Source organism: Chanos chanos, chromosome 3 (genome assembly GCF_902362185.1).
Source record: "Chanos chanos chromosome 3, fChaCha1.1, whole genome shotgun sequence".
Taxonomy (NCBI): Eukaryota; Metazoa; Chordata; class Actinopteri; order Gonorynchiformes; family Chanidae; genus Chanos; species Chanos chanos.
Genome location: NC_044497.1, coordinates 56,950,826 through 57,008,325, shown reverse-complemented (window position 1 = coordinate 57,008,325; position 57,500 = coordinate 56,950,826). Strand labels below are relative to the sequence as shown.

Sequence of the window (57,500 nt, the reverse complement as noted above, 5' to 3'; positions counted from 1 at the left end):
AGGATATAGAATAGAGTAGAGCTGATGTGATAAACACCACAGTGGTTCAGAAGAATTTCACACACAGTATTTCACACACAGACTCAGTCTCTTTCATCTGTGTATCTGGCTTTTCCGTGGTCCATCCCTAACAGTAAAGCAGAGAATCCAGCTGACTCTCTTTGACTTTTCACCTTTTTATTCATCCATTGTCTTCTTCTCTCCTGATTCTGTCTACACGCCCATCATTCACGGCCAGACCCCTCATTAAAAACGTGTCATTTACACTGCCTCCTCATGGTTTCCATGGCTGCTCTGAATGACAGCCAGTCCTGGTGCTCATTTAAAGAGGACGGAGCGACTGGTCCATAGCTGTGTCAGTCTCCTGTCTCTGCGCTGGCCAGTGGGGCAGTGTGCTCCTCTCATTAAATGCACGGACACACTGCTTCTTCACCTCCTCCGCTAAAACCTCCCCCTTTCGCCCACACCTCCCTCGTTCTGGTGGAGGTGACCTGAGAGAAGAACACCTTCTAAACGTCACTGATCCGGCGCAGTATTCAGGTCACTTGATTCAACTCTTTTCAATAATAAATCGCAGGAACCATCAGGAAGAGTGTGTGGGTGTGTGTGTGTGTGTGTGTGTGTGTGTGTGTGTGTGTGTGAGTATGTGTGAGTGTGTGTGTGTGTGTGTGTGTGTGTGTGTGTGTGAGTATGTGTGTGTGAGTATGTGTGAGTGTAGTGATTTTTGAACCAAGCTGTCAACACAAATGAGTAGTGAAATAATTGTGTTGATACATAAACAGCGTGAACTAAAATCACAACACCATTGTTTCCATAGTGATGGAGAAAATTACAGTGTCACAAATGACCCGTGGTAACTGTTCTTTGTCCCACTCTGTGTGATCAAGGCCCTTTAAACTGTCCATGATTTTCATACACCTCTTTCAGTGTAAGATGCCGAATGACTTCAGCGTCATTCCGTGTCAAAATCAGACAATGTTGTTGCAGCACCATCTTGGGTCCTGAACTCTAACTAGGCCTCGCCGGCCTTGACATTCTTACGGCCGTATCCCAGGTGTGTCAGAACACAGACGGTGACAGGCAGGCTTGACACAGTAATTATGTGTGTGTGTGTGTGCCTCTGCTCATCACAGGGCTCACGACATGAGGAGATACAACTACAGACGCCCGTCTGAATCAGCGCCTGCCTCTGTCATAATCAGGCTGAGCTGGACAGATGACAGTTTGTTCTCCGTCTGTCATGCTGAGAGCGTACAGAGCCGGGAGAGAACCGCACAAACGGCGACCAATAATCTCCTGAACTGCCAAAAAACGGTCAAGATGGCGTGAGGAGGGACACGCGCCAATGACGTCAAGCGAAGCGAGGCCTCGTTACCTGCTATGTGTCCCTCCCTTTATAAGGTCTCCTCTAAAGAGTTGTCTTACCCGCGCCTCTGCTGGGGCAGAAAGGAAAAGGGAAAGGTGAAGGAGATTTGTGAAGTTGTTTGATCTGCCACACCAGGCCCTTATGTGTGTTCTGATTAATGAGTTCTCCTGCATGGAAGATTTCTCTCCAATCAAAAGGCCGCGCAGAGGAAAAAAAATCACAGCCTCCTTTAAAACACGTTCCAACACATTCGCAATAAAATTCGCTCCACCGCGACTCTCGAACGAAAGCACTATGCCATTCAAAATGTGTCCAAACGTTCTGGCAGATAACCGCACGCGTGGTTTTAAAGACATTCTCTTTGTCTCCTGTGAGTCAGAACGGAACGTGATTTAGCAGATGGTACGGTGGCTGGTCAAGTCCTCTCCACTCCGAGCTCAAAAGCAGAAGAAAGGCAGAGTGGATCTGAACCCAGAACCCTGTGGTTGTGAGTGAGCAGCTTTTCTCTGCAGTGACATCTGACTTAGCTGGGTGCCCAGACAGGCACAACTGACAGTGTTCATAGACACACTTCATGAGCCAGTAAGGGATCAAATCCCTATTGCTGCAACGCTGTCTCCCATGACAGGGTGGGGCACCAGATTATTGGTGTGTGGAACTGAAACTGGGGAGGGTAGCGTGAACCTCTGCATGTGTTACAGCTGAGAAGCCCTCTATGGTCAGTGACTCTGTGTCTATTGGAGGGGGCATGTGGTAGCCTGTGGACCTCCAGGGCTGATTTTGGGCTTATGCAAACAAACTGACAATGACTAAACTGGGTGAGAGAGAGAGAAAGTTAAAAAAAAACCCAGAGGGGAAAATGATTACAGGTACAACAGTTTTTGTATAATTAGGGACCTGAATCACAGTGCCTCAGTCTGACAGCTGGGCCTTCCTTCCTTCCTTCATTTAAAGGTTCAATGTTTATTCAGTCTTTATTTACTAGCCCAACACGACCAGAAAAAAAGCACCTTAAGAACTGAAAACCCAATTACTTCTCTTTTACCGCACTTTTTTGAATCACAAATGTGCCCCATTTATTCAACTTAAAAAAGAAAAAAAAAAAAGCCCCTCTTACCATCCTGCTGCACAGTTTAATTGCACAGCCTTGATGTACCTCAGGGGACACCTGCAGAACAGGCATCACTATCAGAAGTTAAATGAATTAACCTGCATTGTGGAGGGAACGCTCTGAGCCCCGGGACATGTGGAGAATGGACTAGACTTAAACTGGGCCGAGAGGAACCGTCTGCGGTGTGGCAGCGTTACTCACCTCGTAGTGGGCTACCCGCTGAGACTGGGAAATCAACTGGGCACTGCACACTCTGCAGTAACTGTCAGTGAACAGACCTTGATCCAGCTCTGTAGACCTCATCTTCAGAGAGAGAGAGAGAGAGAGAAAGGAGGATTCATATTTAATACTGATATTACTCTCCAACAAACATGTTTCACAAAAAGACAACTGAGCCAGTGTGAACTGGTTTACATGTACATTTCGTCATGTTGCAGATGTGTTTGGTCTAAGTGGCTTAGAGAACAGCACAGCAAACAGGCTTCACCTGCTAATGAGAGCAGCACTGACCTCTGCTTCAAAAGCAAAAAAACTTCAGACTGAAGATTTAAGTCTCCCATTTTGCGGTCAAACATTTTAAATCCGTAAACGGATATGCAATGCCTTATCAAGGCTGGGTTGGCCAGAAAACTATCCAATAGGAAAACAGTTCCGGAACATTCTCAGCAGCTGAATTTGGCTCAGTGGCGGACTCATTCTTTTGGTTAAAGTTGGCTTGTCAGCGAACTCTGAAACTCCCTCTTTGTGGAATCTAAGAACTCAACAGACCTTTTATCTCGCTCATTTACATGACAAAGAGATGATACGATTCTGTATTTAAGAAAAGAAGAGAATCTCTGATATGAATGGCTGATTTGTGTCCGTTAGTAAAGTCTTCACTGCGTCAGCGTGCTTTATCCTGTCATTTCGTGTGTAACAAAATGGCTGCCTGCATCGATCCCGTAACCCGGGTGATTTCATCTCTCTGACATTTGGAGATAATCTTAGGGTGACATGCTGTCAGCAGGCTGTTCAAATCCGTGACATTTGGATTTAGCACGAGAGGCAGAGAGGGGAAAAGTACTGATACTGACACAAAGACAGACAAATCTGTCAAGGCTCCGTGTCAGAGACAGACTGACTATCTGTCACTACGCCTGCAGGGAGAGCAGCACATGCAGAGAGACAGAGAGAGAGAGAGAGAGAGAGAGAGAGACCAAGAAAGAGAAAGACAGAGACAGAGACAGGGTCTCTCATCACAGGAACCAGGCCAAAAAGCACATCTCACCCCTGTGGGGCAACAATTCACGGTGAAAAACTACCACAGAAGCCTCACAACAACAAACATCTTACTATTACCGTCCTCAGAATCATGAGAGGACGGTCCTGTGACAGACACTGCTGGCCCAGACCTGGGAGCAGCTCGTTCCACGGGTTCAAATGAAGCTCTCGTATCCAGGGGTGACATCCTGACCATCCACAGTGCTCATAGTAAGTGTTAAAGGTAAAATGTTTGGTAACAACATGCAGGATCACACACACACACACACTCACACACACACATACACACACAATCTTGCTACTCAAATGAGCATCCAACATCTCAAAGAGCCTAAACTGTGTATTTCATTAACTTCAGACTCCTTACATTTACAGCCATCTGTGGAGGTATCCAGGGAAATCATCTCATTGCTCTAGATTTGACTCTCTCTCTGTGTGTGTGTGTGTGTGTGTGTGTGTGTGTGTGTGTGAGTGTGTGTGTGTGTGTGTGTGTGTGTGTGTGTGTGTGTGTGTGTGTGTGTGAGTGTGTGTGTGTGTGTGTGTGTGTGAGTGTGTGTGTGTGTGTGTGTGTGTGTGTGTGTGTGTGTGTGTGTGTGTGTGTGTGTGTGTGTGAGTGTGTGTGAGTGTGTGTGTGTGTGTGTGTGAGTGTGTGTGTGTGTGTGTGTGTGTGTGTGTGTGTGTGTGTGTGTGTGTGTGAGTGTGTGTGTGTGTGTGTGTGTGTGTGTGTGAGTGTGTGTGTGTGTGTGTGAGTGTGTGTGTGTGTGTGTGTGTGTGTGTGTGTGTGTGTGTGTGTGAGTGTGTGTGTGTGTGTGTGTGTGTGTGTGTGTGTGATGGGGGAGCAGATCTAAAGTAAAACCTCTCTGTGCTTGGGGCATATTTGTAATTCAAGGGCAAAGCAGTTTGAAACGTGAATCATAATAAAGGGGGTTTTGCATCTCATAAAGAATATACTCTTTCCCTCTTTTCCTCAGGCAGAGTAACTTCAAACAGGCCCCTGACTCAGAACACCCCCCCCCCACCCCCCCACCCCCACCTCCACGCCCCACCTCCAGTGTTTACAGTCAGAAGGAAAATTAACCACAACCAAAAATGGGAAAAGAGGGAGAGGAATCCTGCTACAACAATGACTGAACTATCTCACAGTCAGACTAAACCAATGACTGAACTATTTTGCATTCAGAATAAACACTCAATCATTTTTTTTCATCTGTAAAATTCATTACTTGTGGGAATTTCTATCTTTTCTTCATAACTTCCCTACAGTCCACAGAGTGGCAGATCACTTTAAACACCTGGAAACAGTTTTTTTTTTATACAATATGTCATCTGTACCTTTTTCCATCATAGTTAACGAGAACTAAGACTTTCCATCATAGTTAACGAGAGCTAAGACTAAAACTAAAACTGCCAGTGAAAAAATAATTTGGCTGACTGAAATAAAGATAAAAAGGACAGTTTTCAAAAAGACGAAAACTAAATAAAAACTAAAATGAACAATGCAACACAAACGAAAACGAAACAGAATTACAGGTAAAATCAGCTTCGCTTTCCTTCTCATCTCGTTTCATTCTCTTTATTATTTCTTTTTCTGCTTCTATAAATCATATATCTCTCCTCATTATACCTGAAAAACTAAAACTAACACTAAAACTAATTCAAAACTAAACTAAAACTAGTCAATTCCTCAAAATAAAAATAAAAACAAAACTACTTATGCACTCGTAAAACTAACTAAACACTAAACTGAAATCTAAAACCAGACTGAGAGACTAAATGAAAACAAAAACGAATGAAAATTTCAAAGCTATAATAACCCTGGCATCTGAACAACCGTTGTTTTGTATTTGTGGCTTGTGCATCACACAGACCACAATGTGACACAACAAAACAGGCCTGTTTGACCCTCTCTTGCTCACGAGACTGAGTGATTGTGTGATTCTACAACGTCTGCACCCTCATAACATATTCCTTTCGTAGCTTGTAGCGTGTCTGTCTCTAAACCACTGAGACAGGAGTCAGAAGAGTCAGGACAAATCTTCTGCTTTTTTTTTTTGTTTGTTTGTTTGGTTGGTTTTTCTAAGTGAAAGTTCAGGCATGTATTGGGTAGATACAGGACTCAAAGTAAAAAGATATCGAAAACTTAAAGCTCCTCATCATAAGTGAACATGTGATTGTCTGTTCTCACTGATATGATGTCCAGATGTTTGGCTGAAATTTACATGCCCCAATCAAATTGTTCTAAAACTGTAAATCAATAGCCGCTAAGCCGCTCTTTGCCGCGTCGCTACCTCGGAACATGGACAGGACACTTAGAGTTAAGATCTCAACAGTGCAACCAGTCAATAATGAGTAAGAGCAAACTGATCAGATAACGAATGCGCGACGCTTTATTTAACGATGCAATCTGATCAGTCTAAATGAATAAAGGGTGTGTTTGTCTTAGAGATAGCACATAGTGTCTGCCGTTGCCCATAAGATATATTTTGGTTGGAAGATTCATATGGTTGTGGTTCGTAACATGGTGCATACAGCGGCACAGTGTGCCAGCTTTTCCAATGAAAGCCCATCTCTGAACGATTACCATTCAGAATCCCACGAAATACAGCGAAAACGGGGTCACGCAGAGCGAATAAAGAAAAATGTGGGGGCTGCGACGAAAAAAAAGGCCTTTGAAATATGTTCTCCTCCGTAAAAATCATGGAGCTGGAAGGCAGAGATATTTGCTACATGGATCTTAGAGCAGCACATAGGTCCCGAGACTCGTTTGTCAAAGTTAATATCATCAATCAAAGCCCTGGCAAACACGCCACGGGGACTGACGCGCGACTGTGTTCCTCTGAGGAAAAGTGATTACTTCTCCCCTGCACAGCTAGTATCTTACTATTGATTTTTCTTGTGGTGAAGTCAAGTGGACTGCGATGTAATTTCCATTCTTTAACTCTAAAGAGGGTTTATAAGAAAAAAGCGAGCGAGAGAGAGAGAGAGAGAGCGAGAGAGAGAGAGAGCGGAGAGGAGCGAGACACACGAATGGGAAGATCTATGCATTGTATGAACAACACTTAATTGCGGTTATGAGACTGTTGAACTGCAATAAACTTTATATCACAGCACGTAGGAAGAGTGTTAAGGTTAAAATGATTACAAGCCTAGTGAGTTCGCCTCCGAATAACAACAGGAATGTGTCCTTGGTGGGATAACTCCTGATCCTAAATGGTCGTATGGCATTTTCCCGCTATTGCCAGTAATTTTATTACATATTAATTATCTCGTGCGTTACATCATAATGAAGAAAAATGTCATATTGAATATATTCAACATGATGTCATTTTACACAAAGAAACAGATTCTTGTTGTTATTGAATTTTACCGAATGATAGTTTTCAGTTCATTATAAACCTGGGGATAATTAATTGTAAACTGTCCCCAGACTGGGTATCTCGAGTCCCCACGGTGAAGACGTGAAATCAGGAAAATAATAATGACTTCTTACATACCAGCGTTATAAAACAGCAACCAAGGTTGTCGATACCTTTATGCCCACGTAAATACAATTTACTTATTGCGCAAGACACTGTAATTAAACTTTATGTCACGTGTCCGTCAGCCCCCCCCCCCCCTAAATTGCCAATTGAGCTCGTCTCCACTACAGTTAACGCGAATGTAAATACCATACCGGAGACATGGACAACATTTTAAACTCTACAATAAAGCGCAGCCTCTGAAAACTACGCTATCTGCTAGACATTATGACAGATTCATTGAATCCCCAATCATACACAGACGAAACAGATCTTGCACAATGAAATAGACAAATGTTCCACGCAACTTCGAAGATGGAACATAGAGAGATGTTAGAAGTGCGCATCTGGACTCCGGATTTTGTCCGATAAAACTGTTGCTTTAGCTGAATGAGACCCACTAGGTCGAATTCACTTTTCAGTGGAATCCAAGCGAAGCATAGCTTACCTGAGCATCCCAAATGTAGACCTCATTCAAACAGGAAACTGTCAGGTGCAGCCGAACCCGGACAGAGACGCAGCAGCTCACCTATCAGCGGTGCAATAGAGTAGCGGCGTGCTACTGCATCAGAGCAGCGCTCTCAATTGTAGTGGGTGAACGGGCTCCCCGCCCCTCCCTTCTCTCATTGGTTCAGTCATTTCACAACTGTCAACCATGTGTTACAGCCACAAAAGTGTACGTACACTTGGACGAGATACATATATGCGTTGACATAGCAGTGTGAACATTTTCCTACCGTTGTGGTTCTTTTTCACTAAGACTGCTGTGGCTACAGGTCATGGACAGACACAGCAGAGAATACTGATATGATGGCCTACGAATGTGATCTGGAGAATATTTCTGAGTGCTGCTTGAGAACTTTTTTCTGTTAGCACTGGCAGTACACGTAGAGAATACCACGAAAACATACAGCGGAAACTCAAGATTTTAAATGTCGCCTTGTTTTAAATGAATTGTTGTTTGTATAACTGTTATAATTTGCTGTGGTGTGCTCTAAATCTTCGCTTGTTTCATGGGCAGTGATACGCTCTCTCCTTTCTGAAATCTCGCTCTGAGGTCATACTATGCATATGTAAGGACACGTGCCTCCTTGTGCCATTAAAGAGCGCGGGGTCTCGGTGAGTCGCGCGGTCTTCACTTTGCCGCCTCACGCAGCGGCCTGAGGAATCTGCCCCTTTGACACGTATTTAACCGCCTGTCCTGTTCGTGACTCCCTACACCATCCTGATCAAGCGTGGAGAATGGCTCTGATTCCGTTATGCTTCAGTGACAAAAACACAGGAGTAAAATCAGATCCCTGCCCCTAGGGAGATATTACCATCTGCATACAGCGTCAGCGCTGAAACGGAACATGCAATGCGTAGAGTCAGAATGAGAGCAAGTCGAGACGATACGAGGAAACTGCGGTAGGTAGGCCCACGTCATACAGGTGTTGTGTTTCGCACGAGGAAATTTGCAGCGATGCATTTATTTGATCAGTGTACAGTGATAAGTATTTAACTCGTTTATAACTTGATACAAGTTCACTGAACTAATTGCTTACTTTATTTGTTATGTAGGCTATATCTACATTTGCAGATTTTCAAATTAGACTCTCAGTTTCGGATGAGATTCGTGCAGCGAGCGCGATACAATGTACAAGGTACAAGATCATAGTCAATTGTTAAGAAACTGTTGTTTTTTATTGAATCTCGTCTTGGAGAAAGATGCAGGCTAGAAATAAAATGTAGTTCCAAAGTAACAGAATACATCATTCTGTGTTTCATTACTTTGGAATTATATTTTATTTTCACCTAGATCCCCAGATGAAGTGACTGAAGTTATGGCAGCATTTTGAATTAATCCAGTGTGCTGTATAATGGCTATTCAGCAGCGCCGAACTCTTTGATGACTTTTCGTCAGATGGAGGAGGGCACGTTTTTGAGAAGAGCGTTTAATTTTGTTTGAGAAGGCTGTGGTTTGGCCTGTAAACTGTGCTACTCTGGATTTGTTTACAGTTAAACAGGAAAATAGAGTATCATTTCAGGACGTGTGCATTTGTAAGCACTTGGGTAACACCGTATTGACCCTTGTGAATTTTGAAATTGGCTCCCTCTGCTGGTTATTTGGTCTAAATGCAAAAACGATGCCCATCGATTTCATTTAACCTGGAACTTCGATCTCATTTTAGGAATAATAACTGAACATCGATGTACTAACACCAACATTAACTTTTTCTTCAACAAGAAAAGTTATGATAGTACTAGAAAGAATAAAGGAGCCTTTTTGAAAAGGTTACCTTACTGCTGCACGGTTTGTTACAGATGCGAGTTAATTTCGTGTCTGTGCAGTGTGATGATACAGTTCCATAACATAAATTTAAAAAAAAAATGACGAAAGTGGCTATTCACAAGTGACCAATAATCACTGACAAAAAGACCCCTCACATCCAACCAAAATTCAGTTTCAGACACTGCCAAAAGCGCTCCAAAATAAATTTTGTGAAGTGATGACAAAAGCGTTCATTAACTTTCCTAAGACTGCGGTATTTAACGGCTCCCCGCAGGTCTCTCCCGCCATGAGGGACAGGTCAGCGCCAAACGCAGAGCTGGGACTGAAACGGGGGGTGACGGGGGGTGACGGGGGGGGGGGGGGGGGGGGTCTTTGGAGAGACATGTCTGAACATAAAATACTGTCTCCTCTCTGACAGAATTAATAATTAATTCATGCTAAAATAGAACAACGTGCTTTAACAGATGATAGAAAACATAGTGTAATACTGTATTTTACAGCTTGATTGTTTGGTTTTGGTCAGCGAAGGATTTTAAAAGGTTTTTTTTTTTATGTTTTGACCACTTTGTGCACATGCAGCTGTGGTCTGAATAAAGGGGTTACCTAAATATCACATGTCTCCAGAAATATGAGCCCAGTGCCAGGCAAGGACTCTCCATTTTGTCAGTACAACGAAGAGAAGAATGAAGAAGTAAAACAAACAAACAAGCAAACACACATATATATACATACATACACACACACACACTGTAGATATGCATACATACATACATACATGCATATATATATATATATATATATATATACACACACACACACACACACACACACACACACACACACACACACACACACACACACACTCACACATATATATATACATACATACCTACATGCATATATATATATATATACACACACACACACACTGTATATATGTATGTATTTATATGCTTTTTGGACTTCACATAGAGAACAATCTCTGTAATGTTTACAACTTTCTCATTCAAGTAAATAAGTTTCACATCGTGATGCAACTTCAGCTCTGGAAAAGATTTGCCACAATCTAAACACAATCATCTGTTGCGTTTTTGCAGCCAAAAAATAGAATAGTTAAAATCCACCGTGGGCTCATACGAGACTGTCGAATGATGAATGAAAACTCCTGGCTTTGCCAGATTTGCTGAAGGCACACAGCAGGGGTCAGTCAAACATCTCATGACAAAGAGGAACAAATCAAGCCAGAGCAGCGGGTGTCTGTCACTTGCATGCCGGCCAAACATGATCTAATGACACCTCAGGCCTCGTCTCAGCCCACTTCATTCAGCTCATTTGTGCTCAGAGGCCAGTTTATTAGGAACACCAGTCTTGTCCTGTGTACGTACACCTCCTTTGCCTCCAGAGGAGCCTCAGAGTCTTCAGAGTATGGATCCTATGAGGTGTTGGACAATATCGCGCTCCAGGACCAATGAAACCGTGTGTTCAAAATATGTCCCTCCTGCCTCGTCCAATAGCGAAACACGTATCCTGCCCTTCTCCTTCAAACTCTCTCAGCAGTCAGTTGTTTTCACCCACACCTGGGACACCTGAGACAATGGTGGGTGTGAAACAGCCAGGTGGATGGTACTATCTGAGATACTAGGACCACAGCTTGGATTTTCGTTTGGTGTTTGTTTGGCTTTTGTTCGGTTTCGCCTGTTCTAACATTCAGTAAAACAGAAGCTGTGCCCTCCAGTGCCTCCCTGCTTACTTTACATAGCAGACCAGGTCACATGACTCTCTGTCTGTAACAATGATCCCTTTTAGCAAACAGGTGGCAACTCTTACAAGAGCCAGTTTGAAAAACTGATTGTAAATACTTTACTAATAGTATTGAAGGCTGTTTAGGTTAAATGTGATCCAGCTGCCTCGGGCTTCATCTTCTGGTGAAGTGTGAAATGGAAACACTGGAGACCACAGGAATCACGACAATATGGCGGATCGTTTAGTTAACGCCTTGGATTGAGCGAGCACATGGTATCGAAAGCTGAACCATTTTTTTCAACAGTCTCCTTTAGTTTATTTAATTTAATTTGTTTTTTCTTTGGCAGTCATCTCAACACATACCTCCATAAGTATAAACCAGTATTGACCTCTGTATAGTGTATTGGTTTATTGGCATTGCTAATTCTGTAGGCCCAGCTGTCCCAAACTTCATCCAATGTTCATTCATCCATCTCTCCTCTTTCACCCATCCATTCATACCATCCTTTCATCCACCTACGTGAAGACTTCAAAAAGTAAATGACAAGCTGAAACCATCCTGTCCTTTGCCTTCACAGGATATGGTTTCTGAGTTTGAAATGTGCACAGAAAGCTATTGCACACCCAGTGAACAGGCCATTGAATGTGTGTCTGTGGAAAGCTGCATGTAGGGAGGCCTGAGTAATTTTGCCTGTGACTGCGTTTGTCTGTGCTTTGGTTGTATGACTGTATAAAGGCTGGGATTACCTGGTGATGATCTGAACATTGTGTACCGAGGCAGGAGAAGAGACTGAATGAGGTGCTTACATGCACACAGACTGTCCCACTCTTTGGCTCTAAAATGCCACCTTGCTTACACATCATCATTCTAAAGCATCACTTTGACCGCATAGCATGTTCACACTCATCACGGGCGCGTGGCATTGCTTAATGACACAAAAGCTCTCACCTGGAGGTTTCTCCATGGAGGTCAGCTCATCCAAGGAAAACACTTGAGGTATTAGTCACCCACAGGAACTGCAGAGGAGTTTGTGTGTGTGTGTGTGTGTGTGTGTGTGCGTGCGTGCATGCGTGCATGTGTGTGTGAATATTTAGGACATACTTAGTTCAGTTAGATGGAGTGAGAGAACTGGACCACATCTAAAAAAAAAAAAAAACCCAGCAGAAGACCAGTGGAGGGCCAGCCAGCTTTATCTAGATGTAATGGAATGTTTGAGGAGACTGTCTTCTTCTCACTGGTGTGCAGTGCAATCAGGAATACACACAAACAAAACAAGCAGCCATGGCAACAGAATTTGATGAAGAACCAACTGCGGACAGGGCTACATGAAACTGGTCTGAGAGCTGAGAGCTGGGGAGACTGGACAGGCTCAGAGTATCAACAGCTGTTTGTTCATCAGCCCTGTCTCCCACCTGGAGCTGGTAATGCACAGCTGCCCTTTAGAGGTGCACGTTTGGCAGTGCTGGTCTTAACGAAGAACCCCCTTGTGTTATTCATGGTCCCTGAAGTTCTCTCCCAACGCTTTGGACACTAAGTCCCAGCGCAGACAGAAAATATGCATAGACAAGGCCAACAGCTGGAAGTAATGAACATCACACACCGTCTGGCACTTGGTGTCATCCCTGAGGGGGACAAGCACTGCAGACCGTACGCTCGACCTGGAGAAGCCATCAGGCTAAACAGCCATGCACTGCACTTATCGCTGCGTCGCTACCTTTGCTTACTTATGTTTATTTCGGTTTAAATGCTGGTGTGGGGTTTCCTTCTCTGAGACGCAGGGACACGTGTGTGTAACGGAAGCTGTGCCGTCAGTAGCTCTTATTTCTTCTTTTTGCCTATATCACTGAAACTTCTCAGCGTGACCACACCACTCACTGTTTCACAAAATATATATATATATATTTTTTTTTCTAAATGAACGACGCACTGACAGCTGCTAGCCAGTTCTCCCAGTTAAATGATGGAACTGGTGGAGAAAGAGATGTGGCTGGACTACCCTTGCTTAGCTGCACCCTCAGCCCAGCTGCTGCTGTTGGACTGAGGATGTCCGGTGAAGTTCTGTGCTGAATGACAGGGGTCCAAAGGTGAACGGGAGCTTTGCCAAAAGATAGAAAAGAAACGGTCAGCACAGCAGTTATCTCTGCCCAGTCATTCTGCCCTGTAGAGCTTTAACATTGTCCTGTCCAGCCACACTGCCCTGTAGACCTTTAACATTGTCCTGTCCAGCCACACTGCCCAGTAGACCTTTAACATTGTCCTGTCCAGCCATTCTGCCCTGTAGACCTTTAACATTGTCCTGTCCAGTCATTCTGCCCAGTAGACCTTTAACATTGTCCTGTCCAGTCATTCTGCCCTGTAGACCTTTAACATTGTCCTGTCCAGCCATTCTGCCCTGTAGACCTTTAACATTGTCCTGTTCAGTCATTCTGCCCTGTAGACCTTTAACATTGTCCTGTCCAGCCATTCTGCCCTGTAGACCTTTAACATTGTCCTGTCCAGCCATTCTGCCCTGTAGAACTTTAACATTGTCCTGTCCAGTCATTCTGCCCTGTAGAGCTTTAACATTGTCCTGTCCAGTCATTCTGCCCAGTAGACCTTTAACATTGTCCTGTCCAGCCATTCTGCCCTATAGACCTTTAACATTGTCCTGTCCAGCCATTCTGCCCTATAGACCTTTAACATTGTCCTGTCCAGTCATTCTGCCCAGTAGAGCTTTAACATTGTCCTGTCCAGTCATTCTGCCCTGTAGACCACGTTGGACTGCAGATACAGTACAGTTACATGTTTAATGAATAGGGGATGAAAAGGAATGTTACTGTACTATTCTGAAGTCTAATACACCAGGTCAAAAAGTCCACATTGAAGACAGAGGCTGCATTTGTCAAACACTCCCTTACGCCTTAATCTGCTTCCTTTAGCATATATAACCAGGCTCAGCAGTAAAACAGTCCTTTCTTCACTGACCTGACTCTGAATATTTAAGCTTTTAGGCTTCCCTCAGCAGTTTTCTTTTTTCTTTTTTTTTTTTGCATCAAGTTACTCTTGTCAGTATCGTTTTTGTGAGTCTCAGCTCTGAAACAGAGGCGTAAGAATATGAAACATGTCTTGGCATAGCTTTAGTCTGTGACACATCAACCAGCCCACACAGGTTACAGCTCAGCGAAAACCCCTGATACGGGCAGAGCTGCCTTATCACTGTAATTACGCTCTGATTGGCATGCACGCTGAACTGAGCCTCAGATAGCGGCTATAAAAACATACTCGATGGAAATCTCAAACCTGAGACGCCTGCTTTAAAAAAAAGAAAGAAAGTAAGAAAGAAAGAAAGAAAGGAAATTTCATTTTGCCTCTTTCCAAGTGCCATTTGAGGGAAATGTCTATTTCCAGTTAAACAGAACACATTTAAAATTAAGTCTTTATCTGAACTTATTAATGATTTAATTATTAAATCTTTTTTTTAACGGGGGTCACTGCTCTATTACTTTGTCCTTTAATTTACACCTTGAAAAACAGTGTATGAATTTGAGTTTTCCTTCATTAGAGGTTCCTAAACACATGAAGGGATGGAACTCCTGGAGGGTGGGGGCACCTCAGCAGAGGGCCTGGCTTTGAGAAGGTGAGGAGAGAGAGGGAAAATTCCATCTTCTCTCCCCATCCAAGACAAACAGATACTGTGTCTGTCTACACACAGCAGAGGTACTGTCCCTACTTGAATTTCAAAGTTCTGAGAGCAATTTGTGCAACAGCGTAAAAAGTGACCGAAAAATGGCAACCCCCCCCCCCCCCCCCCCCCCCCCCCCCCCCGAAAAAAACATGACTCCTGAATTCTAAATAAATGCCCTGGAGCATTTTTGAGAAAATCGTTTAATCTTCACGTTTCATGTCTTAATTAAAATGTTGGATATGGTAATTGAGCTATGTATACATTTCTCTAGTGTTTGTGTTTCAGCTAATCTTTTGTTTATCATTCGCTTTCAGCAGAATCACATTCTAAACGCTGCACTCGCTTAATAAGTTACACACAATAACCCACTAAATACAACACGGCTTTCCTTAGCTGACATTCATGCAAATATATACACAACAGAACGAACTATTAGCAGTCACAGAGATGACTGACTGCCATCCACGCCGTATATCTGTGAAGAAAACCCTGTGAAGTCGTTTTCTTCAGGCGGATGAGAAACGGCACGGTGTGCACTGAGGAATTAACTGTGCTTTTCCGTCTCGGTCAGACCATGTTTTATTGAGTCTCATTCAATGTTCAGCACTTAGCTTCTGGACCAAGAATCGTCGCCTGGCAGAAAAGACGGCGCTCAGAGAACGACGGTATTTCTCACTGAAAGGCTCTTAAAAGCTGACACCTCAGTCTCACTCGTTCTGATGGTTCTGTCTCACCTATAACATAATCATGAAACATATACGAACGGACAAATGAACGAATAAATGAATGAATGGATAAAAGGGGAAAATGGAAAGTGCTTTACTCAGTTGTCCAGGATTTGACAAGCAGTCTGACGGCATTTTTAAATGCAAATAAATCACAAAAGATAATGACGTGGCAAATATTGACTATTGACCAGATATATATATTTATATATCGACTATTATCGCTATTAGAATGTTTCGGTACATGGAACAGAAAAATGAAATGAGAAACAGAAAGTAACTGTCTTGAAATGAAACAGGGAGTAACTGTTAACTACCACATAAAAGTCTTTGTCTGAAATGTCATCAACTTTGATTTTTTTTTCTTTTTTTCTTTCCTTTTTTTTTTTTGCTCTGGTAATAAACAAACTGCCCACATAGTTCATCAGATTTTTCGAAGCTTGGGTGTAACCAGCAGGGTCCATGGTTGAACAAATTTTCAGTGATGACTTGGAAGCATTTAAAATTTTTATACCAGGGCTGCAGAAACACAGAGCCTAATCATTCATGAAGAGAGGAGTTAAAATGTGCTCTTGAACATTGAAGTACTGTATTCTACTCTATGCATCAACAATAATGACAATTACTTGAAAACGGTTTCAAAAGAAGGACACTTATGGTTTTTCATTTTCTTCAGAGCCTTATTGAACGCTTTGCTTGATTTGTCCCACTTATGGATCCCTGTCAGGAGGTACTGCTTCCCGACCCTGCGGCCCATGACCAGGTAGTTCTGACCCAGGTTCTGCAGCTGTTGACAGGGGCAGTCGGCGCCATTCTTAAGAACCAGTTCCAGTTTCTTCAGATCCTTCTTCTTCAGGTTTCCCAGTCGCACTGGCTTTCTCCTCCTGTGCAGGATCACCCTCCGATCCAGATTCTCCCTTTTCACCTCCTTTATCTTTGTCTTAATGGCTAAAATATGAAAAACACATTTTTACCTTCTGATCAAAAACATATTTCCCTTCCAACAGAACATAGCCAGGGCAAGATAAACAGTCACAGAGACATATAAAGCTATAACCAACATTTTCAATGATAAAAGTTAGTAAATGAATAAATGGCATTGTATTAGTTTCAGGTCTAAACACTAAAGGACAAAGAATCATTTAACATGGCGAAATACAAAATACCACTGACACAAAATGACACGAAGACCTGTCGTGAAAAGTGTGACAAAAAGTGTGAAAGGTCCTAAAGAGGGCTGAGGAAGAGCGTTTTCACTGTCCCTGACGTCGCTGTGTAAAAATGGGCGTGAGACTGCAGTAAACCCAGCTGCTTTTGATAGATCCTTTATGTGCTCACCCCAAGAGCTCAATGTCTAGTTTTATGTCTTTCAGATGGCGTTGCCTGTTAATTGTGCAGAGGACTGGGAGAAATTCCGCTTTGCTGTCTTTGAGGGTTTGTGAGGATAAATTTCTTGAGCTTGTACCAAGTTCTAAATAATGCTACAAATTATGCTGTTAAAGCGCTACGCCAAACAATCTCTCTTTCTTTCTGTCTTTTTCTCCCGTTACGTATGAGCGTAATGAATAGTGAAACCTCCATGAAATTTACAGTAAAATCTTCGGCCGCGCTATCTCCAAAACAAAGGGTTTGTTTACGGAGCAGAGACAGATTAGCAGGTCTCTTGGACTCTGTCAATCTGTTGCTGCCCAGGCATGGCCAAACACACACACGGGAGCCAGCAGACGGGAGCCTGGTCTGCCGGCCTGCGCCTGAATATCAAGATACTGTAGAGAGTTGGAACAAGACGGAGCACGGGAGGTATGCAGGCAAAGGCCAGAGCCTCCTGTGAGAACACAGGAACCGCTGGGAAGGCCCTGCTTCTCCAAACGCTTTAACATGAATTCCAGAGGAGTGACCTGCACTTTCCCAGAGTTCTTCTCCCCCCTGAGTCGCACTAATGGCTGTCATCTGTCCTCCTGCCGTTAGACTTGAGATATGTTATGATGGGAAAATCATACGCTGGCGTGAGGGGGCGAGACACTTTTAATGGTTTGTTCAGTTAACTCCTCGTCACCCTGTCAGGGACTGCATCACACACGACGACACCCCACGAAACAAACGGTTTCACCTGGGATCAGGTACGCAACCCTAACAGCATTCCAACATTCCAGTTCAGGACTGCTTGAGAGGGAAAGAGTGGCATTGTAGGAACATTAAATGCTGCGCCTTGGGTTTGATAGTCACCCAGCCTCAAGGCCTGAGTCAACACTGTGTGGTGGCTTTAGTCATGAAACTGAGACATAACATCGGTATCTTGTTTGAATTACTCACAAAGTCACAGAGACCATGCTATTCTGTGAAAGGAAAAAAGACAATAGTAATGAACTCAGCTAATCAGCTGAGAAAAGAAACATCCTCACTGGGGTTTGACCACAACGACATTTAGAGAAAAGCCACTGCCCAAGAGATGACAACAACGGCAAGTCAAAAGTAAACAGTGCTGCACTTATGTTCTCTTTGCAGAAACACACACACACGCACACACACACACACACGCACGCACACACTCACACCTACACATGCCACACATGCAAAACACACACAACACACAGAACACAACCCCCCTACACCACACACACACACACAATCATACACACATACACAATGCACACATACACATGTAATAAACACCATACACACACACACACAAATCACATATGAACAGGTAAAAATATACTTACTCTTAAACATCAGTATTGCGTCTTACACTGCCAATGCACTGCCCTTACACTGCCCATAAACTTGTGTCTTACACTGCCAATACACTGCCCTTACACTGCCCATAAACGTGTGTCTTACACTGTCCATACACTGCCCATAAACTTGTGTCTTACACTGCCCTTACACTGCCCATAAACGTGTGTCTTACAGTGCCCATACACTGCCCATAAACGTGTGTCTTACACTGCCCTTACACTGCCCATACACTGCCCTTACACTGTCCATAAACTTGTGTCTTACACTGCCCTTACACTGCCCATACACTGTCCATAGACTTGTGTCTTACACTGCCCTTACACTGCCCATACACTGTCCATACACTGCCCATAAACTTGTGTCTTACACTGCCCTTACACTGCCCATACACTGTCCATACACTGCCCTTACACTGTCCATAAACGTGTGTCTTACACTGCCCATACACTGCCCATAAACGTGTGTCTTACACTGCCCTTACACTGCCCTTACACTGCCCATACACTGCCCTTACACTGTCCATAAACTTGTGTCTTACACTGCCCTTACACTGCCCATACACTGTTTATAGACTTGTGTCTTACACTGCCCTTACACTGCCCTTACACTGTCCATACACTGCCCTTACACTGTCCATAAACTTGTGTCTTACACTGCCCTTACACTGCCCATAAACTTGTGTCTTACACTGCCCTTACACTGCCCATACACTGCCCTTACACTGCCCATAAACTTGTGTCTTACACTGCCCTTACACTGCCCATACACTGCCCTTACACTGTCCATAAACTTGTGTCTTACACTGCCCATACACTGCCCTTACACTGTCCATACACTGCCCTTACACTGTCCATAAACTTGTGTCTTACACTGCCCTTACACTGCCCATACACTGTCCATACACTGCCCTTACACTGCCCATAAACTTGTGTCTTACACTGCCCTTACACTGCCAATACACTGCCCTTACACTGCCCATAAACTTGTGTTTTACACTGCCCTTACACTGCCCATAAACTTGTGTCTTACACTGCCTTTACACTGACCTTACACTGCCCATAAACTTGTGTCTTACACTGCCCTTACACTGCCCATAAACTTGTGTCTTACACTGTCCATACACTGTCCTTACACTGCCCATACACTGTCCATACACTGTCCATAAACTTGTGTCTTACACTGCCCATAAACTTGTGTCTTACACTGCCCTTACACTGCCCATACACTGCCAATACACTGCCCTTACACTGCTTATAAACTTGTGTCTTACACTGCCCTTACACTGCCCATAAACTTGTATCTTACAGTGCTCATTTTTTACTCTTTCAGGACATGGAGTCACAAGAGTGCTCCAGGATACAGTCTAAACATTATGAATATGAAATAGAGCAGAATTATTATTGAAAACACATGCATAGCACTGAGACTTGGCAACTGTAAACCCACAATTATGTGAGGCTGCCTGAAGATAAGATGCTGATAAGTTTCAGCACAGTTCAGCCCCGGTCTGCGTCTGTGGCCTCTGACGAAAGTTACGCTCGCTGAACGTTCTCGAAGACCGGGACAGACACCATCCTCACCAGCGGCTCTGTGCACTGCTTTCTTATCAGGTATTTTATCAGTACTGGTTCAGACACCGAATAGCACCAGTTACAGTACAATCCGTTATATGTAAATTATATGAGGAAAAAAAATAGCATTTTGTTTTTCTTCTTTCCCCATCGCACCATGGTGTTTTTTTCCCCCTTCAACATACAATGATTGTCATTAAAAGTTTTCTTTTGGGTGGCTTACATCCATTGCTTTTTCAATACAGGGATCATATGAAATTCATATTGTAAAGCAGCACAGTCACTGGACAGACAAACACATTTTCTACAGTTCCACAAGCATGCAGACCTACATGGTGGAAAGAGGCAAGATAAAACATTTCATCCTGGGCAGCTCCATACATTCTCTCCTAATCAGAAACAGCCTTCAGCATTTCCTGTCTCGCAATAGCTTTTTACTTCAGCTGGTTATTTGACCGTAAAATTGTTTTGTGCCTGTCTTTACACATGATATATGGTTCCCAAGTCTTTGGGCTTTGATTAAGAAAAGACAGTTGACAAAGACATCTCAGTTAGTGTAAAAGAGCCCTCCCTAACTCTGAGATCACACTTTGAGTTCAAACACCTCCCTGAATTTCTTTCTTTCTTTCTTTCTTTCTTTCTTTTTTTTTTAGAGCTTGGTTCAGTAAACGGCACGGTTTTCTGAAGCATGATTGGCTGAGGAAATGCAAAATTCCCTTACCAAATTCACTGGCACACATGTGCTCAAGGATGGCATCTGAGTTCAGCTCGTTGTCGCATGGTGGACACACAGCAGACGAGTCTGTGGGCGAGAGGACAAGAATGCTCAACAGGAAATATCCTGTACTAACATGAACCGCAACTGAACATCAAACACCTTTAAAAAATTCTCTAGAATTATAGATTTTTCCATGGGAGGCTGAGGATCACTTTGGGGCTCTTTGAAAAGATAGAGGCACAGAGTAATTTAAAGGCGCTCTGAGAACAGCGGCATCGGAGACACGCGGCAGTCATGTTATTGCCTGCTTCATACGCAGCGCACCGTGGCAACCGGAGAGAAACTTCTGGCTTTAGAAACGAAGACACTGCTGCACATACAACATTTACATTTACATTCATTTAGCACATGCTGTTATCCAAAGCGACCTCCAAAACAGGCAGAGTACAAAACCAAGCAAGATAGCCACTGATGAGCTGATTGTTGCATAAGTGAGTGAGTTAAAGACAAAAAACAGAGTGAGCCACAAGTGGGTCAGACAGATTTTGACTGGTATCACGATCGCAGCAGATTATAGAAGACAGCATGTATGCACGCACGCATACACACACACACACACACACATACTCACACACACACACACACACACACACACACATCTGTCCAGTCTATATCCTCATATACAAATACAAAATGAATTTCCTACAAGATATGCTTCCCACTTCTTGGGTTGATTGACATGTTTATTAGACCAGATGTGGGATGTCTCCTTACAGTTCTGTTTAAATACTATTCACCACATTGACAAGGCACATGTCGTTTATTTTTAAGAATACAATTTAGGTAATTTCCCACATGTTGCCACTCATTCACAGTTTAATCTGATTATCGTGACAGCTTACTGAATTTACGGAAATATGTCACATGAAATTCTTTATTTCTCATTTTGCTTTTCATCTGGATTTTTTAAAAAAAGAAAAGGAATATGTATACATTACACTGCAACGAACTGCGCCTGTGTCAAGTGGAATTATTCTGATAGATTGTGTAATATGTCAATGTAGCTTTGCGGACTATCATAATAAAATTCGATAAGTTTTAGTACTTTTTGGGGGGGGGGGGGGGGGGTGTTTCCTTTGTGAGAGAGAATATGAAGTTCAGCGAGCATTTACGCATGTATGCGGTCTGTAAACTTGCCTGAGGTTTTCGGTGTGTCCGTGGCGCTGGTCTCATTCATAGCAATGCACACATCATCTTGCGGGAACTTGTCGCACGTGAGCATCTCGGGCCAAGGGAAACCAAACGCCTCCATAATGGGGGTGCAGCTGTCGCGAACGGCCTCGCAGAGCCAGCGGCATGGATATATGGGTCTGTCCAGACACACAGGGGCGAACAGAGAGCAAAGGAACACCTGCGTGCCCGTGTGGCACGCCTTGTGAACGAGCGGAACCCAACTGCCCGCTTGCTGCTTGACCTCCGCGATAGTCTCGTGCTCCAGTAAATTGGGTAGCAGCATCTGGTGGTAGCCCACGTTGTAACACAACCTTAAGTCCTCTGGTATGTCAATGCACTGTGGTGTCTTACCGTAAATGTGACTACCACTGTCGGGTTTCCAGCTGATGTACTCATACTCTGATGCCCTGCACACTGCGAGGGTCAAAAGCACAACGGTAATTCTTTCTGTCTGGGTAAAGAGTGTCTTCATTGCACGCGAGATACCAGTCACCTTATGTGGCGAATTATTTTCACCCTCCGAAACCGTAGCTGACTCACGACAGATGCCCTGAAACCACGGAAATAACTGACATAAATTTTCGTTATCGATAAGAAAATGTCTTTGTTCCCTTGGATCCTGATTCCTGATACCGCTGTAGAGCGAGCTGCCTGCAGTGGAGTTGCGCCGTTCGCGAGCAAATGAACTCAACGTGAACAGCCTGTGTCTCAAGTTTAGCGACTGTGCGTCTTGGCAGAAAAAGGGAGCATTGCTCAATCGCCGAGAAAATCGCCTTGTCACTTTTATTTACCCGTCACCTCTTCGCACCAACAGGAAGAGAAGCAAGTTTTATAGTTTACACTTCGCAGGAAAATAAATTTCAGCACATTCCTTAAACAAATGTTTTGGCTTGCGGAGCCCAGAGACCGAATGCGACACAGTCTGGTGTAAACAGTAAACAGTTCTACACAAACACGAATTCTGCGTCAGATGTTTTTAACAGTTCTGAAATTATAAACTTTTGGGGAAAAAAAATCTTGAATGTAATGTAATTGATACTGAGAGGGCACATTTTAAAACTGAAACTTACATACTTGAGGTGTTCTGCAAATTCATGGATAGCAGATTGAAAATCTATAAAAGAAGGCCTACTGTGCCTCTATTTGTGGTAAAACACTGTTTAGACATTTCCCTTCTATTTCTCTGCGCCATATTAAAAGAAGCCTGTTGATTCAACACTTCTGACGGGAATGGAGGATTCGTGTCTGAGACGCGAGTATGGACTTGAGAATTGTAGATTGAGTTCGTAATCAGTACTCACTTAATGACGGTAATTTTGGACCATTATTTTTCATTTTCATCGTTTCATGCTGTGCGCGCCAACATGTCGGACAAAAAAAACAAAAAACATATACAGTAACTCAAAGAAAAGCATTCTCAAGTTCTTGGTTTCTCTGACTTTTTCAATTTATTATGACTGTTTTTACAGAGCTGGTCTCAGAGTTCCAAAGCTCTGATTTATAATACGTTTTGGCAGAGGTCTTGTGCTTTTGCTGTAGAAAAGACACAGCAGATGGGTCAAAAACATAACCCAGCAGGAACCCTAGAGTTTGCCAAACCAAAGCTAAGCTCCCAGTGCTCTCTTGTGACTGGTGTCTCCCTTGTGTCTGTCCAAAGTGCTGTCTATAGACAGATGGAGGTGTCAGTGTAAATTACAATACCAGGTCACTCAACAGCAAAACAAACATGCCTTTCTGTGCCAGAGGACAGGCCCTTAACACCCCCAACATTAAACATGCTGTGTCTGACACTCTACAGAACTATAGAAAACAAAATAACACTAATTACAAAATTCTTCTCATGTTCTCACAGAGAATGTTCACAGCACTGGAGATTCAGCACTGGAGTGAGAGAGAGAGAGAGAGAGTGAGAGATTGGTGGTTGTGTTCCTGTGTTAGGGAGCTGACCTGTAAACCTACCTCTAAAGCATGTTTTCTCAAGTGAACCAAGAGAGTAGTGCATGCAATGTGCATCATTTTTTCTACATTAACTGGATCGTTCCAGTGACCTGACAACAATGAATGATAATAATTAAGATTTTACAGTAACTCTGTTGTTGTTGAGAAGGGACATTAGCCAGCAGTCTTACTGGGCACATCTGTATGGTTCTGGCTGGGTGGAAATGAAAGTAGTATCTTGATGGGAAAATGGTACGTACTGTTGGTCAGTGTCTGAAATAAACATTTCAGCAGCTTTAGATAAATGTCCTCATCTGTAACTACTGACACTGTTATTAGAAATGTGTGAAAATTTGGCCTACATTTTGATTTGTATAGATAGATAGATAGATAGATAGATAGATAGATAGTTAGATAGATAACTAATATGCGATAAAAATAACCAAAAGGCAACCATAAGAAATGAGCTTGTATAACTGTGCCACTGTGAACTGTATTCCCCGTGGCATGGAGTTTCGTCTGTATGAATGGTTTGTGGCACTGAAATGATTGGAAACCTATGGGAGTTTAAATGACCGGCATTCGGCGTTGCGGATGAAGAGAACACTGTATTTCTCCACCGAGCTGAGCTGCTTGACATCTCCAGAGACATTTGACGATGAGCAGTCGCTGCATGAGGTGAAGAATTGTCTTCGCCTCAGCTGAGCAACAGCGACGCCAGAGAATCGAATTTTTATGCTTCTTTGGAACGACCTTTTAAAATAGACGAATACGAATGCGAAACTCAAATATATCACATCAGATGTAATACACACTTAAGACTCCTCACCAGCTTCACGGAAAAACCACACACGTATTATTTTCAGCTTGATGAATAGTTACCCATAACCCTCCTTGTGTTCGGTTACTTCGCTATCGGTCTAAATGTGAAAATAAATTGCGCGTCTCATCTCCGACTTGTCAGTGCATACCAACAGAATCTAAAAATACAAAATTTGGGTCAGCTCAATGAGATACAGCCCTTTACGAAAGTTATGAAATACAGCCACGGTGCCTCCCAAAGGAAACATCCCCATCATGTAATAATTCAGCACATGAAATTCCTAACTTGGCAGAGAAGCCTCTTTCCTTCTAGAGATGCATTAATCATTGAGAAAGTTGAGACTTTTATGTAAAAATCCCAGAGTGGTTGCCATGCCCGAGGAATTTTTATTTCCTATTGCAATCAGAAAAAATGGGAAAATACGTGAATATGAAAATGCAGGTTTACACACACACACACACACACACACACACACACACACACACATAAATTAGGGGGAAATATTGCAGATATTTCACAAAAAAGAAGAAGTGAGAGAATTAGAAAGGTAAATCTGGGTTAATTCAATGTTGCTCCACAAACCGCAGAGTCACTAACTGCTTCCGAAACAATTAGGCTAAAATGCGACGTAAACAATACACGGAACATGCATCTCTTCCGAGATATTTACTTGAAAAGGATCATGTGGGAATGTAACGTTTCTTTAAACTGAAAAAAAAGACACTTCTTCAGATTTATGTCTAGCCAGGTAAACACAGTTATGTGACACTCGGTTTCTAAGGGTCAGTGCCCAAAATGACGTCCCAGCATAAGAAATTCTAGTATAGCAGCGGAACCAAAGTTTTAGGTCAGGTTTCTACCCGACTCACTACAGGTAGTGATTGGAGAGGAAGAGGAGAGCGGTCCACCATGGCAGAGGTAAGGGGATAAAAATTGTTAGTTTTGGTCTTTATGGAAATAGATCGAAGCTTTGGGAGTAGTCCAACACATCATAAGAGACAATAAAGCCATATTTATAATTTCATTTTGTGATGTTTAGTGTGTACCGTGTGCGATGAGTTTCATCATTGTGGCTAACGTTTGCTATCTTGTATCTTGGGCGTCAGCTACCGATAGTTTTTACCTGTTGTATTATGTTTGGAGTTTGGACTTTTGGGCAGCAGAGGTGGCGTATCATCTTTCGGCTAAAAACTCGTATCATTGTACTTTGTATTTTTTTTTTTTTTTTACTGATGAATGTGTGTGTCTGTTTGTCTGTCCGTCGGATAACTTGGGTGTCAACAAAATAGCTAGGCTAGGATAGCAAACATTAGCCAGTTAGCATTAGTGAGTCTAACGTACCCTTTTGTTAGTAATGTTTAATTTTCTTGGAGAACATCGGCTATGTACCTTCGCATTGTTCGGCTTGGTCAAGATAGGCAAGGTAGACTGGCGATATTATTGATCTGCATTCTAAGCATCTGCAATAGATTATCTGAGCGTAAACTAATGTTTACGTGAAATATGTATCGCTTTATAGATTCATTATTTTCAGTAACCTACCAATAACGTTCTAATCTCGGTCGATTTTAAAGATTGGTAGACTGATATCAGCATACGCCAAACGTTAAGCAGCCATATCCGATTGTAAAGAATATGTATATATATATATATGTGTGTGTGTGCGTGTATGTGTAATATTTTTGTATGTGAATGGGAGAAATACAACTCTCTGCACGCTTCCCCAGTTTGATAGTACCGTATGTATATAAATTCAAAGAAACATCAACACGTATGTGTATATTTCCAGACGCACAGCTTGCAGGACCTGCGGCAGCAAGCGACCATCGCGTCCAAAGTGTTCATTCAGCGGGATTACTCCTCAGGCACCATATGCAAGTTCCAGACCAAGTTTCCCGCTGAGCTTGAGACCAGGGTACGATAAACCGTGTTTTTTTTTTTCAGTATTTCACACAACGAATGTTGGGGATAACTGGAATACCATGATGTTTAGAGCAGGGTTAATTTGATAAAGCAACAAAGATATCCATAGCCCTCATTCTGTCGTAGGGGTGTGTGTGTGTGTGTTTGTGGGCACAGATAATGTGGCATGTGAGAGTGACAGTGCTGTCAGATCTGTGGGTTATTTTTGTTTTGGGACTGTCGTTGCAGATTGACAAGCAGCAGTTTGAGGAGACGATACAGACCCTCAATAACCTGTATGCTGAGGCAGAGAAACTGGGGGGCAAGTCTTACCTGGAAGGCTGCCTGGCCTGCCTCACAGCCTACACAATCTTCCTGTGCATGGAGACGCACTATGAGAAAGTAGGCTCGCTCTCGTTCTTTCATCATCCTATTGCTTAGAAGACGTGCTGATCACAGAATGTAACTTTGTTGTGACAACTTTATTTGGCTATTTTTTGTTAGGGGATTGTGGTGAATTCACAAGTAAATTCACCAGATCCTGTTCACATGAAGATATTGAATTGGTAAACAAATGAGGCATTGGAAGGTGGGATTTGCTTTGAATTGCAGGGATTTGGATTGAATTGCTGTGTGATTGATTGAAATTCTCATTACATGGGAAAGAACACAAATCCTGCTGTTCTCACAGCTCTCCCTGTTGCAGAATTCCAGTTGAATTTAACCCTCTCTCTTGTAATTCCAGTTTGACTCAGAATCCGCATCCCAAAGAATGCTCTTAGTTCTGACTTAAACTCAGTTCCCAAGAATTTGATTTCAAATTAACGGTCAATTCTCAATTCAGCTCTGAACCGATCCCCAACCCTGATTTGTAGACATTCTGAGATATTTTTTCCGGTGTGTTTATGATGCTCTATTGTCTTTGTGTTTTCACTCAGTAAATCTTATACCAGTGACAATACTACCACTTATCAATCGTGCAGTTCTCTGTGTGTACAGAACTCATAATAGAGGTGAATATTAAGACACGTTTGTAAGTACGAACCATTAAAACCTGTGCTCTCCTCTGCTTTGTTTGAAGGTCCTGAAAAAGATCGCCAAGTACATTCAGGAGCAGAATGAAAAGGTCTATGCCCCTCTGGGTCTTCTCCTCACCGACCCCATTGAGAGAGGCCTGAGAGTCGTATCCTTCTTATTTACATCCTTTATTTTCTTCTGTTTTTGCAGTCAGGCAGACCATCCCGCACAGTCAGGCAGACCATCCCGTACAGTCAGGCAGACCATCCCGCACAGTCAGGCAGACCATCCCGCACAGTCAGGCAGACCATCCCGCACAGTCAGGCAGACCATCCTGCACAGTCAGGCAGACCATCCTGCACAGTCAGGCAGACCAGCCCGCGCAGTCAGGCAGACCAGCCCGCGCAGTCATGGGGACCATCCCGAACGGTCAGGGAGACCAGCCCGCACGGTCAGGCAGACCATCCCGCACAGTCAGACAGACCATCCCGTACAGTCAGGCAGACCATCCCGTACAGTCAGGCAGACCATCCCGTACAGTCATGGGGACCATCCCGAACAGTCTGGCAGACCATCCCGCACAGTCAGGCAGACCATCCCGCACAGTCAGGCAGACCAGCCCGCACAGTCAGGCAGACCATCCCGTACAGTCAGGCAGACCATCCCGTACAGTCAGGCAGACCAGCCCGTACAGTCAGGCAGACCAGCCCGTACAGTCATGGGGACCATCCCGAACAGTCTGGCAGACCAGCCCGTACAGTCAGGCAGACCAGCCCGTACAGTCAGGCAGACCATCCCCAACAGTCAGGCAGACCAGCCCGCACAGTCAGGCAGACCAGCCCGCACAGTCAGGCAGACCAGCCCGTACAGTCAGGCAGACCAGCCCGCACAGTCAGGCAGACCAGCCCGTTCAGTCAGATAGACAGTGGTCAGGGTACTCAGAGCAAGCAGGGCCAGTTCCTGATGTGTACCCTGCACCATAGCATGCCTCATACAGGACACATCTGTGTCTGTTAATACTGGCCTTTAAATACAGCCTCATACAGGACACTTCTGTGTCTGTTAATACTGGCCTTAAAATACAGCCTCATACAGGACACATCTGTGTCTGTTAATACTGGCCTTTAAATACAGCCTCATACAGGACATATCTCTGGTTCTTAATACTGGCCTTTAAATACAGCCTCATACAGGACACATTTGTGTCTGTTAATACTGGCCTTAAAATACAGCCTCATACAGGACACATCTGTATCTGTTAATACTGGCCTTAAAATACAGCCTCATACAGGACACTTCTGTGTCTGTTAATACTGGCCTTTAAATACAGCCTCATACAGGACACATCTGTGTCTGTTAATACTGGCCTTTAAATACAGCCTCATACAGGACATATCTCTGGTTCTTAATACTGGCCTTTAAATACAGCCTCATACAGGACACATCTGTGTCTGTTAATACTGGCCTTTAAATACAGCCTCATACAGGACACATCTGTGTCTGTTAATACTGGCCTTAAAATACAGCCTCATACAGGACACATCTGTGTCTGTTAATACTGGCCTTTAAATACAGCCTCATACAGGACATATCTGTGTCTGTTAAAATACAGTCTGTTAAAAACAGTAAAGGCACAGAGAAACCCCCCTGCATTATCTTTCATTCTGAGCCTGAAAACAGCACCGAGACCCAGTGGGCCCAGCTCTCTCAGGCCATGGCACAGCAGTAGAAATAAAACATCGGAACCAAGGTCCAGAGCTTATTTTGAACAGGGTGAAGATAGCTCAAGACCTTAGGAGGTCAGAATCCATCCCTGACCTTCAGAACTTGACATTTTCAATAGACACTTAATGAGATCAGTTTGTCGTATAGAATCGCTCTACTGACAGTTATGACATTTAAATACATACATACAAAAAGAAGTCAAGATCAACCTTTCTCTTTAAACACATACTTGGTTTAGGCAGAGACGTGACAGCATTGAAATAACATGGACAGTTTTACTATTACTGTCACAATATTGAAATAACATGGACAGTTTTACTATTACTGTCACAATATTGAAATAACATGGACAGTTTTACTATTACTGTCACAATATTTGTCGCCAGTTTTATGTTGCCTGATATTTTTTGGTGATACATAATGCTGAAAAAAAAGAAATTGCAGTTAATTGCTGACTATGTGACGTTTTATGATAAGGACCCCGTGAGATGCAGAGCACATAGTGACAATTAAAATATAGGAAAACAACCACTAGATGGCAGTATTTATCATATTTTGATCTAAAGGCTTTTCAGTGTTGTGTTTCTTTTTTCTTAACTGGATCTTCTTAAGGTGGAAATCACCATCTTTGAGGACAGGAGCCTTGGCTCGAGATAAAACACACCAAAGGTAAGCGGCGTCTTGCCGTGATGCGAGACCGGTTTCGGTGCCCTGGCACCGCTGAGTCGTGTGCACGTGTTCTGTCTGCGGCGTTAACGGCGTTTCATTAATATTTGACTTTCTTCCAGGAATTCTCTGGAGGTTACAGTGTTGGATTGCCTGCTGAAAATTTGGCTTCTGGACTCTGCTCGCCCTGAAGATATCTGGTCTCTTTTATGATCCTCTAGATGTAGATAGAGTCTGTGTCACTCTGAATTATTTTCATTCGATTCTGCTCTTGGCATCTGTTTTTTTGTTTGTTTGTTTGTCTCTTGGTTTGTTTGTTTCTTTGTTGGTTTGATCTTCCCCACATTATGATACACTGCGTGTTCTGCCAAAACTGGCAAAAGTATCTTGTCATCTAAAAGCTGTTCAAATTTTGTTTTTATGTACAATGTATTACTCTTAACTTAATCAAAGAATATTTTCAGTCTATATTGTGCCATGTTATTTTATATACTGTTCCTATTGAATTCTCTCTCTTTATTTTTGGTGTATATACATACATACATACATATATATATATCTCTCTCTATACTTTGTCTTGAGTGAACAGTACCGATAAATGCACAGTCTTTTTGGCTCTCTGTCACGGGCGTCTGTCCGGTGTAAGTCTGAGTCTTTGTCATGCTTTGTTGTTCATGAGGAAAATTACGTCAGTGCCCTGCTGGGATCCTCCCCTCACTCATCTTAAATCAGACTGTCAGACTCTGACTGGTGTCCTGAACCCGCACGGCTCCGCGGCAGTGCACTGTCATGGTGGGAGAGGTTTGGTTCTGACTGGTGTCCTGACCCCTCACGGTTCTGCGGCAGTGCACTGTCATGGTGGGAGAGGTTTGGTTCTGACGCTGCTCAGATGTTTCATTCCATGGTGTCCCTCCTCACTTTTTAAAACAAGATTGTCCACAATGTGAAGGCACTGTTTCAAACCTGTACACTACATTTGAGTGCATTAGAAGCGGTTTGGGGTCAGAATGATGGGTAACTGATCTAAATCTGAAAACGTACAGCCCTCTCAATGTCTTGCTACTTTTGTAAGTTTTAAGAGCTGCTTCACTGCATTCGATACGTCATGTTGTAACTGCTGTTTTTTTTTTTTTTAATTTGTTTTCTCAACTTTTTTTGTGTTGTTATATATAATAAACAGTCTAATAATGGCTTTTCTCGAAAATCTTTGGACAGTTATTTAAACTGTGTTGTAATAAAATGTCTTTTCTTTGAATGGTTCCTTCAACTTTTTTTTACCCCTGAGTTTTGAAAGAACGAATGTATACGTTTTCAGTTTCTTCCCTCTTTGTATCAAAACTTTGTGCTTTAATAGTATTGCTCAATGATCAACGTTTTTCTAACACAACCTATTAAAATGAATGTAGTCTGAATCTGGACTGATCCTTTCATTTCACAGGCGTCATCAAGCCAACGGGCGTTCTCCCTCCGTACGTCTAGGTGGCGGTAGAACCCTCAGAACATTCGCGCGGAGAGGAGTAGCTTTCGTCGTCATGGTCGTAGCAGTTGATTTGTTGTTTTCCTGATGTGGATGCTGAACGTTTCGTTCATGTCATGACATTAAGTTTGTCAACCATTTTAGCGTTCGCTCATAATTTCAGTGAGACACTGTTGTGCATTTTAGTCATGAGTATGAGGTAAAGCGGAATTTATTACCGTAGCGATTAAATTAGAATCCTAACATACAAGGACCTCACTGAGGCTCAAAACTGTCGGACACGCTCTGTGGTGTGCCCCGCTCAGATTTGACCAGCTAGCCAGGCTGGATAAGTTTACATCGTCAGCTACGGTGAGTGCGAAAGTGTAATTCTGAAGCATAATAAGAGTTTCAGATCGCCTCTTATATTTGTATCAGAGTATAGTTTTTCAAGGATTTGGTACCTGTTCGGTTGTAGCCTATTCTGCTGCAATGAAATGAGTGAAATACCCAAATGTGTTGATAAAGTCACCGTCGTCCACTAATAGTTGAATGAGATACGCATGTTGCTTAAACCTCTCCAAATACTCCTCTCTACTGCGTAATAACTACGTCGTTTACCACTGACCCATGCTGACACTGTACTTCGGTCTTTCCGTCGCAGTTTTCCCCGCTGGCACCCTGGCTGCTCCGTGTTTTAATGGCCGTTACCTTCCCAAGCAAGAAAGTGAATTTGTTGATGCAGTCCTTGAGGAGCTGGATGGCTATTTACAGAGAGATGATCCGAAAAGGTGACAGGTCTCTTAGTGCTGTCTCAGGATGGGATAGCCGCCACTGCACACATGCTGCCGAGGGGCGTGCTTTCCATGCGTTTTACTCTCCGTTCACAACACTACCTATTATTTACATTTTGGCTCTAATAACTGCTGTCTGTAGCACTGGTCATTCTATGCTTTTGTACCTACGGTCAACTGCCTATTGCCCTGTCGTTTTCTTTCCTTTGTTCACACTTGTGTACCTACTGCCAACTGCAGTTCTGTGTTCCTGGAGAACTCGGTCGTTATTGAACATGTAGTTGTGATGAGAAGAATAAGTAAAGCTGATTTTACGTGAATAAGTTGTATAAAGTTGATCTGACAAGTCTGGAGTTCCAGTGAAATACAGAATTGGATGATTTCTCTAGCTTAGCTTACTCTGTGGGATTCCCTGCAACATTTACAAACCTAAACTCATTTTCCATATGTTAGTATTGTTTGAACGCGCAGAAACAAGAAGATGACTTGTGATTGGTGCATTACAAAAATCCAAGCAAGCACTCATGACGATAGTATGTCAGCAAAAGATGTGATGTGCACATGTTACAGGCCACAGTTATTCAGGCCCAGAGTGTATCAACTCAATAATATGTGTATTCCATTATGTGTATGTATGTGTATAATATATATGTGTTTGTGTGTGTGTTCAACAGCTAACTTTGAACATGAAAACGAACAGGTTTCATACTGCCTTTAGACGTCTTCTGTTCCAGTCTTTTAAGATTTCTTGTGTCTCAATTTCAGCGTCCTATTGTTCCCACCTTTCCCGAGCCAGCTTCGCTTCCTGATCCATAAGACGACAGAGAACCATCCGGGCCTCTGCTCCTTCTCCGTCGGAGAGAGCTGGAGTCGCCGAGTGGTTGTCTGCCGCTCTCTCCTCAGGCAAGGGACAGCAACACCACACGCGCACGAAGACTCTGTCTGTAGACCAGATGTGACCTGTGTTTATTTTTCTGCTGTCTTCTAGACAAAAATCAGTCATTGTATGTCTAAGCTCCTGTTACAACACAGTTGTTTATTGGGATCAGTAAATGACTCATCGTCCTCATCATCATCATCATGTATTGTCTGAAAGTCTATGCACCTGAAACTGAACAGTCATAGCTGAGATCTACCATCCGTCTATGTCAAACCCTAAATGTCTTTTAATGATTATTATTTTTGTTTTCGCTGGCACAGGTCAGTGTCAGAGGAAGAGGGCAGTGACGGGGGGGGCAGTTTCTATGAGCAGCCCAAAGCTCAGGACAGACCGGAGGACAACAGGAGGCAGACGGAGAGGGCGGGGCCTAGGGTCGCCCGCGGCAGAGGGAGCCGACGCCCAGACAAGGCCATTTACGTACCCCGGGCCATGCGACAGAAAGCCGCGGAGGAGCGCTCGGTACCGGAACAGACCGCGCACCCGTCCTCCGCATGCAGCGTGAACTCTAGTGCCTTGGAGGAGTCCCTCTCCGACGTCATGGAAACGTCTGTGGCGGCCGAGTGTGGGACGGGCACGGACAGCGCCGATACGTCGTTGGCCGAGCAGGACGGGTCAGCGCTGTTCTCTGGGCCGGACTCCGGCTCGTGCTTGCCTGCCTTGGATCAGACCATGTCATACTTTGTGGCAATGTCTCTGGAGGACCAGCAGAAGGAGGACCAGCAGAAGGAGGAGCAGGTGCAGGAGAAGGAAGAGGAGCAGGAGGAAGCTCTCAACAGTAACGTGGTCCCAGTGGAACCTCCCACACACCAGCAGAGCGTGGATGCCATGCAGGATTTTACTCAGGAGGTACAGCTAACAGCAGCGCTGGGGAAGACAGATGGCTGAGAGAACTAGTCTCCCTTTCCTTGTGTTCACGCTGCCCTTGCCTTTAATTCTGTGTCTCTGTAAGGAGAGTAATGATGGTTTCTGGAAGACGTTCACATGGTGTTTGTATGGTATTTGCTTCAGCACTGTTAAAAAACGTAATAACTGAAGCAGAAAAAGACTCGTGGTGATGGAGCCATGATAAGAATATTGGAACAGGGCCCAGTCACTGCACCCTTTCTCACCGGGCGTTGTCCCCCAGATCAGGCTGCACTCACAGCCAGGACACATGCAGTGACATCCATCACGACTGAATGATTTGACTGTAAATTAAAAGACTTCTCTTCTCTTCTCTTCTCTTCTCTTCTCTTCTCTTCTCTTCTCTTCTCTCCTCTCCTCTCCTCTCCTCTCCTCTCCTCTCCTCTCCTCTCCTCTCCTCTCTCCTCTCCTCTCCTCTCCTCTCCTCTCCTCTCCTCTCTTCTTCTCTTCTCTCCTTTTTTACGCTTCCAGATCATCTCAAACCTGAAAGAAAGAGATATAGTCATAGAGAACACTAGAAACGATTACTCCGCGTTTGAGAACGCCTGGTTCAACCAAGACGATTTTTCCCACGTCATTGAGATCTACAACTTCCCCGCCACCTTTAAAACTGACGACTTATTGGACGCCTTCTCTGACTACAGGTAAAAACCACTCCTCTCTGTGAGTCTGTGTGTCCCTCCAGCCCTGGTATACAGTAATGAATACCACTCTTATGGCAGTCAGGGTCGGCACTTTCTCACAGGAAGATTCTGTCCTGTGAGGGGAGTGTATTGCTCTTCTCCTGCACAAAGTCAGTGAACGTCTCATAAGTCTCTGGACAGGAACGTCTGACAAAATGAATAAAACTGTAATTGTTTTATTTATGTGAAGTACACTGACGTACACTATGTGTGTCTGTTCCTCTCTTTCAGTGACGGAGGGTTAAAAATCAAATGGGTGGACGACACGCATGCCCTGGGCGTGTTTTCCAGTCCGTCGGCAGGTACCAGTAACCTGAGTGTCCTGTGTTCCAGTCTCACGCAGAAACAGTGATTAGGCTGCTATGGAGGCTATAGACAGTCATGATTGTACATCACTCTGTATAGGAACAACAGCGAAATGCAGAAATGGAAAAAAAAAGGGATGTATGAATGAGGGCCTTTTGTTTCATTCATCATTTTTACCATTCACAGTTCTGCTCTTCTTTGATTGGCTCCCTTTATCATTCACAGTCCTGCTCTTTCCTGATTGGCTCTTTTTACCATTCACAGTCTTGCTCTTCTCTGACTGATTGGCTTCTCTGATTGATTGGCTCTATTCACAGTCCTGCTCCTCTCTCAGTGGTTGTTTTAATCATTCAGAACCATGCCCTTCTCTGATTGGTTGTTTTAATGTGTTCACAGCCCTGCAGGCCCTGTCCATCCAGCATCCTCTGCTGAAGACGCGTGCTCTGTCTGACGCCAGTAAGAAGGCCAAAGGAAAAGCCCTGAGACGAGCAGGTACACGGTGTCACATCTCCATGGCAACAGCTCGTATAGACCGTGATGAAAAGAGTTGCTCAGCAGTGTTTTGTGTGGTGGTAGTGTGAAGTGGAGTGAAGTGGAGTGAGTGAGTGAGTGAGTGAGTGAGTGAGTGAAGTGAAGTGGAGTGGAGTGGAGTGGGGTGAGGTGAGGTGAGGTGAGGTGAAGTGAGGTGAAGTGAAGTGAGGAGTGCTGACCATGTTTCTCTCCGTGCACAGAGTTCATTCAGCCTGTGAAGGAGCGGCCGCGCACGGACACGGCAGTGGCCCGTCGCATGGTGACCCGGGCCCTGGGCCTGAGAGGAGGCCCACGCAGAAAGCACTGCTGACGGCCTGTGAGTGCAGCAGCCCAGCAAAACACGCAGCGCTCTGGACTCAGCGGACGGCCATCCTGGCCTGGACTCCTGGGAAGAGAACTCCGCCCGTGCATCCGCACACGGGCATTTCCGGAGAGCAGCTCCGGCGATTGGGATTACGGGCATACATCGCAAAGGAACGATGCCGGCCTCTCGGGTTCCTGTTTTCTGGTTAACTCGGTTCTCCGTCTGTGGCACTGTTAAAGCAGTCCTGTGTTTCAGAGAGCGCCTCATCATCTCAGTGTCTGTGATTAGAGAGAGCTGTCAGTCTGTGATTTTCAGCCCTGGGTTAGTCCAGATTAGACTGCCTCGGGACTGTTTTTGTAATCTGCTGAAGTTCCAAATAAATCTGCAGTTCTAGGCCTGTATTCTCTGCACTTTTTTAAAAGGGGGCTTTTCACAGTCAGTTCTATCTTTTAAAAGTTATTTAAACATTTGTTTTCCACCAATATCTCAAAACACTCTGTTACCAAAAGCTGTGGTGAGTAGTTGGTATTGTCAGCTCAGTCTGTGACCAGATCAAACACCTGTAATTCTGCTTCACTTTGACTTTTGTTGGTTGGTTTGTTTGTTTGTTTGTTTGCTTTCTCTCTAAGTCAAAAACAGTCCAGTTGTTTACAGTTGAAAGGCTGATTTGATTTGGTCACAGTATCTGTGACAGAGAGATGCAGTCAGATCTTTCACTGCCCCACAACACTGAACTGAAGGGTAAATAAAGGGAAGCATCATGTTTGACTGACTGGTTTATTACAGTCTCATCACCACATGGTCTCATTAAATACACTGTCTCATGGCTGATTTGTATTTAAAAAACATGGTGGTTCAGGCCAACCCCATACATTACATATCTGTCTGTACTGACCCATAAACTATTTTAGTTCCACAAAAGTCATTTCACAACAACTAATGAACTGAATCAACTGAACTGTGTGTGTTCTTGGCTGTAGTTCTTTGTGTTGAGGTTCTGGAGCAGGAATTCAATCTGTTTCATGTTCTTTTATTACAGAACGTAGCATCTATGGTACAGCAGGTTTCACCGCGTTCAGCTGTTTCAATTCGTTAACCATTCAACTTGTTAAAACAACTCTCGTAAAACAGAGTGCTCTAGACTGGGACACATCTCACAAATACCTAAAAAAAAATGTCAAGTTTCACATCACACAAATTCAAAAACAATGATGTCAAGACATGATCAAATAAAGCCCTGAATGATACTAATGAGATATACTTCATACTTGATGGAAAAATAAAGCAGGAAATCAGTTGTTGGCAGATCCGAGATTGGCACTGAAAACTACCCATTCAGATCAGACTGGCGTTATGTGTTTTTAAGAGGAAAGAAACAACAGATTTACATATTGTTAAGCTGTTAGTCGCGATGATGAAAAAAATTGTGATGCTGTATGAAATGACAGACAGATGCCACATCATTAGTTGTAACATTTAAAGTGAGGACTCAGTGCAGTGCAGTGACTGCTGTCTAATCAGGAGGGACACGTGTGGGGAGTTTAAAGACTTTTAAAATTTCATTTTAACTGGATGTTCTGCATGTTTGAAACACACAGAAAAGAACGGCTGTGGAAAAACTGAATGAAGTCATGTGACTCCAGCCACCACCAGGACATAACAGTGAGAACGTTACCAGACAGAACTGCCTATGGCAGGAACACTCTGGCTCCCTCTAGTGACTGATGAAAGATGTGTTCTTTGGCTCATCAGGTAAAGTGAACACTTAAAAACTAAAACCAAACAAAAACACAGTTTTCCTGAGGGACTGGAACATGATCTATTTTTAATCTGAACAGTCTCTAACAGTATCAGAAACACAGCACTGTCTTTTCTCTGTTTGTTAAGGGACATCACCTCCCTACATGTTACAGTGAAAATAATATATTCCATTATCATATTAAGGCAAAACAGTATTTACAACCAAAATGTGTTTTCTTATTAATTACACTGAGTAATCTGAGTATTACTGTTTTATTGTTCTGACAATATTAAATTATGAGAGAACTAACATGAAAGTAAAAAAAAGAAAAAAGTTTATTCATGGTAAATTACAAACACAGAATCAGACTCTCTCTGTCTCTCTCTCTCTCTCTGACTCTCTCTCTCTCTCTCACTCTCTGTCTCTGTCTGTCTGTCTCTTTGTTGCACACGTACCCAAACAAACTCCACTGGAGCTAATGAAAGTGAAAGTTGTTTTTCTAACGGTCGCATATATTGTTTTTCGGAGGAGAAGAACAATGTCTTAAACAGGAAGAAGAAAACACGGTGAGTATATTAATCAATCATTTTAATGTGACTGACTTATATATTTATGTGAAAGAGACAGAGGAGGCATAAAAGTACACATTATTTCGGAGAAATTTTTTTTTTTTTTTTGTCAGACGATCTATGACCAGGAAGTGGCACTTACACAGAATGGTCAAAGTACAACTATACTCTCATTTACAAGGGGGAAAAAAAACATATTGTTGGAAATGATGAGAAGAAAAACTTGAGATGATGGATGAAATGATAGACAGATGACATAATTTGTTGTAGCACTTTAAGTGAGAACAGATTCAGTACTTGTAGGAGCCAGATTTGAGTTTAAATTTATTATAGCAGTTTTTTGTTTTTTGTTTTTTTTGCCGCTTACACTCTTACACTCTTTACTGCTCCTTCACTATTACACCATACACTTCTACAAACTCAGTTTAATACGCTATTTCCAAAGCTCTATACTGTTTGAAAACTTTAGAAAGCCCCTTTTTTGATTACTTTGGAATTTTGATTGAAACCACTGTGTATCGCCTGCCTGCTTGCCGGCCTGCTCACCTCGCTCCCACCATCACTGAACACAGGTATGACTCACAGCCGAATACAGTGCCTGTAAGAAAGTGTGTAACAACTAAAACAGAGTCTAAAACTGGATTTTGGTCATTACAGCACTGCCTAATCAGGAGGGACACATGTAGCGATTATACATGTGTAGTGTTTTCCTCTGTTATGTGAGACAATCTCTGACCAGGAAGAGGCACTTATACAGTAAGATCAGAGTACTAATGCTATATTATTATACTAATACTGTTAACACTATAACTAATAAAACTATAACAAATATTATAACACTAATACTATTATACTAATATGTGGGAGAGACTCCCAGGTCTGGGCCAGATAAGACCGAGTCCCTCTCCACACTGAATGCTGTACTTCTTATGCTGAGTTTAAAATAAATAAATAAATTCCAAGTTTTCAAAAAGCAGTCAAAGTCTTCAGGAGTCCGATGCAGTGTAAGTTTATTGCATTCAGCAGTGAACAAAATACAACAAACTGAGTCAGGTCCCAGGGAGTGACTGAATATAATACAGAAAATCATGCACTTATATCTAAAATTTTACCTGCATGCTAAACCTGTGTATCCAATAAGTGCATAACACGGTTGTATGGTAACACCCCTTACATCATCTGTGTTTTGCATGGCCCAACCCATTCGCTTCCAGAAATTTCCCCAAGTTTTCCCAGAATTCATGATTCCATACACCACTATTTCCGAAGTGTCCTTTTTTGCTTAAATAAAAATAATATTCAACCGTGTCCTCATCTTACCTCGGCTACTCAACCATGTCCTCAATCCCACCTCAGATACTTTACCCTTAATGCAGGTGTTAACTATCAAGCGTTGGGCTAGTCCATGCAAAGCGGATGCTGAAGCAACTACATCCCGACCATTACTTATGCTTCCTTGTCACTATGATCTAGGTTTTACCCTTTTTATGTTGCCTTTATGTTTTCCTGACCTTGCATTTTCCCTTTTTGGTATGCCGAGGCCTTCTTCCGTTGGTTTCAACTTACAGAGGGCTTCTTCCATTTTAGAGGCCTTCTTCCATTTCTCCAACAAATACTATAACACTAATATTCTCATAGAGTGAACTACAGAGCGTTCTAATACTCTCACAGACATGTCTCCACTCCTGTCCCTCTCAAACATGTGTGTTCATGTCTCATTCACAGGTTCACTGGTCTTGGATAATTGTTTATCATAATCATTAAACATGAAGAGGAAAGTTTCCACAGAGAGTGAGAGGGGAAGCAATATCCCTACAACTCAACAACCAGAGAGAAAGAGAACGAGAAAGAGTGAAGTTTCCACAGAGACTGAAGGGGGAGGCAATGTCTTCACAAGTAAACAGCCACAATCAAATACTCAGACAGCAGGTAAAAGGTGAGTGAGGAGGGGAAGAGAGAGAGAGATGGGGTGGGGGGGGGGGTGTAACATAACACTCAGAGAACAGCTAAGAGGTGAATGATTGTATGTACTTGCCTGTTTGTCTGTTTGTGTCTGTGTGTATTTTTTTTTTTTTGGAGAATTTATGTTTTCACCTCCCTATTTCCTTGTGTCCCCTTATATTTAGTCTTTCTGTGGGACTGTGTGTGTGTGTGTGTTTGTGCACCCACACACACAGACACCCACACACACATGCAAACATAGACACACACTTATGAAAAGACCAGAATGGTGAGGTGTGTGTTAACTACAGCCAGATGTGGGTGTGAGTCAGTCATGTCTGGATGTCTTTAACATCAGTAAAGATTCCTACTCTCATATTCCACCCCGAGGAAGATTTGACACATCAACACTAATGTGTTTATATTTTGATTTAAAAACCTGTGTATTTACAGCAAATATAGAAACATTATCAATCAAATTTACAAACAACATGTAAGGAAATCAGCTCAACAGTTTTCAAAGACACACATAGTTTCATTGTCTTGTGTTGTAGCTCAGTCTGGCAGAGATCAGACTCACCTGTACCCAGCTGTGTGTCCATGAAGAGTGACTGGTCTATGGGTCATCCATTAAACTTCAGTGAAGAAAACCCTGACATTGAACAAGGGTAGGACAGTCATTTATAGACTATTATAGTTCACATGTCTTTGTAAAATTAGACTGTTATGAGTAATTTGTCTTTGAACAAGTTCATCCTGAATTAAAACATTATTGTTGTTCCCACTGTTTTGTGTTTTAGGGATAAACAGATTCATCAGGATAACATAACCGTATCATCTGTGTTTGAGGTGAGATAATTCTCCTTCAACAGCCACAGGACTGTCAGTTTCAAAGCTCTCTCTCTCTCTGTCTCTCACACACACACACACACACACACTTTCCTTTCCTCTCTAGCCTATGAATACTGTATCAATATCTGAAACAGCATTATTATTATTGTTGTTGATTGTAAATTTTATTATCGTGAAGAAAATCAAACATCATAACGCTAAGAAAAAGCAAAAAGGTGCTGTACTAAAACAAAAGCAAACAAACAAAAAAATGCAAATCATTGTCGAGTCAAATGACTCAAGTCCCTCTTTTCCCATGGGTTACTTGTATTTAATTCAGTGTTTTCATGATTTTTTTAAAAAAAATAAGAATGAATCTTGTTTCGAATGAATTTTGACAGAAACTTTTTTTTTTCTTTTTAAATTGTTAAGTCTCTTGAGAGCAAAATCCTAACCTTTGTGAGGAAAGAACTGAAAAGACTGAGGAAGATTCTGACTGAGGAAATGTCAGAATGTTTTGGGCGTCTGAAGAAGGATGAGGTCAGTGCCAGAGAGGGAGTTCTGAAGATCACACTGCACTTCCTGAGAAACATGAACCACAATGGCCTTGCTGACACACTGGAGAAAAGTAAGACATCTGTCACAACAAACAATCTTTATCCAGTGATATACAACCACGCAAAATTAAATAGGAGATTGTTTTGGGACAAAATAAATAAATAATAAAAACATTATAATGTTGTAGTGTGCACAAAATATAAACAAAGTAAATGAACACAGCAGATGAGCACTGCCTTACAATTTATCCAATCACCCAGTTGACCTGTTCATAAAGTAATCATAAGAAGAGAAATTAATACCACCACCCCCTAGAACAATAGAACAATAATAATAAGAATGAACAGGGATGACAACAACAAATGTAATAATAATAATAATAATAATAATAATAATAATAATAATAATAATAATGATAGTTGTTGTCGTTGCAAGTAATGTCAAGGAATATATGTTATTTGCTGATTTTTATATTTACTGTTTTTCTTACACCAAACCATCAGCTTTATTGACTGTGATTAACAAAACTGAATGCTACATATTCATTATCTCTGACCCTGACATGCTGTCTCTCTGATTTTATCAATCTAATGTTTAGATGAACTGATGGTAACTTGTCACCATGAACTAAAGTCAAGTCTGAGGAAGAGGTGTCAGTGTGTATTTGAGGGAATAGCAAAACAAGGAAACCCCACACTCCTCAATAAGATCTACACAGAGCTCTACATCACAGAGGGTGGAAGTGGAGAGGTCAATAATGAACATGAGGTCAGACAGATTGAGACAGCATCCAGGAGGTCAGCAACACCAGAGACAACCATACAATGCAATGACATCTTTAAACCCTCACCTGGACAAGACAAACCCATCAGAACTGTGCTGACAAAGGGAGTTGCTGGCATTGGAAAAACCGTCTCTGTGCAGAAGTTCATTCTGGACTGGGCTGAAGGAAAAGCTAATCAAGATATCAAGTTCATTTTTCCACTTCCTTTCCGGGAGCTGAATTTGAAGGAGGGAGAACGCAGTTTGATGGAAATGCTCAACCACTTTCTCCCACAGACAAAGGGACTGACTTTTACCAACAACGACAAATACAAAATCATGTTCATCTTTGATGGTCTGGATGAATGTCGATTTCCTCTGGATTTCCAGAAAAATAGGATTTTGACCAGTATAACAGAACCAGGCCCAGTGAATGTTCTGCTGACAAACCTCATTAAGGGAAATCTACTTTCCTCTGCTCTCCTCTGGATAACCTCCCGACCAGCGGCAGCCAATCAAATCCCTCCTGACTGTGTTGACCAGGTGACAGAGGTACGAGGGTTTAATGACCCACAGAAGGAGGAGTACTTCAGGAAGAGAATCAGTGATCAGATCCTGGCCGACAGAATCATCTCACACATCAAGTCATCAAGGAGCCTCCACATCATGTGTCACATACCAGTCTTCTGTTGGATCTCAGCCACTGTTCTAGAGAGAATGTTGAGTGAAACAGAGAGTGGAGAGATCCCAAAGACTCTGACTCAAATGTACACACACTTCCTGATCTTTCAGACTAAACAGAGGAATCAGAAATATGATGAACATTATGAAATGGATCCACACTGGAAGAAAGAGAACATTCTGTCACTGGGAAAAGTGGCTTTTCAACAGCTGGAAAAAGGCAACCTGATCTTCTATGAGGAAGACCTGAGAGAGTGTGACATTGATGTCAGAGAGGCATCAGTGTACTCAGGAGTCTGCACCCAGATCTTTAGAGAGGAGTCTGGGCAGTTTTGTGGGACAGTGTACAGCTTTGTTCATCTGAGCATTCAGGAGTTTCTGGCAGCTTTATATGCATACATGTCTCTCACCGAGAGCAACACCAATGTTCTTCTACAACAGCAAACAACACTGGATGAATCAAATGAAACAGTGACTGGTTTGCTGAAATGTGCAGTGGACAAGGCCTTACAGAGTGAGAATGGACACCTGGATCTTTTCCTCCGCTTCCTTCTGGGTCTCTCACTGGAGTCCAATCACACTCTCTTACGGGGCCTACTCACACAGACAGGAAGCAGCTCCCAGAGCAAAGAGGAAACACTGAAGTATATTAAGAGCAAATTCAGAGAGAATCCCTCTCCAGAGAGATACATCAATCTGATCCACTGTCTGAATGAACTCAATGACCATTCTCTAGTGGAGGAGATCCAAAGCTACCTGAGTTCAGGAAATCTCTCCAGAGCTGAACTCTCTCCTGCTCAGTGGTCAGCTCTGGTCTTTGTGTTAGTGACATCAGAGGAGGAGCTGGATGTGTTTGACCTGAAGAAGTTCATCAGATCAGAGGAGTGTCTTCTGAGGCTGCTGCCAGTGATCAAAGCCTCCAGAACAGCTCTGTGAGTAAAGACTGTTTATCCACACATAGATCAGGAGGGTACTCTCTCAAGATGCTCTCTTAATTTTACACAGGTGTTGACATAGCTATAGACACCAAAATTGTTATACATATTTTTTACCTATTTGCTCTTATCTCAGCTTATACTGACTCTACATGGAACATCTAACCAGAATTTAATGTACATACGATAATTTTTTTCACCATTACGTTCAGCTGTTACACGTGGGAGTTTTATTCAGTGTGAGTTAGTCCAATGGCCCTGATATCTGCATTTAAATGTGTCCATATTATCAGGAAAAAACCCTCTAAAATCAAAAAACAAAACAGAAAAAAAATAGGATCAGCCACCAAAGCGAATGGAAGGCTATGGATTTAATATTGGTTTTATTCATAACTATACTTATTTTTGTTTTTATTTGACAGTGGACAATACTAATATACTGTTGTCAAATATTGTTATTATTTGAATTTCAGCCTCAATAACTGTAACCTAACAGAGAAAAGCTGTTCAGCTCTAGTCACAGTTCTCAGCTCAGACTCCTCCAGTCTGAGAGAGCTGGACCTGAGTAATAATGAACTACAAGAGTCAGGAGTGAAGGTGCTCTCTGCTGGACTGGAGAATCCTCACTGTAAACTGGAGACACTGAGGTGAGTTTATATCTGTTATTTGAAAACCAAATTTTCTGTTTATGATCACACCTCATATCTGCCAGACAGAACATTTCCCCCACATACTAGTTGGAGAATCATTTAAAGGAAAGTTTGTATGCTAGAGACAGTGGTTTGTGCCTTTTTGGTCTCTCTCCTCTTGTGTTCTGTCCTCTTTATGAGCACTGTCTGTGTCTTTTTACTCTCTTCCTGTCTGTCTTTTAATCCTCATTTGCTGATGTCAGTGTCATTTCTGTCTCTCTCCTCTATCTTGTTCTTGTTGTTTTTGTTGTGTTGTTACTATTTGTAGTTTGGTTGTTTGTCTCTCCTTCTCTCCTCACTTGTTGCTGTCTGTCTCAATGCTCTTTTCTTTCATTCTTAATTGTTTGTTGTCTTAGTTTCATTCATTTCTATGAGTAAAATAACTTCTACAGCAGACATGTCTCTATCTGTTTGGGGAAAGACAGTATCACAAAGCAGGTGAACGGTGTGTGTGAGTGTGTGTGTGTGTGTGTGTGTGTAAAATCCACCCTTACATTAAAATAGACTACAACAATTTGATCCAAATTTGTGATAAATAAAAAAACATTTTCTGGAGGATCCACAGTGTGAACTGGAGAAACTGGTGTAAGTAAACATATCCCAATATGATGCAGCAGAATGTACTGTACAAAGTTTAATAGTCACTACAAGAGAATAGGGTTTTTTTTGTTTTTTTTGTGAACTTGTTATTAGGAAACACAGCAAGTGACACTGGGAATAAAACCCAGTGGTCAAAGACAAAGATAATGTCAACGTATGGGTACAGGTTAGCACAAAATGTACAAAGAATATGCATTAATACATGTTACAAATATACATTTACATAATGCACAAACAAAATTTAGTCAGAATACGGAGTGGAGTGTCTTGATGCAATAATCCAGGTAAAGAAATCCCAGGAAGGTGAATCAGTTCCTCTGGGCGCAAAGATTTAGTGGGAGAAACGTTTCATCACTCATCCAAGTGACTTTGTCAGTCTCAGCAAACAGCACGTATCTTATAAACAGAACAGCTGCAATAACAATCGAAACCAGCACCAATGCAAAACAATGAAACCAACGATTGGTTTCATATGCAAACTGCTGGTAATAAATTGAAAATAAATGTAAAGCATAAGGGATTGAATGGGTTATATCAGAAAGAAAGAGGAGAATATCATCTGCAAATAGAGAAATACAGTGAGATGTCTCCTTTACAGTTATTGGCTTAATGGTCTGAGAATGACAGACAGCTTGAGCGAGCAGTTCTAAGGCCAAAACAAATAACACAGGGCTTAAAGTGCAGACTTGACCAGAGCCAGGCTGTAGCTGGAATGATGTTGATCTGTAAGCGCCTGTTTGCACCACTGCCATTGGGGCACTATAGAGAGTTTTAATGAATGAGGGGCCGAAACCAAAACTTCTCAATACCAGCCACATATAATCCCATTTTAAGAGATCAAAAGCCTTTTCTGCATCTAATGAGAGAATTGTGCCTGACTGAGACTCATTTGCTTCATTAATAATACGCGTAAGCCATCTAATATTATCAGCTGCAAATCTATGCCTCAAAAAGCCAGTCTGGTCATAATTTATAAGTGAGCCAATGTATGAATCTAACCGTAGTGCCAAAGCCTTTGCATACATTTTAAGTTCAGAATTAATAAGACTCGCAGGTCTATAGCTGGAGCATTGCAGTGGGTCCTTACCTTTCTTTAGAATAAGAGAGATTAACAAAGTTTTTGGATCACGGTGAGAAGAACCATATTGCACTGCATAATCAATAGAGCTCTTTATTAAAGGACCTACCAGATCCCAAAACTCTAATATTAACTTTGGTGGGATACCATCAAGATCTGGGGACTTTTGTTTACTCAACAACTTCACTGCATTATGAAATTATGTAAGAGTCAAGGGGGCTTCGAGCAACTCTTTTTGTTCATTCATAAGAGTAGATAGAGCTAGATGTTGTAAAAACAAAGAAGCCTCTTCATAAATGTCAGACATTTCTGATGTGTGTAGATTTGTGTAAAAATCAAGAAAAAGTTTGTTGATGGCTGAAGGTTCACACGTGATATTTCCATCTCTGTCAGATATAGCATTGATGGAAGACTGATTTTCGCCATTCTTTTTCTCACAGGAGGTGGTCTACTCAGGTGATCTGCATATTCGTAATATAAATTCTTGGTTTTGTGTAGTTGGAACTCAGCTCTTGATGAACAAAGTTCCTTGTAAGTGCTCCTCACAAAAGACAGCTCCTTAGCTACACTGTCGGAGAAACTGCATTTCTGAGCCCTCCCAACATTCAGGATAGTTTGTTCCAATTCAGTAAATTTATTATTACGAGATGAGTTAAGACGTGAAGCAAATGATGTGCAGTTAGCTCGTATGAAACATGTGGTGACCTCCCAGAGTGTTTGAGGGAATCAGTGGAATCAGAATTTAACTGTAAAACTTCCAGCAGTCCTTGTCGAAACTGGTGAATAAATTCTGTGTTCTGTAAGACAGGCATTAAATGTCCATCTCTTGGGTAGGGACTATCTAGGTTGAGTCATGAAAGAGTACACAACTTGCCCATGGTCAGAAATAATTATAGGACAGATATCAGCTTTACAGACTGAAGGAAACAGATAGGGGAGATTAAGTTGTAATCAGTACAGGAATATACCTTGTGCCTACCCGAAAAAAAGGAAAATCCTTTGTCTGAGGATTCAGTAAATGCCAGGCATCCCATGAGATAAACTGATTCAGGAGATGATGTATCTAAATCATTGTCAACAACAGCATTAAAGTCCCCACCCACTATAAAACAACAGTCTCTTAAATGTATAAGTGAGGAGGCAATCTCACTGAGAAATGTTGGTTCAAACAGAGTTGATGCCTGCTGCCATGGGAGAATGAGAACCACCGCACCAGATAAAGAATCCTTTAGCATCCATGTCCCTGATTATATCCTCCTGTATAAAATTGAGCTATGCCATAAACCACACAAATACAGGATTGTAACCTTATCTGATGAACCGTCTTAAAGATCTTACAACATATGGCCTTCAGTATGATAAACTAAGAAAAATAAGGTAGGTTAGGGCTTAAAGGTCTACTTAATATGCCTGTAGCCTGGTAACAAACATTCGGCCTAACTTTGTCCTACAGTATAGGACTTAATAGTCCCCCAAGTACTGAGCATCTTTTCAGCTGTAGCTGGGTGGGTTAGAACATGTAAACCGCTACTTCAGCCACTATGTGACACTGTCTCCACTGTCAGCAGGGCCGAGGAACTTTTCCTTTGCTCTCTCCGCATCCTCTGGAGTGTCGTTTTAAGACATAGGGATATAACGATACACTAAGTTCACGGTTTGATTCGATCCACAATACTATGTTTACGGTTCGATTCTTCCATGATATTTTTAAGAAAATGAATTGAACTGACACTGGAATGAAAACAATGGATTTATTTTAGATGCATTAATAATGCTGAACTATTCTTGTACCATTAAACCAAAAGCTTGACCCTAGGAGCAATTCCTTGAAAGCTAGACAAAAATAAATAGCTTTTTAGATATAGAATATTAAATTGACTGGGTCTGTCTGTATTACAATAATATGATATTATGAAAATTGCACCTCAACACACAACACTCAAATTTGGACACAAGTTAATGAGCTCACTCTCCGCACTTTTCAAAATTTCTGTCACTTTGGTTTTTGCTTCGTTGTACAAGGCTGGTATTACAGACTGACTGAAGTGCGGGCATGACAGAATGTTGTATTTGGGCTCTAGTGTCTGAAATACTAAAATCCTTTGTTGTCAACTACCAAGAACAGTCTCATGTCTTTAGCGATAAACACTCCTGTGGATTTGGTGATATCTTGTGCTTTTACAAAACGGATGCAAAGACTTTTTTCAAGAGAAGTGTGGCCTTTAAGCACTTTCTTTTTCTTACATTCTGACTGGAGTTTGTCGTTGTGGTGGCGTTGTAGATGCTGCATCATATTCGTGGTATTTGCAGTAGTGTAGCTGATTTTCTACAGTGAATACTGTCTTCGTTTTGTCAGTTAATTTGTCGCCATTGTCCTGTTGAATGATCGGAAAGCCAAAATGTTGCCACACTTCTGATTTAAAGGTGGATGGCGCATCCTCGACTTCAATCTCAGCTCCAGCCACACTCATTACGTTTCACGCTGATGCTGTTAGTCTGCTACTGAAACCTCCTCTGTCTGTCTATGACTGAAACATGTAAAATGTGAGGCCTCGACTGGAATGCCGGAATCATAACATATGACTATGCACTGGTGTTCCATTAGGAATGTTCCATCAGAAATGAACTCATCTCCACAGTCTGTTGTCCAGTTCTCTAGATAGTTATAAATAATATATTAGACAGGCCACCAAGAAGATCAGTATCTCACAGTTTAAAAGAGTTATGGATAAATTTGATGTGGGTGATATTGGGAGGGAAAATATATGTGGCGTAATGAGGATTGCTCTAGACAATCCAGGATCCACCACTGGTCACTGTTTAAATGTTAGATGATCCAGGATCAACCACTGGTCACTGTCTAAATGTGAGATGATCCAGGATCAACTACTGGTCATTGTGTAGATGATTGAAGAACAGCATCATTTCTGTTCACAGTAATAACACTGTATTGACTGATCATAAGGTGATGGCTGTGTCTTAATTCCTCTGTCCTCTAATGGCACTGCTGACCTGTTAAAAGCCACACTCTGGAGATTAAATAGCTCTCTCCTCAAACCTGAGCAGGTCAAACAACAAATTCACAAGTTATTTAAATCCTAATGGAACGATGCAAAACCACAAAAATACTTATGAGTGGAATCTGAAGCTCCTTAAAAATGAGTTGGTAAAATCTCTAAGTGATTTAGCTGAGGGGGAAAAAAGCAATGGTTGTTTGGAGGAAACAGAGGAAAGCACCTAACCAAGAAATTATTAAAAAAAAAAAAACTCCTCATAATCTTCACATACACTTAATAATGGCATTAACATTAACATAGCAAGTAAAGTAATACTCTTCCAATACAATTCTCCTAGATAACTAAGTACCTGGATCACTACATTTAGTGATATACTCTTTTTCTGTCTGATACTTTCTTGGAGCTAAAAACAAGACTGACTGCTAACAGCAGGTTACTGTAAAATGTGATGCTACGATGCAGTTTTTTTTTTTAACAGTAGTAGAGAAATGAACCACATGCAACAATCGACTTTCAATCATCATTCATCCTCCTTTCTACAAACCAACACAAAGATCCATAACATCATTCATCCTCCTTTCTACAAACCAACACAAAGATCCATAACATCATTCATCCTCCTTTCTACAAACCAACAAAAAGTTCCAGCACTGAGAAATTAAAATTACATTTGTGAATCAGGTTACCCAAATTGTGAAACAGGCCTATAATTTATGCTAACTAAAACAAGGCTTAACTTGGCGTCCAATTTGCAGCGTGAGCTTGCAGACATGTTCTGAGCAGAGTAGTGGTGTGCAGTTTGCAAACAAGTTGTTCTTTTTGAATGACTCTTTTAAGTGAGGCGTTCATACCGGTTCACCAGCACAACTGATTGTTTTTTGTTTTTTTTTAATGAATGTTATTTTATGAGTCTACATACTTGTGTGCAGTGGGGACAGGTGGATAGGCACACGAGCAAACATGCAGACAGACAGGTGACATGCTGTAGAATGACTGACAGACAGACAGGTGAACAGGTAGACAAGGAGACAGACAGAAGGGCAAAATCAATGAAAGGTAATAAGAGAGTGAGGGATAAAGAGGAAAAGTAAATAGATAACTATATACAGGACAAGACAAAGGACTGATGATATGGGGTAGGTAACAAAAACAATTGTAATATGGAAACACAGTAATAATAATAACAACATTTATGACAATAATAATGATGACAACAATATTGACAATAAAACCATCATAATACTACTATTACAGTTACTATTGCTACTTTTACTGCTAATAACAATAATAGTGATAGTTTCTTTGAAGTATGCAAGGGGGAGGGGGGGGGGGGTAGTTAATAGGCAAATTCAGTGAACTCATGATAGGGGCCCAGATTCTTTTGAACGTGTGAGTTTTGGTGTTCGAATGAAATTCTTTCCATGGATATGTGATCTATGAGAGGGTTTAACCACTGTGTGATGTTTATGGTGTTTCTTGTTTTCTAGTTTAAGAGGGTTTTCTTGGCGGTGGCTAGGGTGATGAGTATGGGTTGGGGGTTTTGGATTGGTGGCTTGATCACAGAGGGATCTCTGAGCAGACAGAGGGATGGAGAGAGTGGGATGTTATAGCTCATAATAAGGGATATTCTATCGGTAACTTGTTTCCAAACGTGGTGAGTTGGTGGGCACAGCCAGGTAGAGTGGAAATAATGGTCTGGGGTGTTCATTGTGCAATGTGAGCATATGTCTGAATCTAGGAATCCCATCTTATACATCTTGTGCTGGATGATATGTGCTCTGTGGATTTCTTTATATTTTATTAGTTGAAGATTAGTATTGTTAGTCATTGTGAAAGTGTTTCTAGATTTGAGTCCAGAAGTCGTTCTTTTTTTCCCTTAATTCTGCTGCTCCCAGTCAACTGCATGCAACTGGTCGGAAACCTTTGGTATCTGTCAGACTTGGAGGCCGAAAACCAGGTCTCCAGAGTGTTAGTCAAATACTTTTACACTAAACTACTACTGACTGAAGGTGATTCAAGTGCAGAGCAACACAAGAATTAAGTTGGTTTATTTCAAAAAAGTAAAAGTTCAGAAATCCAAAAGCCCAGAAGATCCAGGCAAAGGACAAAAATCCAAAACAGGAACAACTACAGAACGCAGGTTGAACAAGTCCAATACGAAATCCAAAATCAGTATCTAAAAACAAGCCAGAGCCAGATGTGGAAAATCAGTCAGAGAATCAGGCAAACAAGTTAACAAGGGACAATCCAAAATAGGTTACAGACAAGCAGGATAGTAGCAGGCAAACAATACTTAAATACACTGAGTTAACAAGCAAACAAGGCACATGACACAGACAATAGGGTACAGGTGAGCTAGTTAACGAGAGGGCTGGGTTAACACAACAAGAACAACAAAGAGTCTTTGGCGACATCTGGTGGTCAGAAATAGTCCAACCCGTGACAGTATCACTACACAGTGCACACAGCAATTGACTAAGAACAATCAACAACGCTCATAAAAATGAGGTTTAGAGGAGCTGATTTAGTGAGGATAAGAGCACCGCTTGCTTGATCCAACCATGTTTCAGTAAAAAAGTGAAGAAATCAAGTTAATGTGTGCTAATAAGATCATTAATTAGAAATGACTTTTTTAAAAGAGATCTAATGTTCAGAAGGTCTGGATTTACAGTAAGTGTTGAGGGTTTAGAAAATATGATATGCAACATGCTTTAAATAAGAAAAGTTTCTCTGAAAAATGCTTATCAATTCTCTTTCTGACTAGGACAGGTATCACTGAGTATGTGGGTGCACAGTGCCCTGACTTCAACTGAGAGATTTTATAAATAGACACCTCAGCGAGACCTCACGCTTCTGCATGGCAGCTCTCGGAGTTGTCTGAGAGTCTCTTTGGGGAGTTTCTGAGTCTCTGTGATAGTTGGGCAAGCTGCTGGAGGTAGAGGGGCGGGTTTGACGTGGGAGGGAGAGAAAGTGGGGAGTGAGGGTGGGGGTGGAGCAGGTGGTTTGGGTGCTGGACCCTTGGGAGGTGCAGGTTTGACTTGGGAGAAAGTGAGGGGTGAGGGTGGGGGTGGAGCAGGTGGTTTGGGTGCTGGGCTGTTGGCATTGGGTCTCGGGCAAGAAAAAGACAGACTGCCAATTGTCCCAGCTTCGCAAAGCACACAGGCCTTTTTAATAGTTTCACACGCGGCAGCATACCGACCAATGATACGCTTACACCTCTTCGAATGGGTCCTGTTTAAAAAAACCTGTTGTGTTTTCTTTACAGTGTTTCCCAAACAGCCCAACAACACAACATTCTGTGACAAAAATCCAAAATATGTGTTTAAAGTTCAGAAAACACAAGACATAGCAAAACAAAAAAATTCAAATTTACATTATAAATTTACATTATATATATATATACAAACACAGTTTACTTGTATACGGTCCTACCACGACCAAGTCCTCACCAATAACTCCCTCTAGGTACCCCGGGGCTAAGCCCCGTCCCTAGCTCTTACCATGGTGGAGGATTGACAATAATAGATTATTCCTTCTTTTTCCCCATTTCATAATTTCACGGGCATTTTTGAAAAATCATATTTAATTTATACATCCAACATTGATGAAAAAAGGTCATAATATTTAAGGTAACAACTTCCATAGCACATTTCAATCACATATTTCATGTTTTGTCACTCTCCCAATGGTTTGCCCCACCAGCTCATAGCGTGAAAAAAACACCCACCGAGCTTTGAAAACTAAATCGTAATTTTCCTGACGGTTTGGCCTTTTGCAGTGTCCGTAGTCAGGAATTTATATTATGTAGGCAGAGTTTTAGATATTGCGGACGAATGACCGGGATGAATTATGTTGTGGTTGTGATTGGGTGTATGAAAATGGAACATATTTAGCTGCTAATTCTGTGCATGCACTCACAGACGCGGCTAAATTTTAACTGGGGAAAGGGAATGTGACATGTTGGGACTTAACCAAAAGTGCTGCCGCGGTTACTGACAGAGTCCTCCATGACACCCTGTGATCAAACCGGCAACCTTACAGTCACAAGCCTGCTTCTCTCACCTTTAGGCCACGCTGCCCATGTACAATGCGTTATGAAAGAACCATCCAACATAGCAGAGTTGACACGTATGTGTTTGTGTGTGTGTATTTGTGTGTATTTGTACTTGAATTTTTTTGCTTGTTCAATTCAACACTTCATGCTGTGAGGTTTATGTGACAACGAAAAAACTTGCAATTTCTAACAATCATCTCTCCCACCACATGCTGTGAGGTTTCCAGGACAACCCAAAAAGCTACAGTTTCTCATGGTTATCTCTCTCCCTCTTTCTCTCTCTCTCTCTCTGTAGTCTGTATAACTGCAGTGTAACAGAGAAAGGCTGTGCTGCTCTTTAAAGATTTACTGACATTTGTACAGTGAGTTCCATACTGTCCTATTACCTCAGTCCAGTCTCTTTATATACACATTCTGATTGAACACACACACACACACACTCACAAACATGCACGCGCACACACACACACACACACACACACACAAAACTATCTACAAATACCATCCACGTATTTATTACGTACCACAAAACCATAAAACAGTTTCTCATATTTAATGTCAAAATAAAACCCAAATTTCCATTCTTATCTGTAACTTTTCCTATTGCTGTTGTAATTACTCTTTTCTGAAAATGTCTATTGTGTCAAAGCTAAGTGAAGTCAAACTGAAGACTGTGTGATGTAGGAGTGATGATGTCATTGCATTGTAAACTCATCTCAAAAACACAATTGTCACTCCTCAGGTTGACTGTGTGTGTGGGTGTGTGTGTATGTGGGTGTGTGTGTATGTGTGTGTGTGTCTAACAGAGCTCAGTAATGTTCTCTGACGAGTCAAATTGTATTAGACCACTTGTATCTGCAGCATTTTATGCTCCTGAGTGAAATTAACCCTTTGGAGTCCACAGTCCCGTATCTGTATCTGTATCTGTGATTTGAGGTTTATTCAGTTTTACACCGCATGCTGTGAGGTTTCCATGACAACCCAAAAAGTTACAGTTTTTCATGGTCATCTCTCTCTCTCTCTCTCTCTCTCTGTAGTCTGTATGGCTGCAGTATAACAGAGGAAGGCTGTGCTGCTCTGGCTTCAGCTCTGAGATCAAACCCCTCACACCTGAGAGAACTGAATCTGGGTTGGAATAAACTAGGAGAATCAGGAGTGAAGTGTCTCTCTGCTTTACTGGAGGATCCACAGTGTAAACTGGAGAAACTGGAGTGAGTAAACACATCCCAGTATAATGTAGCAGAATGTAGTGAACAGAGTTTTATAGTCACTACAGGAGAACAGGACCTTTAAAGATTTACTGAGATTTTTACAGTGAGTTCCATGCCGTCCTATTACCTCAAATATTTCTGAAGTCCAGTCTTTACACACACATTCTGATTAAACACACACAGGCACACACACACACACACACACACACACACACACACACACAAAAAACTATCCACAAGTACCATCCACGTATTGATTACATACCACAAAACCATAAACCAGTTTCTTATATTTAATGTCAAAATATGACCCAAATTTCCACTCTTATCTGTAACTTTTCCTATTGCTGTTGTAATTATTCTTTTCTGAAAATGTCTATTGTATGAAAGCTAAGTGAAGTCAAACTGAAGACCGTGTGATGTAGGAGTGATGATGTCATTGCATTGTAAACACAATTGTCACTCCTCGGTTTGTGTGTGTGTGTGTGTGTGTGTGTGTGTGTGTGTGTGTGTGTAACAGAGCTCAGTAATGTTCTCTGACTCTAAGCTAAGAAAAAGTCAAATTGTATTAGACCACTTGTATCTGCAGCATTTTATGCTTCTGAGTGAAATTAACCCTTTGGAGTCCACAGTCCCGTATTTGTATCTGTGTCTGTGATTTGAGGTTTGCTCAGTTTCACACTGCGTGCTGTGAGGTTTCCATGACAACCCAAAAAGTTACAGTTTCTCATGGTCATCTCTCTCTCTCTCTCTCTCTCTCTCTCTCTCTCTCTCTCTCTGTAGTCTGTGTGGCTGCAATATAACAGAGAAAGGCTGTGCTGCTCTGGCTTCAGCTCTGAGATCAAACCCCTCACACCTGAGAGAACTGAATCTGAGACTGAATAAACCAGGAGACTCAGGAGTGAAGTGTCTCTCTGCTCTACTGGAGGATCCACAGTGTAAACTGGAGAAACTGAAGTGAGTAAACATAACCCAGTATAATGTAGCAGAATGTAGTGAACAGAGTTTTATAGTCACTTCAAGAGAACAGGTTCTTTAAAGATTTACTGAGATTTTTACAGTGAGTTCCATATTGTCCAATTACCTCAAATATTTTTAAAGTCCAGTCTCTTTATACACACAGTCTCATTAAACACACGCACACACACACGCGCACGCACACACACACACACACACACACACACTTGCGCACACACACACACACACACACACACACAACTATCTACAAGTACCATCCAAGTATTGATCACGTACCACAACACCATAAACCAATTTCTTATATTTAATGTCAAAATATGACCCAAATTTCCACTCTTAACATTAACTTTTCCTATTGCTGTTGTAATTATTCTTTTCTGAAAATGTCTATTGTATGAAAGGTAAGTGAAGTCAAATTGAAAACCGTGTGATGTAGGAGTGATGATGTCATCGCATTGTAAACTCATCTCAAAAACACAATTGTTAATCCTTTATTTTATTGTGTGTGTGTGTGTGTGTGTGTGTAATAGAGATCAGTAATGTTCTCTGACTCTAAGCTAAGAAAAAGTCAAATTGTATTAGACCACTTGTATCTGCAGCATTTTATGCTTCTGAGTGAAATTAACCCTTTGGAGTCCACAGTCCCGTATTTGATTCTGTGGCTGTGATTTGAGGTTTGTTCAGTTTTACACCGCATGCTGTGAGGTTTCCATGACAACCCAAAAAGTTACAGTTTCTCATGGTCATCTCTCTCTCTCTCTCTCTCTCTCTCTGTAGTGTGTGTAAATGCAGTATAACAGAGGAAGGCTGTGCTGCTCTGGCTTCAGCTCTGAGATCAAACCCCTCACACCTGAGAGAACTGAATCTGGGTTTGAATAAACTAGGAGAATCAGGAGTGAAGTTTCTCTCTGCTTTACTGGAGGATCCACAGTGTAAACTGGAGAAACTGGAGTGAGTAAACACATCCCAGTATAATGTAGCAGAATGTAGTGAACAGAGTTTTATAGTCACTACAGGAGAACAGGTTCTTTAAAGATTTACTGAGATTTTTACAGTGAGTTCCATACTGTCCAATTACCTCAAATACTTTTGAAGTCCAGTCTCTTTACACACACATTCTAATTAAACACACACGCATACACACACACACACACACACACACACACACACACACACACACACACACACGCACAAAACTATCTACAAGTACCATCCACGTATTGATCGCGTACCACAAAACCATAAACCAATTTCTTATATTTAATGTCAAAATATGACCCAGATTTCCACTCTTAACATTAACTTTTCCTATTGCTGTTGTAATTATTCTTTTCTGAAAATGTGTATTGTATGAAAGCTAAGTGAAGTCAAACTGAAGACCATGTGATGTAGGAGTGATGATGTCATTGCATTGTAAACTCATCTCAAAAACACAATTGTCAATTTTCAGTTTGATTGTGTGTGTGTGTGTGTGTGTGTGTGTATGTGTGTGTTTGTGTGTGTTTGTGTGTGTGTGTGTGTGTGTGTGTGTAACAGAGATCAGTAATGTTCTCTGACTCTTAGCCAAGAAAAAGTCAAATTGTATTAGACCACTTGTATCTGCAGCATTTTATGCTTCTGAGTGAAATTAACCCTTTGGAGTCCACAGTCCCATATTTGTATCTGTATCTGTGATTTGAAGTTTGTTCAGTTTTACACCGCATGCTGTGAGGTTTCCATGACAACCCAAAAAGTTACAGTTCCTCATGGCCATCTCTCTCTCTCTCTCTCTCTCTCTCTCTCTCTCTCTCTCTCTCTTTCTCACTCTAGTCTGAGTGCCTGCAATATAACAGAGAAAGGCTTTGCTGCTCTGGCTTCAGCTCTGAGATCAAACCCCTCACACCTGAAAGAACTGAATCTGAATGTGAATAAACCAGGAGACTCAGGAGTGAAGTGTCTCTCTGCTT

General features: G+C 42.1%; 4 protein-coding genes and 1 pseudogene across 5 annotated transcripts in view; 3 read left to right on the top strand and 2 right to left on the bottom strand.

Moving 5' to 3' along the window:
- Window positions 1-7,778, bottom strand: part of zmat4b (zinc finger, matrin-type 4b) — a 36,067-nt gene extending 28,289 nt beyond the window's left edge. The window contains exons 1-2 of the mRNA XM_030768121.1: window positions 7,704-7,778; window positions 2,679-2,780 (exon numbers count right to left, since the gene is read on the bottom strand). Coding sequence (XP_030623981.1) covers window positions 2,679-2,780 — 102 coding nt within the window. The 5' untranslated portion in view covers window positions 7,704-7,778. The remainder of the gene's footprint in view (window positions 1-2,678; window positions 2,781-7,703) is intronic.
- An 8,504-nt stretch (window positions 7,779-16,282) lies between these two features.
- On the bottom strand, window positions 16,283-22,393 carry sfrp1b (secreted frizzled-related protein 1b). Its single transcript, XM_030768120.1, has 3 exons — window positions 21,886-22,393; window positions 20,692-20,772; window positions 16,283-16,608 (listed from the first exon to the last, which is right to left on the bottom strand). The coding sequence occupies exons 1-3, from the start codon at window positions 22,391-22,393 to the stop codon at window positions 16,283-16,285; spliced, it is 915 nt and encodes a 304-aa protein (XP_030623980.1).
- Window positions 22,394-25,561: 3,168 nt separating this feature from the next.
- Window positions 25,562-31,184, top strand: golga7 (golgin A7). Of its 2 annotated transcripts, XR_004025209.1 has the most exons (7): window positions 25,562-25,600; window positions 26,472-26,597; window positions 26,834-26,986; window positions 27,666-27,767; window positions 29,939-29,995; window positions 30,115-30,793; window positions 30,860-31,184. XR_004025209.1 is itself a non-coding variant. In XM_030769051.1 (6 exons), exons 1-5 carry the CDS (start codon window positions 25,592-25,594, stop codon window positions 29,981-29,983), a joined length of 435 nt encoding a protein of 144 aa, XP_030624911.1. In that variant the 5' UTR covers window positions 25,562-25,591; the 3' UTR covers window positions 29,984-29,995; window positions 30,115-31,184. The 2 variants fall into 2 exon arrangements, 1 of the variants encoding a protein (XP_030624911.1); XM_030769051.1 differs by having other exon boundaries at window positions 30,115-31,184.
- An 894-nt stretch (window positions 31,185-32,078) lies between these two features.
- r3hcc1 (R3H domain and coiled-coil containing 1) lies at window positions 32,079-36,302 on the top strand. Its single transcript, XM_030768119.1, has 7 exons — window positions 32,079-32,239; window positions 33,008-33,145; window positions 33,443-34,028; window positions 34,557-34,729; window positions 35,000-35,070; window positions 35,471-35,566; window positions 35,806-36,302. Exons 1-7 carry the CDS (start codon window positions 32,079-32,081, stop codon window positions 35,913-35,915), a joined length of 1,335 nt encoding a protein of 444 aa, XP_030623979.1. The 3' UTR covers window positions 35,916-36,302.
- Window positions 36,303-40,103: 3,801 nt separating this feature from the next.
- LOC115807248 (NLR family CARD domain-containing protein 3-like) lies at window positions 40,104-44,680 on the top strand (annotated as a pseudogene).
- The last annotated feature ends 12,820 nt before the right edge of the window (window positions 44,681-57,500 follow it).

Excerpts from the sequence above, each read along its gene's own strand:
- r3hcc1 (XM_030768119.1), top strand. The coding sequence starts at position 32,079 with ATGCTGACACTGTACTTCGGTCTTTCCGTCGCAGTTTTCCCCGCTGGC. Across the intron at positions 34,029-34,556 it reads TGCAGGATTTTACTCAGGAG|ATCATCTCAAACCTGAAAGA; the intron begins GTACAGCTAACA and ends TTACGCTTCCAG. Across the intron at positions 34,730-34,999 it reads GACGCCTTCTCTGACTACAG|TGACGGAGGGTTAAAAATCA; the intron begins GTAAAAACCACT and ends CCTCTCTTTCAG.
- golga7 (XM_030769051.1), top strand. Across the intron at positions 26,987-27,665 it reads TGGAGACGCACTATGAGAAA|GTCCTGAAAAAGATCGCCAA; the intron begins GTAGGCTCGCTC and ends CTTTGTTTGAAG. Across the intron at positions 27,768-29,938 it reads TTGAGAGAGGCCTGAGAGTC|GTGGAAATCACCATCTTTGA; the intron begins GTATCCTTCTTA and ends GATCTTCTTAAG.
- sfrp1b (XM_030768120.1), bottom strand. The coding sequence starts at position 22,393 with ATGAAGACACTCTTTACCCAGACAGAAAGAATTACCGTTGTGCTTTTG. Across the intron at positions 20,773-21,885 it reads GGACACACCGAAAACCTCAG|ACTCGTCTGCTGTGTGTCCA; the intron begins GCAAGTTTACAG and ends TCTCGCCCACAG. Across the intron at positions 16,609-20,691 it reads CATGTGTGCCAGTGAATTTG|CCATTAAGACAAAGATAAAG; the intron begins GTAAGGGAATTT and ends TTCATATTTTAG.